At 34.9% G+C, this 72,089-nt stretch overlaps 1 protein-coding gene across 1 annotated transcript; it reads right to left on the bottom strand.

The window, feature by feature from the left end:
• Positions 1-11,751: 11,751 nt before the first annotated feature.
• On the bottom strand, positions 11,752-44,017 carry LOC115884353 (homeobox protein slou). Its single transcript, XM_030902911.1, has 2 exons — positions 43,562-44,017; positions 11,752-12,534 (listed from the first exon to the last, which is right to left on the bottom strand). Exons 1-2 carry the CDS (start codon positions 44,013-44,015, stop codon positions 12,032-12,034), a joined length of 957 nt encoding a protein of 318 aa, XP_030758771.1. The 5' UTR covers positions 44,016-44,017; the 3' UTR covers positions 11,752-12,031.
• Positions 44,018-72,089: the final 28,072 nt, after the last annotated feature.

The following is a 72,089-nucleotide window of genomic DNA, read 5'->3' as shown; positions in this document are numbered from 1 at the left end:
AGCCCCGGATAATTCAATTTCATGGTTGGGTCCCTCCGGTTATGCCGCCACGAGGACGACCGTGCAAATCGAGGGGTGGGTTGTTGAGGGTAGTTCTGGTTTTCCCAACTCTATGGACCGAGGGTCTTCTTGAGAAATAGTTATCAAAGTTAATTGTTAAAAATAAAGTCTAATATGGTTCATATCTTGAAAAGAATTCTGGGGTTTTCGCAACTAGAAGGGGTAGTTCTTGTTTTTCCATCTCTATAGGGACCGATATCCTTTGTTCTTTATATATTCGCATTTTTTTGTGTTTTTTTAAGTTAAAATATATAAATTTAAATTGCAATATATCTATTAATAGCTATTTATGTAACAAGTTGCGAAATGAATGTGTTTTTGTCAATGCGTCTAGTGCTTAAAACACTCTTTTCGCAACGAATTTCATACAAGATTATTATTTGTGAAAGTGGATAATTTGAGATTTTTATGCTATTTTTATTATTTATTTTTAAACATTTTTTAAAATGATCTGGTAATCGGTTTCTAAGGCATTGTTTATGCATTGTTTAATGACAAAGTTGGACAAAGTTCTGTCAGGTTCAAACGTCGCCGTATTTCCTACAAAGTTTTGTGAAAATATGAGTGATAATGACGAGTCTTTGGATATTCAACAAGCTGCTGAAACTGCGTTATCCACGTTAGTGCCCGAGAAGTCGAAAAACTTATACGAGACCACCTACAACAACTTTGAAACCTGGGTCAAAGAAAAACATGTTGAGAATTTCACAGAAAAGGTATTGCTAGCCTATTTCCTGAAGTTATCCACTACCTTAAAGCCGTCAACTCTGTGGAGTAAATATTCGATGCTCCGCACCATGATTTACCTGAACAGAAACGTAGATATTGGCAAATTCACAAACCTTATTGTATTTTTAAAAAGAAAAGCTTCCGGATATCAGGCAAATAAATCAAAAGTATTTACAAAACTGGAAATAGAACGCTTTATGAAAGAAGCCGATGACAAAGAATTCCTGTTAGCTAAAGTTGTCTTAATCGTATCTATAATAAATAAATATTCTCATAGTTTCTAACGTTTCATTTTTTACTTTTAGTTACTAGTGCCTAAACAGGTGTACCTAAAAGAATGTCATTTCGAATCTCAATAAATATCAAAAACTGTCAATTTCGAAACGGTTTCGCAAAAAAATATTTTTATAAGTTCTTTTATTTTATTGTGACCTACTTTTCTATATTTTTTAAAATCTATATATTTTATCAATTGAAAACATGCAATAGAGTGTATTAAATATGATGAATTTGGAAGTTTGTCTCAATTTTTTCTATGATATTAATAAAAATTATTCCGATTTTTAGAAATATTTAAATTTTTACAAATATTAATAAATACCAATTTTTAAAGTTAAAATGGATACCTTTAATTTATATTTTTATCAGTTTTAGTTATTTTTTATACAAGACGATAAAATGGTATTTTATCGTCGACCGAAAAGATTAATTCACGAGCGATGAAATCGCGAGTGAATTAATTTCGGAAGACGATAATGCAATTTTATCGTCGTGTATAAAACAATATTTTTTTTCAAAGCGAGTTACGTTTTAAAAAATATTCAGAAATTATTATTTCAAGAAATTTATTACGAGTAGAAAAAATATTGTGCTGGGTTGGCGTTGGTTTCTATGTAATTTGACAAATAAATAAAGCTGTCTCCCATGGCTGTCTCTTTAGTTGTCAGTTTTGAGTCAATATTTTTTAATTCTCTTCCGTGTCGATTGCTGATTGAATTGGAGCCAGAAATGGCTCAAAACGAAATAAGTAAATTACCAACAGATATTCAGGCTGAGGCGACAAGCCCCATATCCAAACTACTACCATTTAAATCCCGAATAATTTATGAAAAGGAATACAAACATTTTCAAAAATAGAAGCAATTAAAAAACGTGCGACAAGAAATACAGTTTTTAACCTATCCTCGTGTTAAAGTATCATTTCGTCCTATTGCTGCCAAAAGTCACTAACTAACATTTTTCCGAACAACCAAATTCAATCACTAACTATGTTTTGAAGCGGAGAATCGATTGCAAAAGTCATTAACTACGATTTCTGGCTATTTATGTTTTATTTTAATACCGAATAGTTACTAACTATAACATCTTTATGCAATGCAATTCATCTTTAGACGCATTTTCCTCGGAAGTAATAAAAAGTAAGTTAGTGACTTTTGGCAGCAATGGGACGATTTAATCTACCCTTGCGGTTAAAGTACTATTTTATCTACTATTTTTGATAGATATAAGGACATTTTAACAGTTGCTATGGAAAAAAGCTTATATTAGAGTACATTTTACTTCAATAAAATCGCAAATATTGATGATATGTAAATTAATTAGTATGTATGAATAAATTAATGTATAAAGTTGCAACTATAATTAACACAATACGTTTAATTCAATTTTCTATTACGCAGCATAAAGCTAATACACATAACATAATTATAATAATATAAATGAAGTTTAATAATATATATTTGAAATATTTTTTATAATTGACAGTGACGCGTATCAATATTTTTTAATAATTAAGAAAGTAAATTTAGCGTTTATTTTTTCGTTTTTGCTATTTAGTTAATTAATATATTATAATTTCAATAAACTTTTATTTAGTACAAGCCTTGTAAACAATATACAAGGGTACAAGCAAGAGGTATTAGCCTAGACCAAAAACCTACCTAAAATATGAACAAAACGCAAACCAATAAATTTTAAAAGAAATTCAAACTCTGCAATTTATTAAAAACTACCAAAATTTGCGGAAATAAATAACTATTATCTAATATTAACAAATATTTACCAATCAGACAGTTTTTCCCATTTTTGATTTTTTTGTTCATTGATTAAATTGAGCTTACTATATTAATACATCCCTCAATAACGAAACCAAACATGCCAAAAAATATAAAAAAGTAAACAACCGTACAATATTACCCTCGCCACATTAAAATGTAGTTAGGGATTTATACAGAACTAATCGTTAGACTAATCTGTCTTTATATTTGACAGCTAATACGTTATTTTTTATATGAGACTAACCGAAATAGTAACGTGTGAAACTAGCAGACAATATGTCGTTAAACGGCAATTACTTTTATGTAAAGGGAATACTGTTTAATAAAGATTAATTATATAAAAAAAAATTAAATCAGTCAGTTTAACAACTACTTAGTATAACTTGTTAATTTTAGTAAAACGTTGCGATAATGTTTAAAAGTCTTTGAAAATATTAGTTTCGGAAAATTAAAAAATCAAAAATAAAATTAGTTTAAATTACTTTTGGCATACATTATAGTTATTAATGATACAACGATGAAACGCGTGTAACGTTAAGCCGGGTCCACATATGTAGCACTCGATTGTATCAGGATCATGTATCACGTATCAAGAGCTTGTATCGTAAGTATGGACGTTTATTTTTACTTATAAAATTCATACGTATCAGCGTACAAGCGTGCGTATCAGTGTATGTGGATGGTACAACAAATCACCTTGTATCGTCGTATCATGTTCATCAGTTCTTGTCAGGTCCAAACCAAAACCGCCTCAAGACGGGTCACGGCGTATCAAGTCAATTGTATCGTTATACTATATCAAAACACGTCCAAATGACAGATCGTGATACGTGTATCCGATACGCAGTGTTAAGATACGCGCCAAAATTCGGATTGGCATGTACAAGATACGGTATCACAAAGGTGTACCATATGATCGCGTTAATTCGGCGTCCAAACTAGCGATCATGATACATATTGGTGCAACGCGACGGAGATATGATACACCAAGATGCTACATATGTGGACCCGGCTTAGTTACACAAGTTTCATTAAAAAGTTCGTATCGAACGTGTATCCTTCAAAATTTAATCTACGACGCGACACGAGGGACGATCCAAGGAGATTTGATTTAATTTAAAATATCAGAGATATCCTCATAAAAATTAAAACTCAAAATTATCAGGTGCCCATATTAGTCGACGCCGTGGTAACCGTGCTTGTTGATTGTTTCCATTTTGACTTTGACAACTCAATTATTGATGTTCAATTTTGTGTTAAACGTTCAGTTTTAGCAAAAAGCAAAAAATAATATTAATATGGGTGATTCTGATTCTGAAAGTGTCTCATCGGATATTGAAGGTATTGCGCAAAACGTTGTCGATTCCCTACTTCCCGAAAAATCAAGACAAACGTACGAGCAAGCCCATGTAAAACTAGAAGATTGGTGTAAAGGGGAAGGAATCAAGAATAGTAGTAACGAAAAGGTTCTCCTGGCATATTTTGAACATCTTTCAAAACCTAGGACGGCTTCATCACTTTGGGTATATTATTCCATGCTACGTTCAGTTATATCAGGGAAGAAAAATACAGATATTAGTAAGTACGTCCATTTAATTGCATTTCTAAAAAGAAAATCGAAAGGATTTCGGTCAAAAAAATCGAGAATTTTAAGAAAAGAAGACATAACTCTTTTTTTGTTGGAAGCCGATGATAAAACTTATTTCCTGACAAAAGTTTCATTGATAGTGGGACTTGGGGGAGCCTGCCGGCGTATCGAGTTGACAAATCTGCAGCTGCAAAATGTTAAAGATGAAGGACAATGCATTCATGTCATTATTCCATTTACGAAAACAAAGATATCACGAGATTTTTTTTATAACGAAAGGGAATGTTGAAGGAATAAATATGGTGGAAATGGTTCGAAGATATATAGCTATGCGGCCAAGCAACACAGAGCATACTCGATTTTTTGTGGGGTACAGAAATGGAAACTGTATTAAGCAACCCGTTGGCATTAATACTTTAGGGAAAATACCGTATAAAATAGCATTGTTCCTAAGTCTTCCAAATCCACAACAATACACTGGACATTGTTTCCGTAGATCGTCTGCGTCGTTGCTTGCAGATTCAGGAGTGGATTTATTAACTGTTAAAAGACATGGTGGTTGGCTCTCTAACACAGTGGCAGAGAGCTATATAGAAAATTCCAAAGAAAATAAGAAAAAAGTGTCATGTAATATTTTGGGTAACATTTCTGGCAATGATGGGTCTTCAATAAGTTCAAGCACACAGGAAATAAATTTATTTTCTAAAAATTCAATTCATCTGTCATCGTCTGGAATTAATTTAACCAATTGTACTGATATTATAATTAATGTTTACAATAAATATACGTATTTAGATAACTTTTTTTGCTTGTTTCTTATTTTAAAATTTGCGTGTTATTATGAATTCATAATAGCACTAGTGCTATTATGTAAGCCATAATGACATCCAAATGACAATGTTAAATGTGTCATAATGACATTGTCGTAGATTAAACATTTAAAAGAAAAATATACTGAATGTATTGCATCAACGCGACTCACTTGCAAACCATCCAGTTAATTGCAAATTGTATTTTGTATTTTTTATGTCCAAAACTTTCTTATCTGTAATGTATTTGGTATTCTGCAGCTGAAATATAAAACTAATAATAGTTTATGATTGGTTTATGAGAACATTGTACTCTATCCAAAAACAGGATACATGACAGTGACAGTTATTTCCTGTCATTTTAATTCATAGCTTTGTATTTTCTGTGATTTTTTGGATGTCGTGTGTCGAAATTTTCTCTGGCGCATTGGATAGACTTTAGTTGTTAAACAGACACGTTTTTTATTTACGCTATTTAAAATCAGAATATTCAAAGCCATTAAATTTAAACAATTAAAAGATACAACCCTGTAGGTAAGAATGGAATAAAACAGCAATTTCGATGTGCAACTTTCTAATATTTACAATCAGTTAATGTCATTTACATGTAATAAATATACAATATATGGCGATCTACACACAATTATAGAGCATTTTAATACAAACTGAGCATTGTTCAATGTTGTAATGGATGTAATAATTACTTTATTTATTTTTAATTGTCTCTCTCAAATATTTAGTATTTTTAATAAACACATATTTTTTAAGAATATTAACATAAATCATTTTTTTTAAGTAAATCAATTAATTGAGCTAAAAATAATCTTCAAAGAGTTATAGTTAAATAAACCATAAAATTTGGTATAAAACTATGTAAAATTTAGTTTGTGTTACTTTTTCTTATTAATCTTTGATAATAATACAATAATTACTGCAAAGTATTGTTTTATTACACCCAATATTACTCTGAGTAATGCATATAAAAACAGATGTGCAAGAGTACTTATTATATTGATATTTACATAAATATGATATAGTATTCTAAAATCTTTGTTTCTTTGGTTTCATTTACAAATATCTTAAATCTAATTCTTCGAAAATATGTTCAAGACTAAAATGGGAGAATTCACAAAGTTATATGTATTATAACAAAGTAATAACAATAACAAACAACAAATATATAAATGTAAAATTATATATTTTGGACGTTTGTTATGTTTTTGATATAGTTAAGTTTCTAAGTAGATTCCTGTCCAAAAATTAACAATATCATAAAAAAATAAATTAATGAACTGCTCAAATCTAATGTTGTCTATATTATTTAATACAGAATGGTTGACATTATTTTAAGGGTTGTTCACCACATACGACACGGTAAAAACGATTAGATTTTTACAAATTGTAAGTTTTGGGTTCGTTGAAGGACTATTAGAGCTACAATTTAAAAATATTTTTACAAGATACAGAGTGTCCCATATAAATAAAAAATATCAAAGTTGTATTTTTTAAATGGAACACCCTGTATATTATTACATTTTTAGTTTCTACGATTAAAATAAAGGTAAATTTGATAAAGGATTATTATACTTAAACCTTACCGTTTTTGAAATATTTTCAATTTTGTGAAATTGCAGTCAAAATTTTAAGGCTTCCTTTCACCAAGGGTATCAAAGATTTTAATACTAAATATTTACTGAAGTATATCTATTGATCAGTTATTGTGTTGCAATAATAAAAATTATACTACCTTATACAGAGTGTCTAAAATTTTATTTTAAATAATTACTAGCTTTCAACGGCAATAACTTGTTTAATTTAAATGGAACACCCTGTATATTTTATGAGAATCAGATGCACAATTTAATTGTCTATCAAATTGTATTATACCATTTTTTACCTATCTCTTCAAGTTTCCGTAGAAAATGCATTTTCTTGTAATTTAAAACTCATTTATCAATATACCCATGGAATACTGATATTTTAGATTATTTTTAAAGATGTACCAAATTTTTAAAGAGTACAGATACTAATATCGTCGATATAGCTTGTTATTTCATTAAAAATAAAAAAAAACTGTTTAAATATTTGTCAAAGAGGACCAATTAATATGATTCTAGTATTCAAACCACATTAATTGACTGTTTTCGTTGATTAATAATAATTGCTCCGAATACTAAAAAACTAAATTTTGTATGTATATTAGACAGTGTGGTAACACCTTAAAAATGATTTCATTTTTTGACAAATGCTTATTTATAACAACAGAGACATTCATTTTCATAACTTATTATTATATTGATTTCTAATTCAAATCCACATTTATTTAGAATAATTTATTAACGAACATAATTAAGTATGTAATTAATTAGTATTTGGGCGGAATACCATTTGGTGGTATATTTAATTAATAGTATACTCTTTTAGAAAGATTTAAATAGTTTTTTTTGCATACAAATGGGCTAGTAATATTATTGTTTTTAGCAAAATGATATTACTAGCCTGTACATTTTGTACATTTGTTGCTTTTAAAACAATCTAAAATGTCAATATTCCATGGGTATATTATAAATGAGGTCTAAATTATAAGAAAATGCATTTTCTACCAAAACTTAAAGGGATAGGTAAAAAGTGGTATAATAAAATTTGATAGACAATTAAATTATGCATCTGATTTTCCTAAAATATACAGGGCGTTCCATTTAAATTAAACAAGTTATTGCCGTTTAAAGCTAGAAATAATTTAAAATAAATTTGTGGACACTCTGTATAAGGTAGTATAATTTTTAGTATTGCAGCACAATAACTGATCAATAAATAAACTTCAATAAATATTTAGTATAAAAACTTTAATACCCTTGGAGAAATGAAGCCTTAAAATGTTGATTGCAATTTCACAAAATTGAAAATATTTCAAAAACGGTAAGGTTTAAGTGTAATAAACCTTTATATCAAATTTACCTTTATTTTAATCGTAGAAACTAAAAATGTAATAATATACAGGGTGTTCCTTTTAAAAAATACAACTTTGATATTTTTTATTTATTTAGGACACTCTGTATCTTGTAAAAATATTTTTAAATTGTAGCTCTAATAGTCCTTCAACGAACCCAAACGTTACAATTTGTAAAAATCTAATCTTTTAGCTACAATACTCCGTGTCGTATGTGGTGAACAACCCTGTATATTTCTTTAATTCCTTTGTTATTTTTGTGTGGCTATTAGTTTTTGTTGTTTAATTTTAATGCCATTATGACCTTTTTAAATTCTCTATACATGTTGAGTAATTGTTAGAAAAAAAATTGTATAATGAGAAAAATAAATAATAATAACTTTGGAAATTTAAAAAAAAGGTATTTGAAATTTGAAACCCATAACCTGTCTATACTGTCTATACATTTGTGGTGGGTTCATTTTGATTAGAAAATAAATATCTCCAAGAGTACGTAATACAGAAGTACGAACTTAAGTATAGAAGAACCTGTTGTAAGTAAAAAAATTGTCTCAAATTTTCAGAAAGAAAATATTAGTTATCTAGATGTTATTAGACAAAAGTCCATGTATATTAATACTGATTCATACGGCTATTTATATTTGATAACAATGAAACTATTGGTTACGTAATCGCGGGCGCGACTTTTAAATTCATTGTTGCCAACCATGAACATATTCGGCGCCGGGATATCTCACTGAAATTTAAATTTCCTGTAAAAATTTTTAAGTTGTCACATTTATTTATTTATTTCCTGACATTGTCATTCGTTTTGACACTTTAATTTTGTATTACGAGTTTTAATTTAAATAAATAATGCTGTGATACTTTAAGCTTAAAAATGTTTACTAGCAGACCTGGCAGTTGAACATTGTTCTTTTTAGAACCTCTTTTAGTGCGAAGTGTCCAAGATAGCTTAATAGCCGTAAAAAACTCATCGCAACTTTATTAGAATATTTTGAACTGGAAAGCGTTACTAATGGCCTGTTATGTTCCTTAAGTGCTGTTAAGAAGGTGAGTTTTATTGATGTTAATAATAACTGTCTTTATAGTTAATTTATTTTTGTTTTCTAAAATATTTTGATTAAATGAAAATATGTAGAACTCTGTGCCGGTCAACCTTAATCACGTGACCAAAAGTTTATTTGGTATGAACTATAGTTTTTTTACTTAGAACAGATATCTTCATTCTTTAGCGGTTCTCTCTTAAACTGTATTTTTAAGAATTGCTCAAAAATATATTTTCAGTTCGACATATAGAATGTTAAGCAATCGTTCAATGTTACGTCATATATTATCGAACTCTCTCAATCACTTGACAACCGGATAAGAGACATTGGTGACGTCATTACGGCATTTCGTAAATTACTGCATATTATTTTAGTAATTGTCATTGTCATTTGATTTGGGGTTATAGTTTTATTGACGGACATCGATCAATGTCAAAATTAAAAATCGATTGTTGCTGTCAAACAAAATTCAAATTTTTTTATTGCGAAAATGCCTCAAAGATGTTGTCAAAATGAACAAGAGCTCATTGCTAAGCTTATAAATTATTTTCTCGAGAAAGAGACGCTGATAGAACACTTTTCTCGTGGATTCCGTATATGAAGTAAGTACAATGCGAAGGTATAATATTTCTTAGTAAAATACAAATTGATAGCGTTTTTAAAAAATAATATAGAGAGTTGCTGATGCTTTAAAAATGGGAATTTCTAAAGCATCAGCAACTTAATTTTTCAACGTTTCCGGAATACATTACAGTTGAGGGTTGGAACCTTTGGTGTTACACAGCAAAATAAAACACTAAATCACCATAATACACCAAAACACTTTTAATTTTACACTGGACGCGCGTTTCGCTAACCATGTTAGCATCATCAGCAGATGATTATAAACTAAAATACAATCTACAATTGGAGCGTTTATATACTCGCTCAGTGAGCACAGAATGGGCGTGGCAAGATCTAGCCAACCGAGTCAGAACCCACCGAGCGTAACAGTTAGATTTCCGCCACTAGAGTAGTAGGAACAAAGAACTTGAAGGAATTGGATCTGTTCATACTATCTTTACATTTATTAATTCTGATGCTTTCATATGCATCTAATTGCCTGTAATTTGAGACTTGTTTAAGTAATTTTAAGTTATTAAGATCTATACAATGTTCTTTATCAAGAATATGTTCGGCAACGCAAGATTTATCAGGTCTACAATATCTTATCTGAGCTAAATGTTCTTTAAATCTAGTTAATATTGATCTTCTAGTTTGCCCAACATATTTCTGATTACAATCTTTACAAGAACTTTCATAAATACCCGACCTTTCCAGTAGAATTACAACAATTATTAGGTAATCCAAAAGGATAAAACACCTCTACTGGAAAGGTCGGGTATTTATGAAATTTCTTGTAAAGATTGTAATCAGAAATATGTTGGGCAAACTAGAAGATCAAAAGATCACTAGATTTAAAGAACATTTAGCTCAGATAAGATATGGTAGACCTGATAAATCTTGCGTTGCCGAACATATTCTTGATAAAGAACATTGTATAGATCTTAATAACTTAAAATTACTTAAACAAGTCTCAAATTACAGGCAATTAGATGCATATGACAGCATCAGAATTAATAAATGTAAAGATAGTATGAACAGAGACAACGGTCTAATTCCTTCAAGTTCTTTGTTCCTACTACTCTAGTGGCGGAAATCTAACTGTTATGCTCGGTGGGTTCTGACTCGGTTGGCTAGATCTTGCCACGCCCACTCTGTGCCCACTTAGCGAGTATATAAACGCTCCAATTGTACATTGTATTTTAGTTTATAATCATCTGCTGATGATGCTAATATGGTTAGCAAAACGCGCGTCCAGTGTAAAAGTAAAAGTGTTTTGGTGTATTGTGGTGATTTAGTGTTTTATTTTTCCGGAATACAGTTCGGACCATTTGCGTCTAGCCCCAGCAAGGCAAGTATTAAGTTTTGGTTATCGTGGTTATTTGGAGGGTGTTAATTCATTGGTTATTTGGTGGGGTTAGTTGGTTTTTACTAATTTATATTTTTGGGCGATTAGTTTTGATGGCGATTAGTTGTTCAGTTTTCAAGTGTAAAAGTGTGTTAAAGTTTCAAAGTTTCATAGGAAAATAAGCAGTCTGCTCCACCTTTTTAGCGTTTTCTTAGTTTTCTTATTGAATTCGATAATTATTTTTCTGATATTATATGTACTTGATGTGTGCTATACGTCGATACTAGTTTTGTACTTTTTGTTAACATTTGAATACGGCTATTTGTAATTAATTAGTATGATACCACCGCCTACATCATAGGCGTAGTCAAAACATTTATCAAAAATATAAATATCCCTTCAAGCAGCTAAGTTAAGAAAAATATATGGCCACGGCACTGATTGGTGCCATGGTAACAATTTGGTCTCGGGTGTTATTTATGTTTGGATTCTTTAGTCATTGATTCGGACCACCCTGTACAATAATGACGTAACGGTGAACAATGGCTAAACGGTCTTAAACTTTGAATAAAAAAAATTCTTAGTCTTTTATAATCATAGTAAAAAAATCCATAACATTCATAATAAGTACCTACAATATGTTCAACGAATGTCTTATTCTATTTCTATACTAAATATTATAAATATTATGTACATTTCATACAAAAAAGACAACTTTTATTACTAAGTCTCTTCATCACATAAATGTTCAATCTCATCACAAATTTGAGTATTTTTTAACGTTATCACTAATCACTACTTTTTACAATGAAATCCATAATTTTACTTAAGTCGACACTCACGACCCTAAATTGTGACTGTGATTCGTCAGATGGAAGTACGGCGTATACGTACCCGAACCGGCCGGTTGCAGAGGATAAACCGACCCGTACGGTACGTGATGAGAGTACAAAAGTCCAGAATGCGCGTGATGCCCGGGGAAACCCGCAAACCCACCTCCAGAACTGGGCGGAGGCACGGTGGGAGAATTCACGTCCATGCCCGGGTTCTGCTTCTTCCACTTGGTGCGACGGTTCTGGAACCAGATTTTTACCTGGGTCTCTGTAAGACTCAGGCTAAGGGCCAGGTTGAGCCGTTCGCACACGCTCAGGTAGCGCGTCGTTTTGAACTTGTTCTCGAGGGCGACCAACTGTTCGTAGGTGAAGGCGGTACGGGCGCGCCGTGGTTTGCCCGCGTTTTGTGATTTTGAGTCGCCCTTTTTCTTTTTGGAGCCGGGGTCTTTGGGGTCCTCGCTCACGTCGCTGCGGAGGTCGTCGTCGTCGTCGGATTGGTGGTCTTTAACTGGAACAAAAACATCGGGGTCAATAAAGAATTAGAAAGGGAGGATAAAATCCAGTAGTTATGGTTGGAACAGCGATATTTTAATAACTGGTAGAAGCTGTTCCAGTTGCAAAAGATAACTGTACCAAGGACCCGTTTCAGTTCCAAATTGTTCTAAAACGTAGATTAAGGTCGTATTTGCGTAGTGCTGATGTCTGTATCCTCTATTTTAGTTTTCAGTAGCACTAGAGCGTACCCCGAATTGTTGCCGTTATCGCTTCCTCTGTTAAAATATAAAATAATTTTAATTTCTTCGTTTTTTTAAATGGAACACCCTGTATATTATTTTTTCAATAGATGGATAATTAAAAAATGAACATATTTTGTATTTAGAGTATTTCAACATTTTTAACGGTTTCGCAGATATTTGCGGTTTTATATTTCATATGGCATTTTCCATAGTAAACCTTTTCAAAGTCCACAAAAAATTTTCTGGCGTATTTTACCATTGAAAGCGCCATATGAAATAATACTGCGTGTATCTGCGTGCATTAAAAATTTTGAAATACTTTAAATACAAAAAATGTTCTTTTGTTAATTCTCCATCTAATAAAAAATAATATACAGGGTGTTCCACTTAAAAAACAAAGAAAAATTATTTTGTATTTTAGAAAGCTTGCGAAGAAGAATTGAAATTAGAATTGAATTGAAATTTGAATTTTGAGCATCCTGTATGATTGAAAAGATTACGTTATTATAGCAAAGTTAAGTATAGACCGTCTAAAGTAACTATTACATACATACATACATACATACAGCCGTTACTCGCTGACGAGTATTCGACACATATAAAGAAGATGGTCACCAAGGCTTTTTATTTCATGAGCTTTTCCTTACTGAAAAGCCCGATACGTGATGTTATCTGCCTACCGCACTCCGGACATTCAAAAATCTCATTGCTTTGTTGCCTCTTTACTTTTTGGTTGTCGCTGTTAACTGAGTTTACAACCCTTCTCCATCAGGGCCGTACCTGGGGGGGTGTTTTGGGGGTTCAAACCCCCCCCCCCGAAATTATGGCCGAAAATTTTTAAAAAGTAATGATCATTAAGTAAGTAAGTAAGAACGAAACAAAAAAGAAGAAGAAGATGGATGAATATCAATGACTAAAGAATACCAGAACATGTAACGCCCATATACGGGCTGCAGAATTTGTGACCTTAGACGCCAACTTTTTAGACATAACGACATCATCAGCTGGTCATCAGCTAAAATTTTAGCGATTTTTAATAGTTGTAGTAAATGGTTGTGTGTAGTGAACTTTGTATAAACTTTATTACAATGGTAATTTGTTCAGCCTTCAAGTGTAAAAGGCGCAATGATAAGAAAGAACCAGAAGTTACGTTTTATAGGGAAATAAACAGTCCCCTACACCTTTTTAGTGTTTTTTTTTATTGAATTCGATAATTATTTTTCTGATATTATATGTACTTGATATGTACTACACGTCGATACTAGTTATGTGCCTTTTGTCAATATTTTAATACATTTTTTTCATAATTAATTAGTATATGATACCACCCGATACACCATAGGCGTAGTGAAAACATATAATATCAAAAATATAAATATCCCTTCAAGCGGCAATGTTAAGTAAAATATGTGCCACGACACTGTTTGCAAGAATGGTCACAGTTTGGTCTCGGGTGCTATTTGTCCTTGTATTCTTTAGTCATTGATGAATATACATTATACACCCTAACCTCACTTTTCCACTTTGAAAGCAAATGTCATTTTCGATTTTCGACTTTCAACATTCAAGTGTTTAAAACAGCAAAAGTTTGACAAGGACAAGATTTTGAATGTTGTGTGTTTTGCTGGTCATTAACGTGATTAACGTTTGTTATTGTTCTGCTATTAAACAAATAATTCTTGGACTATGACACTTTAGCGGCAAAACTAGACTTATGGCGGCAAAAATGGAAACAGCTACCTGCAGTCGACCGACCTAAAAACGCCATCGAAACGATAATCGGAGTGTAACCAGTGTATATTTCCAAATATATACATTTTATTAATGATCCTAGCAACTCTATCAGTGTCAACAGCTACACCAGAAAGGTCTTTTTCAACCCTAATGCCGCAACCGCACATGCGGTATTCGGCGATCTCGGATCGGGGCTTCGCCGATTTCCTATGTGTGTGAATGAGGAAGTCGGAGTTCGGCGACTCGATCGGCGGCGAGAACGAGCGCTCGTCTCTATGTTGTTGCTATCAGAGCCCGCATGTGTGGATGGAAAGGCGAAGTCCGATCACGAGCGTTCGGTAGTTGACGAGCGCTCGGAGTTCGCTAAATCCCGCATGTGCGGTTGCGGCATAAGACGATTGAAAGACTTCCTACGTAACTCTACAGGTCAGGAGCGATTGACAGGACTTGCTCTATTAAGCGTACATAGAGAAATAAATATCGATATCGAAGAGGTAGTCAATCGTTTTTCCAGGGAAAAGACCAGTTTATCCTTTAAGATTAATAACTTTTACCTGTTACTTTTTTAAAATTTTATTTTCAATTAAGATTTGAGTGTAGCCCAAAGCGATTTTTTATTATGCTTTTTTCCTAGCAGCTTTTGTACCCCTCCCCCAAGCCGAATCCCCCGAAATTTTGGTCTAGATACGGCCCTGTTCTCCATTGAGTTCTATTGTGAGCTGCTTTTTCCCACTCATTCTGCTTTTCAGTTGTCCACCCGGCCTCCTCTTACCGTCTACAAGCTCACCGTAAAGCAGAGATTTTGGTATGCGGTTTTCTTGCATTCTGCATACGTGACCAGTCCATCTTAAGCGGGATTTTGTGACCATGACTTCAATACTCTCGCAGTTAGCTTTTTCAAGGACCGATACGTTTGAGACATGATGGAACCACCGGACTCTTAGGAGTTGTCTAAGGTGTCTCTGTTGCCTAAAACTTTACCTAAAAAATCAAAAGAAATACTTTACCTAAAAAAACCAAATACCTAATATAGTTTTGATTTCAGGACAGTTCTTGTATTTGTAATATTTTTTTTAATGAAGGTTGAAAAGTATATTTTTTTTATTTATTTATTTATTAATATCTCAGAAACTATCGAAATATATTTATTCATATTCTGAAAAATATATTTATTCATGATCTGAAAGGAAGCCAAAAATGCAATAATATATATAGTAAGAAAAATCATCCCAATCTACTCACACTTTTTTGAGTCACCCTATAGAAGTTAAAATATTTTTCTGAAATACATCCTTGTTCATACTTTAGGTTTACACTTAAACAAAATTCCCAAGTTTTTTATTCTAGGAGCTACAGATGCCCGCCGCACTCTTGCCGAAAAAGTATTTTTAAACCAAACCAAGCTATTGCCGGTCCCTGTAGGAAATCCCATGCAATTTTTGAACTGTCAAAATATCGGTTCCTCTATTGATTTTACAGGGAAGTCGTAAATAGGTTTTTTTAAAGGTCTGGAGTCCAGACCTCTGGACATGCTGAAAACACATGCCAATTTTGAAAAATTCATTTAAGAAAAACTACATCTATTTTTAAATTAAAACTGAACAAGTACCACCTATGATTGAATGCAATTTGTTGTGATGTCTACGCTACTATATTGTAGTTCCTACGGTGAATATACCCAATATGTATTTTTGTAATTTACAACTTAAAAATTAGATCAATTTAGTTCAAAGTAGACGAAATTCCAACAAAAACCTAATATTTAGGAAATATAATTTGACATTGACAAAATTATAAGTTGACAACTTAAGGTATATTGCCGTTTACCTGGCATTGTTGCATATTCAGTTTTAATTTAAAAATATATGCAGTTTTTCTTAAATGAGTTTAAAAAGTCTAGCCTAAAATTGTTCAAATTTGGCATGTATTTTCAGAATGCCCAAACTCCAAAAAATCCCATATGGGTATTTCGCCACTGCAAAATCTACAAAATAAAATAGTTATTTTTTGTATACACTTCTGGCGTTAATCCCAAACGGAAACTACTTGTTAGAAGTTATATAGGTTTGCAGAAATACAAATTTGCCTAACGAACAAAAAAATGCTTAACGTTTCGGAAAGTTTATCTCTTTCCGTCGTCGGAAGCAAGAAAAATATTTTTTTAACAGAACGTCAACGGTTTTTGTAGACGTTTTAAAAAAACTAAAGTGTTCTCGAATGATTTTGAATTTAAATATTTTAAATAGTTTTTTTCTTTATTCTTTTTATTTTTATTTTGTTTCCGACGACGGAAAGAGATAAACTTTCGTTAGGCAAATTTGTATATCTGTAAACCTAAATTCTGACAAGTAGTTTACGTTTGGGATTAACGCCACAAGTGTTTACAAAAAATAACTATTTTTTTTAGATTCTGCAGTTGCGAAATACCCATATGGGATTTTTTGGAGAGAGGATCCGCCACATAGGTTTAGACATATTTTACAATGCCCAAACCTTTAAAAAACCTATTAACGGCTTGTAAACGGTGAGTAAACAATAGAGAAGCCAATACTGGACTGTACAAAATTTGTATAGGTGTCGCAAAGATCTGTCTATCAAGACCTAGCAATAGTGATGAATTTAACGAGAGACTATATTCAAAATCTGGGGGGTCAACGTTTATGAGAAAAAACGAAGCTACTTATTTTTGGCGTAGAAGACGATCTATTACTGTATATTTATTAATAAAAAACAGCAACAATAAAATACATAGAAGAATTTCGATTCTCAATAGTTTTGAAAATGTTCGAACAACATTATCAGTTTCCAGTCAAAATATTGAACTTCGTACTGCAAATTAAAAAAAGTAGATTGTAAAAAACTAAGTACCTAATAATGATTGGACACGATTTTTTCATACCCTTTTAAGTTTCTGCCATCTTAACCAATGTTTATATTATTATAACTGTAACAAGAAATAACTGACATTTTATAACCTAAACACTCAAAATTCGCAGCGAATATTCACAAAAATTAAATCATTTTCAATACTCCCGCCACAAATTAACAACAGATGCGAAAGAACACCGAATTACGCGTTCAGGTTTCTGTGACCTTCAGAAAGAGTTCATAGACAATCCGCATCAATGTATAGTTTGGGTTATTATTTGTTTGGGTGAAAATAATCTGCACCAATAGGTTATCGAGGCATATAATCTCACAGTAATTTAATAGATTGCTCGTCATATTATATCAGTTCGTAGGAGATTAGGAAAAAAAAGATATTTATATTATAAAAAATTAATTTATTTAACAAAATTTAATTAAAGATGTGACAAAATAGTTACTTTTCTATTGGTTCTATCGGACTTTTTTCGACTATATAAATCTTTATTTTTTGTAAACTTTAATGCATGAAATATTTTCAATCTAATAAATAATTTAATGATGTAAATAAGAGGAAATTTCTCACAAATTCTATAGTTTTCATTATATCAAACAGCCTCTGAATGTTTTCTTCAGTGCAAAACTCATCAAAATTTAATATAAATAATTTTTCCATTTCCAGTAAATAAAATGAACAAATTTTTCCACTTTCATGATCAAAGGCTTTTAAATGGGTAAATAATTTCGAGTTATCCAGAGATTCGGATTCTTTTGCAAATTTTAGACAAATATCACATTGATGTATTTGAAGACCCTTTTAATTGATGTAGTCAAACATAATTAAAGGCATTTTGAGTTGAAAACATTTCTCAGAGGCTGTTTGATATAATGAAAACTATAGAATTTGACCACCCATGTGAGAAATTTCCTCTTATTTACATCATTAAATGATTTATTAGATTGAAAATATTTGATGTATTAAAGTTTACAAATAAAGATTTATATAGTCGAAAAAAGTCCGATAGAACCAATAGAAAGGTACTATTTTGTCACATTTTTAATTAAATTTTGTTAAATAAATCAATTTTTTATACTATAAATATATTTTTTTTCCTTATAAATAAACACATTTGTATCCCATTTTAAATAAGATATACAAATTACCAAAACTTAGAAATAACAGTTCAAAAGTTCAACAAAAATCCTACACCCGTTTTAAAAAAGAAACATATAACCACGCACTATGTCATTCCAGCAAGCGAATACGACACAGCATAGGTTTCCGGACTAAACGACTGGTGTATTTACACCCCTCAATAGGCGTGTGGGGTTTGCCGAGCGGTTTCCGATGCAGTCGCTTTCTTTCGCATCTGTTATAGGTAATTTGTGCTCCCGCCTCCAGATTTTAAATTATGCGATTTCTCAAAATATTAAAACAACTTTCTCTCAATTTTGCCACCTCCGTATTTTTTTTTGGAATCGACCAATAACAACAATATTCGCAATTCGCATTTCCTGTGTATATGAACCTACATTTATTTGTTAGTAAAATGGCCAAATTTTTAGTGATATCTATCTTTTTAAGTATTTCGTATTTGATCGAACAGTACGTAGTATATATTCGGTCAAATACCGGATATAAGTAAAGACTAATACAGGATAGTAGCCGAATATTCATTGTATTTCTATCCATTGTTATCTAGAGATTTTTTGTATATTTCAAGATCGATAGAGGTCTCGGAAAACCAAATAAAAAATCGAGATGTCGGCGTCGCGTCGTGTCAGTAATCTATTACTATTCAAAATTTAAAAATATAAAAAAAGTTAGGAACCTGCATCGAATGCTCGGCTCACATCGGCAACATAGATAAAAAAAAACACGACCATCGGCCACTGGCCACAAGCCAGACCACTCCCGTGCCTCCATCAGTCCCCCCGTCCGTCAACCGCATTCCCCCCCTTCCACCCGCAGGTTTATTCGGCTAATGAGTGCGGTTAACGCATCGTTCGCCCCGTGGCGTATTGATTTCGGCGGCGGCGTTTGTCTTGTCGCGAGCCCGCCGCCACCGATAGCGACACCGACCGCCCCCGGCAGCCGTATCGATTGCCGCGGCCTCCCCACCACTGTACCTCCCCCTCTCGCCTTTCCCCCACTCCCCCCACCACCGCCAGCGGTACCACGGATTAATTACGGAGTTCACGGCTTGCTAACGAGCCCGGAGGCAATTAAGCTAAGGCTGTTAATTACGTGTCTCCGTTCCGCACGGCCTATTGTTGGTATCGTCGGCGTAGTTGTCGTTTTCTTGTTTGTTGGTTCCTTCTCCGCCATCTTCTTCGTTGCTTCGGTGCGGGGGAATTACCGGGTCGGAGTTAATGGTGCTGCGCGAGCGAAGTCAATTGCCGTTTTAGGTAATTTGCGTCTGGGTGAGAGATAATTTATTGAGCGAGATTTCGATATCTAACGATTCGGTTAATTATAATTGCAGCTGCAGTATACAGGGATTTAAAGTTATATTATATTCTTCTAGTGCATATCCACTAATGGATGCGGAAACGATTTAAACTAGAATAGTAGCTTATTGTGAGTATGTTTATTTTGATATACCTAGACTTGCACGTACATTACAAACACGAGATCTCCTCAATCCTCAAACTATTAATAACTGTGATTTTTCCAACATTAGGTAAAACTACTACACCAACAGTGATAGAAGTCTTGATCCCTTTATTTCTACAATAATATGATAACGATGACATTATCATTTCGGCACCAACTGAAGCTGATCCTTGTAAACCTTTATCAGATTTATTAAACTTTCTCTGTCTCAAATTTCTGTTTTGATTTTGAACAGAAGCTTTAAACGCTACCACGGGTGTCCTTTTCTTTAATAGATATTTACTATACAAGTGAGTTAACAGCATCATTAAGATACGAGTGTGAAAATTGCACAACGAGTGCGTAGCACGAGTTGTGTAACCACATAAGTATCTTAATGGAGTTAACTCGCGTGTATTGTACAATATTTTATCTACGTCTAACTATAAAAACACACAATAAATTATTCTACTTAACTATATACCTATCCTAAAAATCAATTACCTTAATACCTTTGTGCAAATAACACCATGCATGGCAATGTCAATATGACAGTAAATAATATTGATGTCACTAGTTTAAAAAATCAGCGATTCGGAAAGTATTCCCTCTGACATTGAAGAAGAGGCATTCAGAACCACTTCTGGATTGCTTCCAGCAAGATCGAAACAGAAGTATGAATATACATACTCTAAGTATGAAAAATGGTGCAACGAGAAAAAAAGTACACAACTACGGAAATGAAAAGGTACTCATAACGTATTTTTCCAATTTAGTGCAAAATAAATGTTTTACAAAATATTTTTCTCTCTGTGGTTAGTCATCTAAACAAGGAGTGCGGTAATGAAAATGCGTGAGTAAAGAAGCTCTTAACTCACTCAAAATGCGTGAGTTAAGAACTTCTTAACTCACTGACGTATATAAATATTTTAACCATTACCGAAAGACACGGCAAGAGCAAATTTGATGCACGAACGGCAAGAGAAGTGGATGCAAGGAAAATCGTGTAGGTGGACTTAGAAACTTATCTCTAAACTTTAGATAACCATGGATAGACAGAAGCAAGATTAAGATTTTGCTACAGGTGTTCAACCTTTCGACCCTCTTCTGTTATGGACAGATGAGACCGTTTTTGAACATTTCTCGCGGAAGTCATTACACAGTAGGGGTGAATGATACCCTCGCATAACAGCTAAGTACTTCTAATTTTTGTCTAGATTATACGGGCAATTTAAAAATAACAACTTTTATTCTACCGCAAAGATAGAAATCCGCAGGCGGCCTCGGCGGCCAACGACTGGGATATTGGTTAGCTATTCAATTATTCTCAAAATTGGCTGCAAAAATTTGCTGATAACTTCAGCGTTCTGCGGCGGTACATCGTCTTCCTGGAAAAATATGTTTTCGAGTTCCATTAGGGGCAGATCATCAAGATCATCAATAAGGGGTCCAAAGCCTACTAGTTAAAAGTGGCAAAGTTTTAAAAGTTCTGTATTTCCAAGGGGACTATAGCAAAATATCAAGTGTGACATATTTTTGGAAAGGTAATTTTAATTCCTTTTCAGTTAATTAAAAATATACGGGGAGTCCTATATAAAAAATAAATTTTTCTTAGGCAGAAAGGAAAAAATCGTGGGTGTTTGGGAAGGCTCAAAAGGAAACAATGTTTTTGCGACGTTTCGCGACTTTATTGTCGCTTCTTCAGGCACCAAAACACATTAATTCATAATTTGCCTAAAAAATTGGAATTGGAATCGCCATGAATGTTTTTGAATGGGCTTTGGCCCCGGGCCCTCCCCCCCCCTCCTCTGTATCTCTCACTGGATATAACTATAATAAGGGGATAGATATTAAAAATGAAACTTATCTACGTCAGTGAGTTAAAAAGCTCTTAACTCACGCATTTTGAGTGAGTTAAGGGCTTCTTAACTCACGCATTTTCATTACCGCACTCCTTGTTTAGATGACTACCAAAGAGAAAAAAATGTAAAACATTTATTTTGCACTAAATACCTACTAAATACAAATAAACTGTTCTATTGATAATAATTATAAAAACATGAAAACTTATTTATTAAAAATGTTAATGATACAGTTTGAACAATCTTTCAAGTAAATGGCTGATGAAGCATATACATATATTCATTTTAATAGTATACGTATATATTCATTATATCCCAAGTAGCAAAAAGAAGTTCTAAAAGGATTGAATTATTTTATAACAGTCGAATAGCGTTGTCTTAAGCACTGCTTGATTTTATTAAGCGTTTGGTTTCCACCATTCTGTTTTTTAATAAAAGTTGTCATATTAAACTATTTTCTAGTGGTTTTTACAACGTATCCTATAACGCATTACACGATAATTTCTTTCAGTATGATATAACACTTAATAAGACAATGCTATATGATAACAAATATATTATTTTATTAGACTCTTATACCTACCATGTAAGAGTTCTATAATATTCATATAACTAGTAGTCAGAAGATCATATAATAGTTACTTAAACTTGTCTTATTAAAGTTGTATTACGTTGTATGGTAGAATGTTTTATTGCGTTAAACTACGGTGCTGTATACAACACTAGTTATATAGCCTTATATGATAAAATTTTGATTAACAAAATAAATTCGCTGTAATATCTGCATTATAAAACTGGCAATGTATAATATAACCTCATTTTAAATTAAATGGTATACCTAGTTATTTATTTTGTTATTGTTGTTGTTGCAAAAGTAATATCTACGTACGAGTATAATCAGTCACAGCTATTATGAATTCTGGACAAAGTTGGAAAAAGTTAACAAACGCAGTGGTTGTTATAAAGAGCATGTAAGAAAAAAAACTCATCGAAATTACGGCAAATAATCCCGAGAATTCCCTGGGTTCCCAAAAGCCAAAATCTCTCGGGTTGTCTGGCTTCTTCAAAGCATTGTTGCCACGTTGATGTAAAAGTTTCACTGTAGTAATGTTCGTATTGTTTTATTGTTGTTTTTCCAAGTCCTTAGGTTGCCGCTCACTCGTCGGGCATGCATGAAATGCATTGCGTGCATGAATCCATGAAAACCTGATCATGTTTGTTAGTTTAAATACTAATCAAATGAGATTTGGCAATATCTATTTGTCACAAATCTCAATATATCAAAAATAGTTCTATAGTGCCTGGAAATTCTGCGTAATGATAGATATTTATCCTACCGTTTTATTTTACAACAAAGACTTATTTAAGGGATTCATTTATAATTAAATGGTTGCATTATAATTCGCCATGTTTAAGGCAGAATTTTTGTATGGCCTATGGCCGCCATTATATGAAGCAAAATTAAAAACATCAAAATAAATTGTAAAATGTTATTTTTGAGAACTATTTTGTGATAAGATTCCCACATACAGTAATAAACTGTTTAATTAAATTAAAAACAAGAATTTTTGAAAATTTTATTTTATTTTATTGTTTAAATTTATACGTAAATCTTAATCGAAATTAAAGCGCTTTAATTTTTTGCCAAATACATACCTATAATCTACCAGTAAAATTTTCGGCGCAACAAAAATTGTCCCTACTTTTTAAACCCTATTAATGATTTTTTATATTACATATTTGTTGTACCTTCTGGCTCTACCCGCCATTTTCACCGTCGAGTAAAGTCTCCTTTTTAACAATCCACATCCTCTAGATTCATTTTACGACACGTTTAAAATATAATTTGCTCCTAATATTCTTCGGTAAAAAATAAAATACTCTTTTACCTCGCTAAATGATCAAATGTTTTTATTGTTCTGTTTCTTAGATGTGACCATGTAATACACAATAAAACTAGTTTTATAATAGTTATATAACGCTGTGTAAAATAGTTGCATAAGAGTTGTATACCCTTTTTATAGAACTTCTATACTACTAAACGGTTGTATAAAAATGGGCCTTTTTTGGTTGTAAAGCTATCATATTACGGTCTTATAGCACGTTATATGAACTGCGGTATCCTATAAAAATGATCACATAGCTGTTTATACAGCCTTTATAAAATAAAATTTGCTACTTGGGATAGTACGTATCAAGAAGAAAGCCCAAAGAGACGAAGGCTTATAAGTAGTGGATAAATTGGAAAAATATGTTATGAGTACCTTTTCATTTCCATAGTTTTGTTTACTTTTTTTTCGGTGGACCATTTTTCATACTTAGAGTATGTATATTCATACTTCTGTTTCGATCTTGCTGAAAGCTATCCAGAAATGGCTCTGAATGTCTCTTCTTCAATGTCAGAGGGAATACTTTCTGAATCGCTCATTTTTAAACTAGTGACATCAATATTATTTACTGTCATATTGACATTGCCATGCATGGTGTTATTTGAACAAATGTATTAAGGTAATTGATTTTTAGGATAGGTATATAGTTAAGTACAATAATTTTTAAAATTCATTGTGTGTTTTTATAGTTAGACGTAGATAAAATATTGTACAATACACGCGAGTTAACTCCATTAAGATACTTGTGTGGTTTTTGTTCTTGTTTTCACACGCGTGTTTTAATGATGCTGTTAACTCACTTGTATCGTAAATATTTATTAATTTGTTGTTACTTTTTAAACATGGTCTCTCTTTAGACCTGATAGCGGTGTCGATGTCCTCCCGAATCTATAATAGTCTCTATTGTCTCTTTGGTGTTGAGGTCAATTTCAATTGTGGGAACCTAACCATGACCCTCCTCCCTCCAGATGATGACGCGCTAACTTGATGTTCTTACATAGGAGTCTTGATTAAGCTGATGATACGTCCCTGCTGCCCTCTCCAAAATATCTAAGCCTCTCAAAAAACGTACATAAACTGATTAAAAAAACTCATTTGTTTAAAAACATGGGTGTTATCCAAACATCATGAAATAATAGATATTTACGATACAAGTGATTAACAGCATCATTAAGATACGCGTGTAAAATCTTAATGGAGTTAACGCATGTATCTATCTATCTCTATCTCATCATGTATATGGAGTTAACGCATGTAGAGTTGTCGCATGTATTGTACAATATTTTATCTACGTCTAACTATAAAAACACACAATGAATTTTAGAAACTATTGTACTTAACTATATACCTATCCTAAAAATCAATTACTTTAATACCTTTGTTCAAATAACACCATGCATGTCAATGTCAATATGACAGTAAATAATATTGATGTCGTAGTTGTTTAGGCTTTCGCGACCATCGTTTGAAGAAATGTTGTTTTTCGGGTTATTAGGCCGTCGTCGGTTGGAATTGGTTCCTGACGTTTCGCTAGCACGAGTGGTTAGCATCTTCAGAGGTGTGTTTGTTCCGACTGCTCACACTAGACTGATGAGTCTAGACTGTCTAGTGTGATCAGTCTAGTGTGACGAGTCTAGACTGATCAGTCTAGTGTGCGCAGCTAGCGAAACGTCAGGATCCAATTCCAACCAACGACGGTCTAATAACCCGAAAAACAACATTTCTTCAATATTGATGTCACTAGTTTAAAAAATGAGTGATTCGGAAAGTATTCCCTCTGACATTGAAGAAGAGGCATTCAGAACCATTTCTGGATTGCTTCCAGCAAGATCGAAATAGAAGTATGAATATACATACTCTAAGTATGAAAAATGGTGCACCGAAAAAAAAGTACTATGGAAATGAAAAGGTACTCATAACATATTTTTCCAATTTAGTGCAAAATAAATGTTTTACAAAATATTGTTTTCTCTTTGGTAATCATCTAAACAAGGAGTGCGGTACTGAAAATGCGTGAGTTAAGAAGCTCTTAACTCACTCAAAATACGTGAGTTAAGAGCTTCTTAACTCAGTGACGTAGATAAAACATTTTATCCCATTTATCCGCAATACCCTTTTACAGTATTCGTTTCAAAATTCTTTACTCGGTTCCTGCGTCATTTCGTCCAGAAACCAATCACTCTTCAAGTATCAATTATCTAACAATTTTAATTAATTATGCTAATATGGGTAAAGTTTATTCAAGGTATGAACAAGTTTTACTTAAAACAAAAATCAATATAATAATCTACTGAAATATTTAATGGCCATTAGTCGTTATAATCAAAGCGCGTGTGGAATCCAAGAGGATTATTTATCAAATTAAACGGCACCATCATCGATCCGGCCACACAAATCTGGCACTAATTTAATTGTTTCCAGTGCCTTGTTATCCGTTGCCGTGATCAAGCGGATTTTAATGTAACTAGTGGACGGGTCGGACGCTCGTTTCAAACTTGACTGCGCAAACAGCCCCATTTAGCTTTGATGCACACACGACACATTAAGTTGTTCCAAAAACGAAAACTAATGTGTTTTCGAGTAGATAAAGTAGTAACTTTTTAATGAAAATATTCACTGAATGTTTTATCAATCATCGTTATTTTTATTCTTTATTTTACAAAGTAAAAGAAATGTATAAAGTGCTGCCATGCGCTATTTGAACATCATCATTCAAATTTTAGTATGCAATATGCTACCAATTCAATTCTTGAAATATATTTTAAATCTAAAACGAATTTAAAAGAGGAAAAAGATAAAAAACAAGATGAAGCTGAATATGAAGAAGATGACTAAAGATATAAATAAATCTCCAGGGACTAGATATACAGGGTGCTACAAATTCGAGGTACGAGCATTATTATCTCGGAAACCGTAATAGATACAAAGATGGTTAAATTGGGGCAAAGTTGGGCCTTGGGCTGTTCACCAAGTTGCCATCAAAAAAGTTTTAAAAATTTCAAGGATTGCTGAGTTTTTTGGAAAAACGGATTTTTTTAAAAACTAATTTTATTTTTTCCTGTCGTTACTTTTTAGAAAATCAAAAAACTAATTGCATATTCTCATAGCCACTTTATTAGGGCTATCTGGTAGTATTTTTAGATTTTAAAATTAGCTGACAATTTGTGAGATACAGAGGCCAACTTAATTTTTTTAAATACGGACCTGCATTTTTTATATCAGATTTTGAAAGAACTCAGTCTTCTGAGTACAATGATATGTCACACTTTATACTTTTTTTTGTTTTGGGTACATTAACAGCAACAAAACTATTTAATTATTATTTAAAGAAAAATCAAGTTCGACTCTGTTTTTTAAATTATATAATCTGATAATATTCATCGCAACAATATTGATCAGTGCTAATTAACATTGAATAAGGAAAATTGAGCCAATTGAAAGATTGAAATAAATAATATCCAGATCAGCAATTTAAAGATATTATTTTTAAATTTTCTTATTGTGAACTAACCGATCTTATAATTTGCATAATATTAATCGTAGTTATTATGAATATATTATATAATAATAAATTAACTTCTACAAACTAGTTTCCAATGCTTTACATAGTCTACATGTTCGAAAGGCTTACCACCCTCCCTATTGCACAAATTTATTTTTCGTTCAATTTTATTTATAGCTTTTGAATAGATCTTCTTATACCGTATGATCGAAAAAAAACGGCGTCCACTTGGCTGAGAAATGACAATCGATGACATTTCCAATATAAATTTACATATAAAATAACAGCGATCTTCATTTCATAGCCATCGCTGACGCCGTTTTTTCTCGATCATACGGTACTTGCGAATGCATTTTCTACTCTTTATTGTAACTGCCGAGATGTGTTGATTTCACTTTTTTGTAAAATTTGGACCTGTCGAATTACTTGACGTCATCAGACGGTCCAGGTACCTCGCTGGCCATTATACTGCTCTTCCATTTCCAATCCATCTTGATTGTTTATATTACATTTTATTTATATTATTTTTTATTATTTTATTGCATTTGATTTTACGTATTCAACCCACGTCACTGTTAAGTTTGAAAGATTATCAATATTGTAACGATGAATATTGTTACGTTTTTCGTCGGTTCCGTGTGGATAGAAAGTCACAATTTATTTAAACACAATTTATTTAACACTAATTAACAAAAACAGTAACGATTAAAAGACTTAAAGAACTATTTATAACTTATTTACAATTTATTGCGATTGTAACTGTACGCGTCGATCGGTTATTTATCTCTATCCTCCTTATGCCCCGGCGTCTGCTTATATAGGAGGGAAACAGACAATCCAGATTTGTCTAGTCAATTCTTATTCGTTCTTAGAACGTCGGCATCGCTGGGCGTATGAGTCATAGGCGAGTGACCAGGCCTAAAGCTAAGTTCACACGGCACGGGTCCGCAACAATATATTAAATATTAAAAAAAACAGAGCCGGACTTAAAATTAGTTTAAATAAATTGTGTCCAAATTTCCAAAACAAAAAAATATTAAGTGTGGCATATCATTGTACTCAGGAGAGCGAGTTCTTTCAAAATCTGAAATAAAAAATGCAGGTCCGTATTTAAAAGAAATAAGTTGGCCCCTGTATCTCACAAATTATCAGCTGATTTGAAAATCTAAAAATATTATAAGTTAGCACTAATAAAGTGGCTATGAGACTGTGCAATTAGTTTTTTGATTTTCTAAAAAGTATCAACAGGAAAAAATAAAATTTATTTTCAAAAATATCGTTTTTTTTTTTCAAAAAACTCAGCAATCCTTGAAATTGTTAAAACTTTTTTGATGGCATCTTGGTGAACATCCCAAAGCGCAACTTTGCCCCTATTTAACTATGTTCGTATCTATTACGGTTACTGAGTTACCAATGCTCGTACCTCGAATTTGTAGCACCCTATATAAATAAATAAAATATCAAGTTTTTTTCATTGAATCACTGAGTATACAGGTTGTCCTATATAAAAAATCGATTTTTCTTAATAGAAACATACACATAATTAATATTAAACAATTAATGTAAATAAAAAATCGGTAAAAAAACTTTTAAGTTAAACGGTTTTATTATCTTATGTGCACTGAAAACTAGAAAATAATAATAACAATTAGGTATTTTGAACTTCTAGTTCAGAAATATTTTAGTACTAGCCAGAATAGCTTTTAGGCATATTAGACTAAAATAAAAACGTGGGGCCCCTCTGAAATCCTACCTATGGCAAAGCATATCTTTATACTTCGGTAGATCATGAGCTCGGCGTTCGCTGGTGAAGCCGCCACTGCTGGATATTGATTGTCAAAATCTCCAGTTACGATTATAGTAAGTCGATGCAATCCACACTTAGTATAGAAGAAAGTATTACATCAATAGTTAATGGGCCCCACGTTTTTATTTTAGTCTAATATGCCTAAAAGCTATATTCTGCCTAGTACTAAAATATTTCTGAACTAGAAGTTCAAAATACCTAATTGTTATTATTATTTTCTAGTTTTCAGTGCACATAAGATAATAAAACCGTTTAACTTAAAAGTTTTTTTACCGATTTTTTATTTTCTAGTTTTTAGTATTTAACGGAAATGCCTACCGAATATTCCTCATTCTATTTAATTCATTTAGTGCATCATTATTACATGGTTTTTTACCTGATAATTTATTACAATCTGACGCTCAGGTGTTTCTGACGCTAACAACTCTCTCTGTCTGTCGCGTTCTGATGCTAGCCTAGACTCATGACGCTCAGGTGTTTCTGACGCTAAGAACTCTCTTTGTCTCTCTCGTTGTGATGCCAGCCTAGACTCATGACGCTCAGGTATTTCTGCCGCTAACAACTCTCTCTGTCTGTCACGTTGTGATGCTAGCCTGGACTCATGACGCTCAGGTGTTTCTGACTCTACCAGCTCTCTTTGTCTCTCACGTTGTGCTATTAACCTGGCATCATGTTGCTCAGGTGTTTCTGTTGCTAACCGTTCTCTTCGTTTCTGTAGTCGACTATAGGTTTCATTTTCACTTTCTTTTGCACGTTTCGTTCTATACTTTTCTTTCGCCTTTTCGAGCCTTCTTTTTCGTTGTGTAGCAGTTTCGTTTTTATTTTTGTTTGTTTTTTTATTTATTGTTTCCATGTTGTTCCCACGAATAATGGACATTTTAACGGTCGACCCCCCCAGAGGTCCAGTAGAGGGGCAAGGCTATAATATACAACAAGAGGCGCCCAATCTTGAGGGGAAAACACTTGCGACATTACATTTTTAGCCACCCTAATGCCATACAGTCCTCAGCACGTTTTAACCTATTACCTTAACTTGGGTGGTAAAGGTACCGCTAACTACGTAGGTACATCTAATCACCTATTTTTTTTATCTGTCCTTCTAACGTCACACAATCTTGGACACAACTGTTCTGGAGACGACTACTCCTGCCCTCACCTAATACGCCATTTTGTAACGACGTCCATCTTGGATTTTAAATTTTATCATAATCACAGTATTCTACTAGTGTAGCCCTTTCATTTGATACCCATATTGAGGGGGTTGTGGAAAAATATGAAATCCGCCATTTTGTACTGGCGGCCATCTTAGATTTACAATGTTATTGATATTACTATATTGTATTGTCATCGGAACTAAAGGTGTGTACCAAATTTCAGATCAATCTGACAACAGGAAGGTACTTAAATTTCAATTTCTAATTTTGACCCAAACAAATAAATAAATACCGTACGGGTCGAGCTAAAAAAAAACGTTTAAAAATACACTTAAACCATTCAATACTGCAAAAAAAGATGCACCGAAAATGATTTCATAGACACTGAAATTTTGCCACAGCAAAATAGTAGCGTAGTAATTCACACTCTGTAACTCGGAAACGGTAATAGATTAACAGATACGCGGAACTGGTCTTGGTTTGGCACAAAAAGCAAGACTTATTGCAGATCCAGCAAGCGCTGGAAGTGCAAGACCAGTACCAAGATCTACTACTACAAGACTTGCGCAAGACCAAGACCCAGCCTGCAAGAATCTTACGATTTTGCATTTTTTCAAGAATTTTTGGTTTCGTCTATTTTTTTGTAGATTATAATTTTAAAAAAAATAACGTAGTTTTTATTTATTTACCCCTCCCCCTGTAATTTATTAATTAAAAATAAAAAAAGAGTCTTCGAAACTATTGTCAGCACATCTATGATTTATTTTAGCCCCCAACAAAAACCAATATTTGTATAGAAGCTTCTTTTGTCGAAACATACCGGATATTGCCGTATCAATTAAGGCGCTTATGTTTTTTGAACCATTTAAATACGTTAATATGACTTGATCCTAAAGTATCGCCTGGGTAAATAAAAAAGCTGAAGATATATCCGGCAGTGGACAAATTAGCTCACCGGCAAAAAAAACGGTCACTAAAAACTAGTCCCAATTTCAAAGTTGGATTTCTCGCGAACCACTCATTAGATTTTGATGATTTTTTTGTTAAATTGTAAATTAATGCCTTCTTAACGGATGCTACGTCAGAAATTTTTATTCCGAATTTATTTTGAGCATAGTTTTTTGCCCGAACTTTGTAACACCCTGTAGGCTGAGGCAGTTGTAGTAGCTATTGCTAAATCAAATCACATTGTAGCCTTATCTTTTGTGAGCATTTTTTTTTGGAAAAATGCTTCGCAGGCAAAACCGCAATTCATCCGTGAAAAGGAGTTTAGTCCATTGCTCAATAACTCAATTCACATGTAAACGCGCAAACTGAAGACGTGCTCGACGATATCTTGGAATTAGCTATGGTCCTGTGGCAGGCCTTCTTGCAGACAAACTGTTTTCTTTTAGTCTTCGTCGGATTGTTTTCTCACTGACTTGAGTTCTACGCACGGCTTGTAGCAGATGTTGATTCTGAAACGTTTTCTACGATTTCGTAAAGTATTCAGGACAATAAAGCGGCCGTCAATTGCATTTGTCTCCCGTTTTCTTCTGGAACCCACTCGACTGGTGAAATTTCCCGTTTCCTTATACCGATTCCAGGCATCCTGGACTGTTGTTCAAGGTATATCCAGGGTATCGGACACATAACGTTGACTTCGGCCATCCTCAATTAAAGCCACAATACGAGCAACATCCGTCACAGATAATGGCATTTTTTAATTTGACAACCGTTCGTTGCCTTGATTATTTACACATGAAACTTTCTGCCTGCGAAGCATTTTTCCGAGACGTTCGTATTAAAGCAGCGTATCTTCAATACAAATAGAGATAATCTCGTGATTAAAAAAACAAAATGCTCATAAAAGATGAGGCTACAATTGATTTGATTTAGCAATAGCTACTACAGCTGCTGCAACCTACAGCGTGTTACAAAGTTCGGACAAAAAACTTTGTCTTATTTTTATTCCCTGTATATGCTTAAAATAAATTCAGAATAAAAATTTCTGACGTAGCATCCGTTAAGAAGGAATTAATTTACAATTGAGTGGTTCGCGAGAAATCCAACTTTGAAATTGGGACTAGTTTTTAGTGGCCGGTTTTTTTGCCGGTGAGTTTATATAGTTGGTTAATGATGATTATGAATAGTGTGAGAATATAAAATTCAATTTTGTTGACCGTATACTAGCCCTGGTCACTGTATTTCCGTGGTCTTTATTTTAATGCATATTTTAGAGAAAAATATATACGACCAGTTGCTAGACAGAGAGACAAAATAAAAATGGGTTTCCATTTGAAAAAAATGATTTATAATAAGGTCTATTATATGACATTCGAACATTTTAATTTTTAGGTAGCCACATGTCTTCTCTTTGTGGCACAGTGGCTGTGGTAATTACTAAATTTGACATTTAGGCTATAGGTACACATAGTTTTGACAGGCAGTTTTTTTCGTTCAAACATTTTAGATATTTTTTTTTCTCAAAAACAATTAATGTTAGGTATAGAGTGTTTAATATCAAAATTCATCAATTTTGTAGAGAACTTAAGTATGTAATAAAAAATGGGGGTTTCATTTAAAATAAGAAAGTTGCTGTCAACTTCCGGTATTTCCGGAAGTGCCGCCATATTGAAAATATTTTTAATCCATAAATCTCGTTGTGAAACAATGATGTGCCAAAAATCTCTGATCTAGATATTGTAGTTCTCTAGAAACTTCTAATTTACGCTCAGCCTGGGACACCCTGTATAACTTACTAATTGTGGAAATTAAAGATCCAACACTAGATGCAACATTTTTCGTAAACGCCTAAAGCTTGATTTTCATGCATCCGTTGTCCGACGATACGATGATACGATATTAATTTTATTGGTTGAATTTATAGGCTTCGATTGGCTAACCGTTTCTAACCAATCGAAGTCTATAAATTCAACCAATAAAATTAATATCGTATCATCGTATCGTCGGATAACGGATGCATGAAAATCAAGTTTAATTGGGCGGTTTGAAATTTTGACGCAACTCCGGCATTACCGCTTAGAAGAAATGTAGTTGTAATTGTCAACCGAAATGTCTTTCACTTTTTATATTGCGTTTATTTTTCCATTAAGCTGTCTCCATCATCCCACCCTCACATTACTGTCTTAAGCAAATCGCGCATTTATGCAAAGCGCAGCGAAAAAGTCCGCGGACCTGCATTATATTACATACAATTAATCCAAGGCCCGGTTTTTCGGCGCGCGGTGCTTCGCACAAGTGCGTGGTAAGCTTCACACGTTAAAATCCAGACAACGCTTCTACGATGACCAAATCTGCACATAGAGTTTGAGGAGGTATTATCTTAAAATAAACATAAAGCACAGTTTCAAGCTGTTTTTTTTTCAGAAACCATTGCAATTCAAAGGGGATGAAAATTGACTATTCGTCTCCTAATAATTATTTAGTTATACAGGGTGTCCCAGCTTGGAACACATTTTTCGTAAACGCCTAAAGCTTGATTTTCATGCATCCGTTGTCCGACGATACGATGATATGATATTAGTTTTATTGGTTGAATTTATAGGCTTCGATTGGTTAACCGTTTCTATAACCAATCGAAGTCTTTAAATTCAACCAATAAAATTAATATCGTATCATCGTATCGTCGGATAACGGATGCATGAAAATCAAGTTTAATTGGGCGGTTTGAAATTTTGACGCAACTCCGGCATTACCGCTTAGAAGAAATGTAGTTGTAATTGTCAACCCAAATGTCTTTCACGTTTTATATTGTGTTTATTTTTCCATTAAGCTGTCTCCATCATCCCACCCTCACATTACTGTCTTAAGCAAATCGCGCATTTATGCAAAGCGCAGCGAAAAACCAAAACCATGCAAAATCAAGCAACGTTGCTTCGCATATTAGTCCGCGGACCTGCATTATGTTACATACAATTAATCCAAGGCCCGGTTTTTCGGCGCGCGGTGCTTCGCACAAGTGCGTGGTAAGCTTCACACGTTAAAATCCAGACAACGCTTCTACGATGACCACATCTGCACATAGAGTTTGAGGAGGTATTATCTTAAAATAAACATAAAGCACAGTTTTAGCTGTTTTTTTTTCAGAAACCATTGCCATTCAAAGGGGATGAAAATTGACTATTCGTCTAGGGTGTCCCAGCTTGGGACACATTTTTCGTAAACGCCTAAAGCTTGATTTTCATGCATCCGTTGTCCGACGATACGATGATATGATATTAGTTTTATTGGTTGAATTTATAGGCTTCGATTGGTTAACCGTTTCTATAACCAATCGAAGTCTTTAAATTCAACCAATAAAATTAATATCGTATCATCGTATCGTCGGATAACGGATGCATGAAAATCAAGTTTAATTCGGCGGTTTGAAATTTTGATGCAAATCCGGCAATACCGCTTATCAGAAATGCAGTTGTAATTGTCAACCCAAATATTTTTCTCTTTTTAATGCATTTACTTTTCCACTAAGCTGTCTCCATCACCTCACATCACTGTCTTAAGCATATCGCGCATTTATGCGAAGCGTTACGTGACGAAGCGCAGTGAAAAACCAAAACCATGCAAAATCAAGCAACGTTGCTTCGCATATTAGTCCGCGGACCCGCATTATATTGTTCGATTCAATCCATTGCCCGGTTTTTCGCACAAGTGCGTGGGAAGCTTCACACGTTCAAATCCAGACCATGCTTCTACGATGACCAAATCTGCACATAGAGTTTCTTCTTCTTAACACGCCCTCTCCTGCAGAAGGTTGGCGATCCAAATGTCAATTGTGGCTCTGGAAACTGCAGCCTGGAAGATTTCCGCAGACGAGCGTTCAAACTATCTCCTCACATCTTTTAGCCATGAGTTCTGGCGTCTTCCTACTGATCTTTTCCCTTGCACTTTGCCCTCTGTTATGAGGCGCAGTATTTCGTATCTACCACCTCTCATCACATGACCCAGTTATTGCATTTTTCTTTCCTTGATGGTGTTCAGTATCTCTTTTTGTTTCTGCATGCACTGGAGTACTTCATCGTTGGTGATCCTTTGTACCTATGAGATTCGCAGCATCCGTCTGTATATATACATTTCGAAGGCTTCTATTCTCTTTTCGGTTTGTGAATCCAGTGTCCAGCTCTCACATCCATAAAGTAACATAAAGAAGACGTAGCATCTGGCCATTCGAGTTCTGAGTTCCACACTGAGGTCTCGTCTTGTAAAAAATGATTTCATTCTCACGTAGATTTTTCTCGCTTGCTCAATTCTTGAAAATATTTCTCTTTTCGGGTCGCACTGACTATTGATGTTAGCTCCTAAATACTTTATTGAGGTCACTTGTTCGATTGTTTGTCCCTTGACACGCAGGTGTGCATTTATTGAGTCTTAGAAAAGACCAATAGTTTGGTCTTGGAGACATTGAGATGCAGTCCAAACATCTCACTATAGTGGACTACGGAATCTATAATGCTTTGCAGTTCTTGTATATCGTTGGCTATTATAACCGTATCATCGGCATATCTGATATTGTTTATTGGGATTCCATTGAACTTGATTCCGCCCTGGATTCGATCCAGTGCATAGAGTTTGAGGAGGTATTATTTTAAAATAAACATAAAGCACTGTTTGAGCTGTTTTTTTTCAGAAACCATTGCCATTCAAAGGGGATGAAAATTGACTATTCGTCTCGCTCCGCCACGGATTTACGTACCAAGGCGCCGCTGCGAGCAATTAAATCGGTTCCAGATTTGCTCGCCGATCGCCTGTCTCATTTCCTTCGACGAATAATCCATCCATTCTCGATCCACTTGCCGTTCTCATTACGAGCAAATTAATTTTGAATGAGGGGCCCAGTTTGGCCGTCATCGGAGCGACAAATTGAGGGAGTCGCACTACAGCGACGCTCTCTAAGGCCCATCGACATTGATATATTGTCGTGGGCGATTTGCCCCCTTAATTGATCGGGTCCTCTCTCTTTTTTTCGGATGTAGGTGGATGCGAGAAAGAAAAGGGAGCGGTGTAATAGGGGATGTTTGGATAGAATTGCTAGTTGGTGATTATACATTGTTATCGAGTCCGTGTCGAATGGATTTCGTTTTATATAACTGATTGTTATGTTTGTTTTATATTCCTAATCGGTTTTTATACGTTTGTTGTAACGAAAATATTTTCGTTACATTTTTCCTTTTATATCGTTTATCCGTTTTTTTATATATTATCGATTTTTTGCGGAACCTCGATAGTGGTACACATCACTAGCGATGGTTGTTAGTTTAAATTGTTTAAATATTTTATATATTTTCTGGTTGCCTATGGGTTACCGATAATAATTTGTTTATTTTTAATGAAAACGAAGGTTTATTATTAATATTTTGTTTAGTGTTAAATAATTAAGATGCAATTGTTACACACATTTTTTTGAAGGTATGTAGGAAATTTTATCGTATTTATTATTTTTACTATTAATTATAAATTTTTATATTGACATTTGGTACTTAACGCATGTCTAAATGAATGGGAGAATTCTATAAAGGGACTTGTTTTGGCGAAAATCACTCTCTCTCTTATCTCGATCTTCTTTGCTTAAACACCTAGTTTTTTTCCAGACACCGGCACGAGGTACGACTTGGAAATTATTTATTAGTTTTATTTTTTTAAACATTTTTTACTATCTAATGATTTAATTATTTGATTTAATTATTTAATTAGCTTGTAACTTTAAATTCCTTTTTCTATTTTATCTTTTTATCTCACAGTTCATTTTTTTTATCATCATTTCTTTATCTTCTTATCTTAGTAGCACGTGTATGGTAGTTTTGTAAAAATTTTTCCTTTTAAATTTACCTTTAACTTTTATTTAGTACTAATTATTTTTATCTTTCTTACTTATGTACTGAGACGCAAGCTGTCGAACAGGAACCCGCAGAGGTGTTCGATTTAGCAATCTCAGGGGCCATGAATAGAATCAATCACTGCAGGAGTACTCTCAGAGACGAACCAGGAGGGACTCTGGTAAGTAAGGATTTTTTATAATATTTATATTATACGACTTATGTCACCTTTAACGAATCCTTGCTTGCCAGAAGGCAACTCTTGTTTTATCTGGACCCTGTAGCGGTAGTGTCTATTGGCAGGCCATTCGACAGATAGATTTTTGTTTTTTGTTGTTTTTGGGTCACTCTAGGGAACGTATCTTTACCTCGTATCTGCCAAATTTACCTCACCTTATCTTTATCTTATTTGGCGGATGCATTATCTTTGTTCCTGGAGTGACATATCTTTTCTTTTAGTTTTTGAGCATTTATCGTTTTTCGTATCTTATCTCTATCTTTCTATTTACCTTTATCTTTCTATCTAGTTTTTTAATTTATCTTTTAATATCGCATTTTAGTATTAACTTTTGTTCTAATTTAAATTTTCATACATTTCTAGTTCTTTAATCTTACATATTTTTTTATTCTTTTTACACGTGTCTACAAATTAAATCAAATAATTTACTGTAACAATATGTATTTTTTTTTTCAAGTCGTACCGAAGTGATTGTGGTGGTCTGGAATTTTCTAGAGAGAGAGAGAGCAAAATATTTTCTTTTATATTTTTTTTTATAATTCTATATTTATATTCTTTATATTCTTTAAATAATTTGGAGAATCTTTTCAATTATAACTTAATTTAAACTGTCATTGCCTATTTTCTTTTTTAAATTTTAATTATAATTTTTATTATAATAATTAGTAGTTGGATTTAGATATTGATTATTGTGTATTTGAATCACTAATATGTTGTTTAATCATAAGTTATTTTATTGTACCTTCATTGGCAACCAACAGACAGTTCAATTGGTAATTTAGAACACCACCACAAAACTGGGTACTTATCAATTGTGTTGAGTAGAATACTGCTGTTTGTTATCTTCTAGGAAGATACGAGAATTGATCCTCCCCATAAGTAGCTCACGCACTGAGACTGGTGGAGTCTCACAAGCTCTCCAACGTTAGCCGGATAATCACGCTACCCACCAGCAGACGAGTGCAGCGAAGAGGGTGAGGCCTTTCTCCCAACCAACCGAAGCAGAAACACTTAAGTATTCCAGTTGCATATCTAATCTCATATAATCGAGACTGTCACAGCCAATTACATTGATTGTTTATAATTGTAAATTAAATATAAGTCATTAGTGAAATTTTCTATTGTCTTATTTAATTCCAAAGCATACTTCCACAAACCAGTAACTTTTAGAATTTTGTGTTTTAATATTTCTAATAGTATGTCTGTATTCATTAAATGGCTATGGCTAAAATGATATTTTTTCATTTAAAATTGATTTACTTACTCGCTTTTTACAATCTAAAGCTTCATTCAGAACCCCGCAATTAGTGGAATAAATTAATCGTTACAACTACACATTATTCTTTTTAGTTTATGATCATTCACAATGTTTAAAAACACAATTAAGATTAATAGAATATCTTAGCAACAGCTTGCGTTAGTCAGTTGTATCCATAGAGAAAGCCTAATATTTAGCTTATAAAACAATTCTAAACAAACAAACTCTTGATTTCTAACCACAATTTCTCTTGGCGGAAGATAATCAAAGGCCAAAATGACATTTCTCGTAAATTTTGAAGTATAATTAGTGGACAAGTTAAAAATTTGATAACTTTTTCTACTAATTGAAAATGTTTACCACAAATTTTGACGTTCTGAATGCTTAGATTGAAGTTAAAGGAAGAAACTTCTACGCTAATTGAAACTACTACCCATACAGTACATCAAATCACATTTACGATGTGTTTACATTATTAGATGTAGTACAGGGTGACACAATTCCCCCGATGTAAATATGCTCCGTTTACACATTGTAGTTCAACACGTATGCACAAAGGTTAAACGTCCGCCTCACAATGTAGCCACAGTATAGCATTTACGTATACACAAAGTAAGAGATACACAGTGTGCCGTAGGATACACAGTGCTTGTGAATTACGTTTAAACTATGTTTACACATTGCAGTTGTGACTACCGCGTGTATACGTATGTATTTTGCTTCGTATATACATCTTGTGCTAGATAAATACTTCTTATGAACGAATTTAGGAAATAATACAAGTTTTGATGCCTAACTTTTCGTTTTTTTTTAAGAAATATTTATTCAATGATACCAATTATATCTTTTTAGAACGAAAATTACGAAGGCAAAACTTTGTATTTTCCAAAAGTATCTCGATTGTAAGTTCAAGAGAAGTAGCCTTAAAATTGTTCCATTTTCGTTTTGTATTAAATGTACCATTTTTCTTCCATAAAATGGATTAAGTGGTTAAAAAATAAAATTCTTATATTATTTCTTTATATCATGGAACGCAATAGCGCAAATAACACAATAACAATAATTATTTACACTGCAGAAACCAGAAGTAAGAAAACACTGTAAAAGAACAGAATTTGTATCAAAATGTATTAAAAATATAAGTACCTAGTATAACAACATACTAAAATGGTAAACACTGGTATATCGCCACGATTTGGTGGACCTCGTTTAGTCATTTTTTTCTCTTCTTTTCCCTCCAAGCAGTTGGTTTATTAGCATACTCATTCATCGAGCACTCTGTTGGACTTTGTTGTATTTTATTTCCAGATTAACAATCTCACCCTTAAATTTTATATGAAACTGATTATTGAATATTAAACATATCTGTATATTGATCCATCAATAACTGACCGAATATCAGTGTAAGAAGTTCTTTGAAGTGTTTAAATCTTTCTTTCTCTGGTCCATTTAGATTTTTATTATTTCCAAATTTAAAAAAAATTATATTGCAGAGCTAACTCAGCTAACCCCTTTATCATTATACGAGAATATTTGGAGTTTTCATTCATTGAAGTCAAAATTTGGTAAATTGGGTATCGAGTAAGGGAAGAGTCGCTGCTATAATATTAATAATACTCTTAGGAAGGTGTAACAAGGTAATTAAAAACTTGTACTTACCTTAAAATCTCTTTTAAACTACACAAAAACAGAACATTTATATAGAGCTTAGAATGATAAAACAGTAATGGCTGCTAAACACATACCATGCACTCCTAGAAAGGAGAAAGGAGAGAAGACACGTAAGATACGCTAGGTCGGTGTGTCTACGGTGAGGCTATCCGCGCATGCGCACACCTTCATTTCATGCTAGAATGTAGACACAACAGTACACTATTACAAAGTGTCTATATAGATATTTATATTATGTGTATACGTCACATTTTTACAAGGTGTGTACTATAGGCACAACTATGATACGAAGTATCACACACACATATGACTTATACATTGTATGTCTCATATACCGACGTCAGATTTCATCATTTTAATAATTATTTGTTACGTTACAAAAAACTCTTTAGAATCTTGAGTGCATACTGGATACAACTAGTAAGCACTGTATCGCACAATTCTATCAATATAAACCTGCGTGTATCTCATGTGTATGTTAGAACTAGATGAACACTTAGGTTCACTTTAACATATGTTGTTTCTCATGTGTCTCCCTTGTAGAAACGTAATTTCATTTGGACGTGCTATATGGGTAATTTATTCCACTAATTGCGAGGTTCTGAATGAAGCTTAATGCCAGATCTGTCCTGTACAGGTTAATAATTCATAGTCAGCAGCACATAAGCCAGACGCATAGTGTGGAAAATCTGAAGCAAATCGACGTGCTAAAAGCAGACAGACGAAGTGATGAGAATACCAATAAATACAAAAGAGATAAGGGATAACTTCAACATTAAATTTAAAATAAATAGAGCAGGTCGGGAAGAGTAAAAAACGGTGTTCAAGCCTGGTGGTATACAGATGGATTAACAACGTCAGAAAATGTAGCCATTCCCCGTAATCCTATCCAAGGATATCACAACGTTTCAAGCGAAAATAATAGCAATTCATTATTGCCTGGAAGAAATACTACAGATAGCTAAGCCAGTGCCAAAGGTAAACGATTACACAGAACTCAATTCCAGGCTAATATAGGATTATGTATGTGCTCTAAATTGATAGAGAGAACGTAGCAATGATACATCAGTCTATATAGGTACAAGGGCATGGCGTCAAGTTTATGTAGAATGTATGAGAGGGGGGTAAAACACCACGACCTTACAGATCTATTGTGCGTCCCCCTTTCTCGAGTTATAACCCATCATCTCTGGGCTTTGACAAAAGCCAGTATCTGAGACGGCTTCACAGAGGCCAGCTCTCCATCTCCGACATCAGCCGCACTAAAGTTAATGGCACGGATAAGGAGTTAATGGTAGTGATAAGGTGTTCTGATGTTTTTCCATTTTCCCCCACACAATCTGTATTCGCCGTTCTTAGTTTCAATCTACTGAGATGTTCATTGAGAAAAGTTCATAGTAGAAATTGCTAAAATTTACGGCAGACTTGATAAGCAAAGACAGAAAAGTTATTCAAACTGTAATGGGTTAGCTAACAGCTCAATATGCATCTGAAATGTAATTGCCGGACGAAGCAATGTGCAGATTTTGTTAGAAGAAGAACTGGCAGAACATATTTTATGTTAGTGCGATAGTCTGCCAAATGTACGGTTCTTTATTAATATATGGAGGGTTCAGTATCCGAGTTAATAGACTTTTTGAAATGGATAAGACTGGAGATGATGAATTGTAACCTAGAGATCAGAAAAGAACTCCCTTGCACTCCTGCTCCTGCTCCCCTCACTAAAGGCTACAGACACTGTCCGACCGCTTCGGATACTCATTGAAAGCCACCGTGAAATCACCACCGTGTAATCAACCGGACACAAAGCGTTATCGTCATGTTCCACATCAACTGTCAGTTCCTCGTCGTCATCCTCCGACCGAACGTCATCCGTATCGTGCAAATCGTCCGGTATCCGAGCGTAAGATTCCCTTTGCGGATAGGTAACTGCAGCGCGCTTCATCGTTAACTTTGCCATGTTGTCCCGCGAGCCTCAGGACCTGCTTAGGTGATGCGAGAGCACTGTTTTTAAATTTATTTTGATTAGGTATCATGCTTTTTATATGATAAAGTATATCTAGTTTTTACGGATTATGGCTTAGGGCGTTCATGTTTCTAATTTGGAATATTACATATACATGACAAATTTTGAATAGTCCAAATTATGTTCATCTTGTTCTTCTACTTTTCCATTCTATGTATGTATAGTCTGTTGAACCAGAAGATCCATGACAGTGAAGGTTGTGTCTGTTATTTTAATTCACAGGTAAATGTTGTTTTCTGGCATTTTTGCACAGATGTCATCTGTGAAAATTTGGCCTGGCTCATTCGACAGACTTGTATATTTCTATATATGTTTACAGTAAATTAAGCAAATTGGAATTCCACAGAAGAAGTCGCTTCAGGATTTGGTCTAAATAAACAGCCGGAAGATCAGAAGAATGTATGTTTTTCTTTCTACGGTGGTCTACTACTTTCTTTCTTTCCACCGGTGACTACTTTTTACGGATTATGGCTTAGGGCGTTCATGTTTCTAATTTGGAATACTACTAGATGAAATTTTGAATAGTTCAAATTATGTTCGTCTTGTTCTTCTCCTTTTCCATTCTATGTATGTATAGTCTATTGAACGAGAAGATCCATGAGAGTGAAGGTTGTGTCTGATATTTTAATTCACCGGTAAATGTCACTTTCTGGCATTTTTTAGATGTCATCTGTGAAAATTTGGCCTGGCTCATTCGACAGACTTGTATATTTCTATATATATTTTTTTTCTATTATATTTCTTCGGCATGTACTGTAGCTCAAACGATTTGATGGATTTCAACATATAAAGTGATGTTAGATTTGTCTTAAATGTAGTGGTAATATACAGTAAATTAAGCAAATTGGAATTCCACAGAAGAAGTCGCTTCAGGATTTGATCTAAATAAATAGCCGGAAGATCAGAAGGATGTATGTTTTTTTCTACGATAAAAATACTGAAAAATTGTAGTTTTTTAGTAGCTCATATCGTGAGTGCACTATAACTGTGCCAAATATGACGGTTAATGTAAATAATCTGCCTATTTTTCTCTCAATAAATAATTGCTTACTATTTTAACGATGCTTCGTTTACCTATATTTTTAATACAAAACATATGCTGTTATTTGGGTATATTCTAAATTGGGTAGTATTAAATATTAACTGCATATTATGTAGATAGAGATTTTTGTCATTTTTTCTGACATGAATGAAAAAATCCTTTTAAATACTTCGAAATTCTTGTACGGCAAAGTACATATTATGTAGATCTAAGACAAGTTATTTATAAATATCTTTTTTTCCCTAAAATATCTTTTTTTTAATTCTTTGTTTTATTTGTAGTTTTATAGGACTACTTAATTATTGCACTACAAAAACTACGAATATCAAAACAGATACCAACCTGTCTCACTGCCATCAAAATCCGGCGAATCCCTAGACGTTTCCAGCGGCTTCCAACAGCACAGCCTGTCACCGAACATCGCCTGCCTTCCTGTGAACTTGTTCGGATCTAAAATATTCTCCACCGAGAACGCTAGCCGTCGGTTCTGGTGTGGTACCACCGACGGACTGTGGTCCCTCGGACTCCTGCTCCTGCTCCCCTCACTACAGACACTGTCCGACCGCTTCAAATCCTCATTGAAAGCCACCGTGAAATCACCACCGGGTTCCGGGAATTTTTCCCTACGCGTCAAGTCAACCGGACACAAAGCGTTATCGTCATGCTCTACATCAACTGTCAGTTCCTCGTCGTCATCCTCCGACCGAACGTCATCCGTATCGTGTAAATCGTCCGGTATCCGAGCGTATGGTTCTTTTTGCGGACAGGTAACTGCAGCGCGCTCCATCGTTAACATTGTCATCTTGTCCCGCGAGCCTCAGGACATGCTTAAGCGCGATGCGAGAGCACTGATCGCCGGACGAGATCTGGTACGGAGATTCGGGCGGATCGGGAAGCTGCGCCGCGCCAAAACCGTCCCTATTGGACGGAAGCTGCATCGGAAAGGAGCCCTATTGGTCGGGGTGGTTAAAAGGGGGCGGCGCGAGTTCGAGGTTCGCTCCCTAATTACGAATATGATTCGTAATAAGCGAGGGGAAATTAACCGGTCGCGATTTCGGACAACAAAGGCACTTATTCAGCGGCGGCGGTGAAAGCGCACCGCCGGTCGTCGTTTAATTAGCGTGAGCGGGGGGATGCCGCCCCCTTGCAAAGCGACTAATCGGCCCCCCGGCGGCGGTGTCTTGGCCGTAAAGCGGGATAGAAATGGAAAATGAGAGGCCGATATAGTTCGGTGTGGAAAGCTTTTAATTACAGCAGGGGGAGAAGGGATGGGTTTGACATGTTTTGGGATAGCTGTGATATCGAGCGTGTGTAATTATAATAACAATAATATTAGCCTAATTAGTGGAGATATCGGTAATTTATCCCGCCTCGACTGTCGGCGTTAATGACGTCTCTATCTTTGTGGTGGATTGATGACCTACTGTATATAATTTCCTGGTCTTGATGTCACTCAAACAAAACAGTTCATTTGGGGTTTATTATTGCAGATTTGCTATCTTCTGTTAGATTAAAGATCGGGTATTTTATTCAAAAATAACAGTTTGCTAAAAATAGCTGGTTGTTTTCCAAAAATAGCAGAGGAGTAACAGCTTTGATAAAAGCCATGATCTGAGTCGGTTTACAGAGGTTAGTTCTTCATCTCCGATATCAGTTGTACCAAAGTGAATGGCACGAATGGTTGTCGTCTCGGCGCACTCAGTAATGAGGTGTTCTGGTGTTTCCTCATTTTCTCCAGAGAATCTGCATTTGCCGTTCTTTCTGAGCTTCAATCTACAGAGGTGTTCATTTAGGGGTCAGTGTCCTGTTAAGAATCCTGTGACAATCCGAAAATTGATCTTACTTAAATCAAGGAAAATCTTTCATTTTTCTCGGTTGTAAGTTCTGAGAAATTTCTTTGAGTATCTTAGACCGTTGGAGGATTACAATTCCAGGTTACGGATGGAGTTTTCCAGGGTCTTGAGTTCCGCTTTAAGTTGATTTCCACTTGGGAAGCAGAACAGTTCTAGTCCAGTTAGTAATAGGGTGTTTGCTCCTTTTTTAAGCTCGATCTTTTGCTTTTTCATTACCATCTATCCCTTGGTGAGCTGGCACTTGAGGCACTTAAAGTACACTATAATCGAATAGTATGTTTGACGGTTTTTAATAATCAATAATTGAAAGCGCATATTGAAGTAGCATCATAGCATAAGGAAACTAGTTGCTTTACTTCTTGCCAAATCCTTTGTTCTTTTTCTGCCACTTTATATAGGGTGAGTTTCCTACGATGTTCTCTATGGGTATCTCGGAAACTACTGGAGATAGAGAGTCAGTTAAATAGGGAAAGAATGGGTTCATAAATAAGCGCCTTTCAGATTTTTGAAAAAGTTCATGACTTACTAGATATTTCGAAAAAAACAAATTTTGGCTATTTTAAAAATTGTCCCCAATTCCATTATAATATATTTTAGACAAAAAGTTTTCAGATAAAAGTTGTAGATATTCACATCCCTAATGAGATTGTGTTCTTCGATTTTTTCTAAAGCCTGTCATTTTTGACATATGACACAAACATATGTTTTTTTAAATAGAAACCATAGTTGGCCATGACTTCATAAACAGCGTCATTTTTTAAGCTTTTCAGCGATATAAGCTATAATATGTTTCTTTCACAAAATTACTGAGTTATGGCCAATTCTTATCTTTCTTGACTAATTTCACTTAGTTAGCCATGGAAACAAGTTCAATCGTCGTTGCTCTCAGAAATATGAAATTAATTTCAATCTTTGTGAATTCAATCTTTGTGAACCGTATTCAATCTTTGTGAATTAAAATAAACAAAAATTGTAAATAAGAGTTTTTCAAATGAAGAAAAGCGTGTAGGATTATTGGTTCAACTTTTCTTGGTCATACAGTTTCGAGGATACGTTGACCGGTGAACGTTACTTACGTTTTGTAGAGAAAGGTTTTCAAGACATGTTAGAAAAGTTAAATTTATTAATACTCGCCCATTAATAGAGTGGTTCCAACATGACTTTCATTATGACACACCAACCCCAATCCCCCCCCCCCCACAAACACAATGAAAGAAATGTTAAAAATTATTTATATCATAATTATCTAGACTCAGGAATAGAAAGAGGTGGACCAAATTGCATGGGTCTCCTCGGTCACTTGACCTATCCATTTTAGATTTTTTTATGCCGTATGGTTAACAACCAGGTTTACAGAAGAACTTATGAATTAAGAGAGGCACTCGAAGAGGCGGAACAGGAGAAGTTTAATTAAGTCGACCGGTCGTTCTGTGAGAATAGCTAGAAATTCAGTTTTAAAAAGATGCATTTATGTACTCAAAACAATTGCGGATTTTTTGAAAATTCTCTAAAATAACCTTATAATATAGATTAATAATATATTTTGTCTTTTTATAAGTAATAAATCATAACAAAAATTAGAACATCATTGAAAGTAAGTGAAGTATCCTTGAAACTGTATGGCCAAAAAAAGTTGAACCAATAATCCTACACGTTTTTCTTCATTTGAAAAACTCTTATTTACAATTTTTGTTTATTTTAATTCAAAAAGATTGAATGTGACAATTTCATATTTCTGAGAGCAACGACGATTGAACTTGTTTCCATGGCTAACTAAGTGAAATTAGTCAAGAAAGATAAGAATTGGCTATAACTCAGTAATTTTGTGAAAGAAACATATTATAGGTTATATCGCTAAAAAGCTTAAAAAATGGCGCTTTTTATGAAGTCATGGCCAACTATGGTTTCCATTTAAAAAAAACATATGTTTGTGTCATATATCAAAAATGACAGGCTTTAGAAAAAATCGGAGAACACAAACTCATTAAGAATGTGATTATCTACAACTTTTATCTGAACACTTTTTGTCTAAAATAGATTATAATGGAATTAGGGACAATTTTTAAAATAGCCAAAATTTGTTTTTTCCGAAATATCTAGTAAGCCATGAACTTTTTCAAAAATCTGAAAGGCGCATATTTATGACCCCAAAAACTGCAATTCTTTCCCCATTTAACCCACTCTATCTCCAGTAGTTTCCGAGTTGCCCATAGAGAACATCGTAGGAAACTCACCCTGTATGACCTTGTTCTCGTGTCCCGTGACCAAGGACGTAGCTATATAGTCGTGGTCTATAACTAGGCAAAGTATAGCCGTGGCACTCGCCATAGTTTCACAGAGATGTATTTAGGAAAATATGAGTTCACAATAAAATAAAATAAAAAAAATGATCGAGTAAAAATTTGCTTGAAAACAGAATATTTTCACATTTCGTCTAAGTAACAATTCTTTTGTATCTGAAAATCTTTTAATGGGAAAAAATGCGGAAAAAATATATAATGACATATTTTTATATTATTAACATATTTGAGTTCCGCTTTAAGTTGATTTCCACTTGGGAAGCAGAACAGTTCTAAAAAAAATCCATTTCAGAGATTTTCTACCACTTTTTTTTAATTTAAAACAAGTTTAATTTTAACACTAATCACATCTCTTCAGTAATGACTAATTATTAACATTATTAGTACGCAAGCGTTGTGTGTCCCGTGGGAGAGTTAATGAAGGGAAGGTACTAGTGGTACTAATCGTCAATGTTTAGTGGCAAACAAGTCCTTGGAGATAAGTTACCTCCACTAGAGGTTCCCTTGAACCCGCAATTAAGAAAGCTAACCTTCAAGCCTTTGTGTGGTCAAAAGATGATGAACCAAATGTACGGCTGGTATTTGGAAGAGGGAGTGCTTACCTCTGTAAGGTTAGTGGCGTGTGAAGAACCATGTGCTCCAGAGTCTCTTCTTCAACTGATTAGATTTTCGTGTCTTAAAAATCGATGTTTAACTCCGTGTAAATATTTAGCAAACAATATACCTTGCACAAAAAAGTGTAGTTGTAATGCGGACCAATCAACTTGTGATAATTTGCATCTGCCTGATTTTGCCGACGAAGGTAGTGATGAAGTTGATAGTGATGACGCCTATTTGTAATTTTATTAATATATATGTGCAAATGTATCACTTAATTTTTTTTAAATACATGAACTCATATAACGTAGACCATATTTTATTTTGGTAAAAATAATATAACACAATAATATTTTTCAATTTTTTTCACTTTAAATCCAACCAGCAACCAAAATATTATTTTTTCCCAATACTTTCAAGAATTAATTGTTTTCCTCTTTACATTACTTTTCTAACAAGCTAAAAAAATTGAAATCGATTAAATAGCGGCGACGATAGCGCACATTATCTATATTGCTATGACGGCCATTTTGTTTAACGCACTCCAAACAAACGCAACATCTGTGACGGTGTCACTATAAAAATTGATGGAATACATATTTTTTCTGATAAAACAACTCCACTGGCACCTTCATGAAGTTTCCCACGGGAAGCTATTTTTATACGTTGTGCTCCCCAACTATATAGGAACTTCAAAAGAACTTCAGAAGCAAGATAAATAAGAAATCACTTCTTATTTAGAAGAGTTTGATTTTGACTGCTAGAAAGTACCAATGGACTTCCGCATGTAACAAAAAATATTTTTAAAAAATGTCTATATCTATACGGCGGATTCATCTTTCCAAAAAAATCCTGTATGGGTATTATTTAACAGAACGTCAACGGTTTCTTGTAGACGTATCTGTTTTAAAAAAGTAAAGTGTTCTCGAATAGTTGAATTTAAATATTTTAAATAGTTTTTTTCTTTATTCCTTGTATTTTTTTGCTTTCGACGACGGAAAGAGATAACTTTCCGAAACGTTAAGCATTTTTTTTTGCTTTGTTAGGCAAATTTGTATTACCGTAAACATAACTTCTGACAAGCAGCGTCCGTTTAGGTTTAACGCAGAAATGTTTACAAAAAATAAATTATTTTGTTATCATTTTTTGTCAATCCGTCTCTATGCTCGGACGAAACGCTCGAACCTCGCAGGTCGACGGATGGAACTCAACTGAAACGCTCTGCAATCTGCCGATATTCGCCAGATTATAAAAACTGGCAGAAAATATTTGGGAGAGTGCAATTACTCTTTTCCTTCTATTATGGTAGCATTTTGATTCGTGGGTTAACCTATTATATTATTCCAAATCGACGACTTTTTCTGTGTACACGGCACACATAATTACCGAACCCGGGTCCTTAACCGGCGGCCTCGACCGCCACAAGTACCGCACCAGATGCGTGTCAATTTCGTTTGAATTCGGCCGGGCGATCGAGAGCCTTAATGGAATCGGCTCTCTCTCGCTCTATTTGCTTATACTCGAAGAGATCGAGGCCTTCGCTTGGGCCAAAACGGCCGGCGTGCCGCTGCGGAGGCGCCCCCTGGGACATTAGGGCATTATCGGACTTAATTCGAAAGGGTGTTTGCTGAAATGAAAGCGTTTACGGAAATGCTCTCGGTGTCGGTTGGTATAATGCCGAGCCGTAATAAGCTGGAAATGGGGAGAATGTGGTGGGGTCTTGATCGATCTTTAGTGTGGTTCATCATTAATGTAGAATGTCAAAATGCCGAGTAAAACATAGAATGTAAAAAAAAATTGCCAAGTTATGCAACACAATTCCTCCGCTACAAAAAGTTATGAAATCTCATATAAAACCAAGTCAGTTTATTTTAGTTATTTAGTCTCTCTCTAAGCACCTATTCAATAATTTTGTTATAAATTGTTAGTATCAATATTAGTCATCTTTATTTCTGTAATAATTATAATAACTTGCCAATTGCATTCAGGGCACCATAATTATAAAAAAGAATAATCTACTATTTCGATTACTAAGTAAATCTAAACTGTGCATTTATGAATAAAGTTTTTTAATTACTATAGAATATCATATCGTGCGATAATACATTATCGAACTCTACATTTAACACTCACGTAAATCACGTACAAAACGTTCTGTTTTCCACCAATTTTATGGTCGTTCACCGACCGGCGATCATCGGGACAGCCGCTCCCGTCCCGAAATAGGCCCAACACTGGAAATATACGCTTTGCCAGAGCGGAGGAGGCTCGTAAATGTGTCCGAGCCATCCTGAATGGGGTCCCGTTAACCCGTCTTCGCGTCGACGAGGCTCAAGAGCCGATTTCCGGCCGATTCTCGAGCTGTCGTCGTCGGCGTCGCCGTCGCCGTCGACCTGATGACAGACGGGCTGAAAGGACGACGCTTGTTTCGTAAATCGGGTTTTGAAAGATGATGATGTCCACTTTTGAGATGCACCAGGTATAGTTATTTGACTGAAATGATTAATTTGGGAACTTTTTATTTTTTAGCCGACCATACCAACAGGTATGGTAGGCCATTAAGGTCGGTAAAAAAATGAGTTGTTTGGGTCATAAATGACCTAAATAAAAATATTTTTATGGTGCCTGTCGGTCTGCGTGTCTGTCTGTCCGTCTGTCCGTCTGTAACACGATAACTCAAAAACCGCTAAACCGATTTTAACCAAATTTGGCACCAAAATGCTGTGGCACTCGAGAATCTAGCCATTAGTTTTTGGTGGGGGTGGGGGGTTGGTAAGAGGTATGGGAGGGGGTTAAAAATGTTAAAAAATCGTAACTCCAAAGTTACAGTAGCTAGCGAAACGCGGTTTTCAATTTAAGATTTCGAATAATATTTGCAACAAAATTTGTTTCAAAATCCAAATCAGTCAAAGTGGCAGTTTTTGAGATATTCCGTGTTTCCGTAGTCCGTTTTTGAGAAAATCCGTGTGGAGAACTCCAAACTCCCATCGGACGCGACCCCAGGTTGCGGATAGGGGAAATAACCACGGACCAAAATTGGAAAAATTCCGTTACTTTGAAACTAAACGAATTGCCTACCAACTTTTTATTAACATATTTTAGTATGGGCGGCTATACGTGCCTCCCGGCGCCAATTTTTTAAAATTAATCATAAATTTTTCTGGGGATAAATTATGATAAAACAGTTTCTGTTGAACTTTTGGCATAAAACTTTTCAAATTTATTATTTCAGTCTAATAATTTCATATTTAATCAACATGTTTAATTTATGTCATTGATGAGAGGTATTGATAATTCCGATTCCAAATATCTCGAGAACCATTACTCAAGGCGATTTTTACCAAGAGACCTTTTCTACGTAAAAAAATGTGGCGAATGTATATTTTTTACTCAGTAGTTTTATACAGGTACGGACAAAAAGTTATTACTCTTCAAACCAGTTAAAAATATGTAGGTGGCACCCTCTACATATCCCACACAGCCACGGTACGTACTATGTACGTACCTGGTACGTAATATTAAGACGAACGTCAGGTCCCTGGTACGTACAATTACGTACAAGTACGTACTATGTACGTACTAGGGACGTACATTTTCCAACGCTTTGTACGTCCCCGGTACGTCCCGGGGATGTGGTAAAGTACGTACTATGTACGTCGCATGTATATACGTATATTCCAGGTACGTACATTTTATGTTTTGTTCCGGACCAAAACTGGATGTAAAATGACCGAAAGTACGTACAATGTACGTACTATGGATATACAATGTACGTACTATGGACGTACATTTTTCAACGACGTATACGACCTAGGAATTTAATTAGAAATAATTCAATGGAAGTCAGCTTAAAATATTTATTAATATAAAAACTCAGGTACAGGGTCATCCCTTATGTCTTGATACCCGTGAGTCTGGCTTCGGTCCGGCAACTATACCCTTAACGCACTCTGTCTTTTATTGGATGTTGATAGATATTTTATTTTTTTTATTCTCGAACTGCTTCTAACTAAAAAATACAAAAAGAAAACTAAGTATTCAAATATCTAATTCTTGCCTCTGTTTTGAAAAAACTGAATGAGCCGATTCTCAATCATTCGAGGTTGTGACTGTGCTAGGTGAAATAGTCACATTAGATGTGGCAGTGTCATGTATGATGATTCCCCACTTTGAGATACACAACATAAGTTATCTCGAGGATTATCTGTTTCAGTTTCGCTATTGATAAGATGTGGCAGAGAATCTTCAGACTGTAAATCAAGAACTGAAGCATCTGATGTGCTATGTCGATCATTACAAGATTGAAGGAAAGATGCCTGATTAAATAAAGCAGGCTGTCTGTTTTGATTAGGGTATGGAGCCTCACTCCCTCTCTCTTGAAGAGCTCTTTCAAATCGCTTAATTTGAACATTTGCCCTTTTGCAATATTTGCTAGAAGTATCTTTGCGCCGCATTATATTATTACACTTTAACTTACCTTGAAACAGCGAGCAACGAAGGCAACGACAAAAGAAAACAAGGCGGAAGCCAAACAACCTGCGGCCACCATGACACATGACACCCACTCACACAACACAATCGAAAACTGGATCGGAGTAGGTGCGCACTCAGTGTATTGTTGTTTTTATTTTTTACATTGATTAATAAAAGATGGAAATACACTGAGTGCGCACGTGCGCTATAGCTCTGCCAATCGAAAACGCCATTAGAAACCGCCCGACTTCCGATTCCGACAAGACTCGAATGTGAATGAATAACTTAGCGGGAAATTTAAATATAGGACTGCATAATTTTCCTGTTAGGCTTGATTGCATAATATATTGCATTTTTAACCCATCAGATTTCTTCAAAGGCTGTCATGCATTATGGTCATTGGATAATTTAGGAAATCATTTTTTATAGCGGTCGGGTTAGATTTATTAATAGAAGAAGTAGAGGTAGGTTAGAGTGACTTGAATTAACGTTAGCCTAGAAAAGATCCACTGATCCAGTCACTGTTCATTATTATTGGGTATATCTGACCGAAATAATCCAGTCATGATATTAAAATTAAATATTAAATAACATTTTGTAATGCGTTGTCAAAAATTTTCAAGATACGTACGTAGTACGTACTCGCATGTACGTCCGTAGTACGTACTCGCATGTACGTCCGTAGTGAAGTCCTACAATGTACGTAAATAGTACGTACATGGGGCACGTACAATGTACGTATACTTTTGTACGTACATAGTACTCCCTAATTGGTCCCGGGACGTACCGACGTAAAATGGACATAAAATGTACATCCCTGGGACGAAGTGTGCTGTATGGGGTAGGAGTCATATTGCCATTAAAATCAAATTTCTCATGTTCAAAAACTTGCAGACACCAATTTTCATCTAAATATTGACGTTACTTCAAAAATTATTTAGCAAAAATCGAAATAAAAATGAAACTTCTACACCCCGTATCTCCGAAACTAAACAATATCAATGCTAAGAGTAGGAAACCTTTATTTTCTTTACCTAATTTGTTCAGTTTCTCAAGGCATTTCAATTCGAAGTTGATCAAAGAATGATCAACTTTGAACTGAATTAAGGGTAACTGAGTTGATCGCTTTTAATGCTGCTTGACTATCTGATAAGACTACCTAATAATATGCCGTTTAGAAATATTTAAAGTTCCGAGTAGTTCCGGAAATATTCGAGAAAACACAAAAATTGAAGAATTCGATTTATTTTTTACTGTTAGGTTAGGTCACAAGTTATTTGTGAGCTTACTTAGTACTTAGTTTATAAATAGTAGTTGGAGAGTTTTTTATAAAGTAGTTGGGGAGTTTAAACTATCCAAACGTCTCATTAACTTGATGGAACATGTTACACATTAGTACATTTTAATCATTCAAAATGGTTTATTTTGACAGGTCACCGTGACAACGCATGTATTTTATTGAATTTCTAAAAAAAACAATGAATACAGAACAACAAACTAAAAATGTAATATACCAAATACCATGCGAATGCGATACATTTTACATTGGTGAAACATCTAGACCCTTAAATGTTCGAGTTAAAGAGCATAAAGATTATTTAAGAAAGGGAGATTTTCACAAATCTAAAATTTGTCAGCATTCATGGGACACAGGGCACAGAATAAATTTTAATAACGCCAAAATTATAATGAAAGAAGCGATGGCCTCTAAAAGAAAAATTAAAGAGGCTTTTTTAATACAATCTAATAAAAATAAATATATTGCTCATGCATCTGTAGATGTTAGTAATGTATGGCAATCGCTTCTTTGATTTTAAAGAACATAACATAAATAAACATAACATACCTAGGTAATAATTAAAAATAATCATACAGAAAGTTTGGGGCTTTTTGGTTTTACCTTATTAAGTAATTGTTATCAGGTAGTAATTGTTAATTTTGAAGTTTAACTTGATATAATGTCATTTTAACAGAACGTCAACGGTTTTTGTAGACGTATCTGTTTTAAAAAACTAAAGTGTTCTCGAATAGTTGAATTTAAATATTTTAAATAGTTTTTATCTTTATTCTTTGTATTTTTTGCTTCCGACGACGGAAAGAGATAAACTTTCCGAAACGTTAAGCATTTTTTTGTTCGTTAGGCAAATTTGTATAATTGTAAACCTAATTTCTGACAAGTAGTTTCCGTTTGGGATTAACGCAAAAGTGTTTACAAAAAAAGAATAACTATTTAATTTTGTAGGTTTTCTTGCAGTGGCGAAATACCCATAAAGGATTTTTTGGAGAAATAACAATATAGCTCGAACTATTAATTTGATGTAGACGGTGTAATAATTAAACACATCTTAAATCCTTTTTAATTACAACGTTTTAACACCAATTAAAAGTCTGAATGAAGTTGCAACACTTTACTAAAGATCTTTCCATGTGTGTGCCTTTTGGGAAAAAATAAATATCCAATTATCTTACGTAATTAAAGAACTGTGAAAACGAAAACGTCACCTAATTAAGCTGTTGCTTTTGTCGGTGCCGCAACATAGACCCCTCCTGCCCTTAGACCTTATAACTAGACACGCCTCTTGCTATCTTTGCTTCAGGGAAATGTGAAACCAAAATATTCATCCGGAAGGGCTGTCAGAAGCTGGGGAGGGGTTCGATATTTGATTTTTTGGTAATTATTGGGAAAAGTGGAAATCGTCCGATTTTCACCAAAATTGGTATACACCCTATTTTGAGGTCGTAGATTACGAATCTGTACTTGTTTCCTGGCGGTCTCTTACCGTTTTTCAGAAAAACGGAAAATTATGTCAACATTGAATTTTTCTTAATTTCTCGTATTTTTAAGGTTTTTTCGCACATATTTTGTTAGGTATTCAATAAACAATCAGGTTTTTGCTATTTTCTGTTACTTTTTTAACCAATTCTATGCATAATAGAGGAAAATTTGCTAAAATAAATTTGTAAACAATCTGAAAATCTTGGGTTATACGTTTCTGACATTTAAAGCGTTTTTTTCGTCCCCTCTGGGATTACCAGATTCATGGAAAGGGAAATATTTTCCCCTACATTCCAAGGCAAAAACCGTTAGATTCTAACGATTTATCCAACTGGTTTTTATTGATTAATGTGCACGAGGTGCAGTTAGAGCTTTTTTCTGCGACTGAAGACAAGTAAGTATTTAGCAATGGAGCCCTGCAATGGATGCACTTTGGACGTCGGAGGTATGTATAATATAGTCAATGATGAGGGTAAACTAAATAATTTTTTATTTTCTCATGGGGTATTTTCTATAGAACCTATAAATTGTCCGAGATGCCATGTACCCTGCAAATTTTACGCACGCGATAAATTTATATTTCGTTGCACTAATACAGTGTATTTGTCTAAAAAAAAGGGGACTAAATGTACGTTTAAAATTGGGGCAAAGAGGGGAACTTTTTTTGAGAAGGTGCATTTGGACATTCAGACAACTTGTAAGTTCGTGTTTTACTGGTTAGCTCATAATCACGGGCAGGAGTGGATGATGGTCGAGCTGCAATTGGCGTCCGATACTGTTGTCAACTGGACAAATTTCTGCAGGGAAGTTTGCTTAATTTGTTCTGGTTGATAACTCCCAAAAGGTGGGGGCCCAGGGGTTATTGTAGAGATCGACGAATGTAAGATGGGCAAACGAAAATATAATAGAGGTAGAGTAATCGACGGTCAATGGATTTTCGGAGGAATCGAACGGGAATCAAAAAAAGCTCTTTTTGGTACCCGTTGAAGAACGGTCGAAGGAGCATCCGCTGGCGGTTATTCAAGAATGGGTACTACCGGGTACTACAATAATATCGGATTGTTGGAAATCGTACAACTGCTTGGCAGATAAAGGTTTCCAACATCTGACGGTAAACCACTCCCAAAATTTTGTCGATCCAGACACTGGAGCACACACGCAAAATATTGAGAGAGCATGGAGGGATCTGCGCGGAAATGTTCCTAAATATGGCCGGGCAAGAGATCATTTTCCCGGTTATTTGGCGGAACATTTATTTCGGAGGAAATTTCGAACACCTAAACATCAGGAGATGTACCATGAATTTTTTAAATATATCTCAAATGTCTATCCCCCCTCTGCCAATATGGAGCAAAACACTTAGGTGGATTACTGTGCCTCTATTTTATTGTGAGAGTGGACGATTGAATGATGATTTACAAAAAAAAACAAAAAAAACTGTACCAAAACCCAAACCAACTTAACCTTAACCAAACCCAATTTTTTTATTATTCTATCCACAACTACTCTCATATATCCTAGAAAATGGCGAGTGAAATGATTCCACCCTCATCCCTTTCCTGGCAGAGATTTGTCCCGCCTCCACGTGGCCTCTGCTGGACTGCAACTTTTTTCTATTTGACATAATTACTATTAATTAATTAAGATATCTACCTAACAGACACCTCCTATTATAATGTTACTCATCATACAGTCTCAGGGCTTTGACAAAACCCAGTATCTGAGACGGCTCCACAGAGTCCGGCTCTCCATCTTCGACATCAGCCGTATCAAAGTTTATGGCAACGGTTGTCATCTCGGCGCACTCAGTGGTAAGATGTTCTGGTGTTCCTTCATTTTCCGATTTAACAATACAAAAATTGTTGTGAAAATGTCGATAACGAAGAAACAAAAAAAGTGAATTTTCTTGTTTAATGAAATGTAAATTCAAATACAGTATGATCGATTAAAAACGGCATCACAGAGAGAGCTGGAGTATAGAACGTTTCCAGATATATAAATCTATTTCCAAAAAATTATTTTATCTCTAGTTGAAATGAATGTGTCAAATGATGTAAAATATAAGAAAATTATTTCTTTGAATGGTAGACAATGATTCAGTATTGAAATTAAAAGAATTTTGTGTACTTCTATTGTCATTATTTATTTTAACTTAAACAACTAATTCTGAGTCATAATCATCTGCTGATGATGCTAAAATGGTTAGCGAACAGCGCGTCCAGTGTAAAAGTAAAAGTGTTTTGGTGTATTGTGGTGATTTAGTGTTTTATTCTGCTTAACTAATTCTAAAACTACTTTGTACTAGAGCCAGCTATCCTTTCGTGAAAAGTCAAGAGAGCCAATCGCTGTTGTAAGCCGCACTTTATTTCTGCTGATCATTAGCAGTTCCTTTGTGATTTTAGAATTAGGTCCTTGGATGAAGGCCCTAAAGCCAAATTTTACTGCACTACGGATCATATATTAGGGTATTCCAAGTACTGGTTCTGGGTCAAGATAGCATTCCGATTATTCTTGCTTTGCTAGTTTGTCAGCTTTTCCGTGGGCTTTGAATGCCACTATGGGCGGACACTTTAATTCTGTTTCTTTCCCAGGGGAGTTCTAAGTTCATCCAGGCATTCTCAGAGAAGTCTCGATGATACCGTAGGGCGCCTTAAGTGCCGCCAGGCTGTCTGAGCATATATTGATGAACATTTAGAGTAAGCTTTTCTGTTTTTCAAGATTTCTTCCTGGAATAGGTATTTACCCAAGGAAAAGGATAGCTTTGCTTTCCCTTGCTATTTCCCCAAATAATACCGCACTCTACATCATGGTTAATGTTGGCAACTTGGTATATCCGTCGAAACAAGGAGTATCTTTCCCAGAAGCGAAGAGCTAGGGATGTCATAGTTTTCCAGGCGGAAATAACGGTATTCCATTATTGGGTAGAACAAATAAAAGGGCAGCAAAGACGACACCATTTAGTTAACATCTTCACAGACAGCCAATCAGCGTTAGAGGCAGGTTGATCTGTGTGTTCTAAACACATCGGGTAAGCGTAGCAATATTACGTTACCCTGGGCACCAGTATATTAGGGTCACAAGGTTAACAAAAAACAGATGAAATGGCCAAACAAGGCCCATCAATGCCATTTATATGCTTGAAACCCTTCTTCGGAGTTCTAAGGCAGTCACACGAATAAGCACAAAAACAGTAGGCCAAAAAATCTCATAGAATGGTGGGTAATTCACCAGGACAGAAACAAGTGAAAAATTCACGCATACCTGACAGGCTAAGACAGAAATACAATCAAAGTTGTAGTGTGTTTACAAAAAGAACATTGTAAGCTGCATGGACATCTAAAGTTGATGGGATTGACGGGCGAACCCATGTGCAGATTTTGTCAATCTGGTAAAAAAGGACCTAATACAATTAATGTCGGTGTGACAGCCTTCTTTGTACTAGGACTAGGCAATAATAGGCTATTGACAAAGAGCTGGATGGAGGATTCAGTCGCTTGCCTTTTTGAAAAGTATAGGACGGGAGAAGGTGAGGGAAGTTAGCAACACATTGAAAGCAGGAATTATAAAATACGATCCTGCTTGGGCTGCTACAATCCTGCTTTATCCTTCTTCAAATCCCAACCCAGCAACACCTACCTATTTTGAGCTGGAGTTGCTTCTATTTTGGTTGCTGACTTTCCAGTTGGCAACACATGGGAAGCAGAATCGCCAAAACTGGTTCCTGCATGCGTTGCTATACCCCTGTTGCATCGTGCTGCGAATTTCGTCCCAGCAACACTTGCTGTTTTTAACATACAGCAAGTTTAAGTCTGATTGATGACGTCATACATAGTAACAAAATAAAAGCAGGATGGCTGAACCAAGTTCCTGCTTTGGCTGCTATAATCCTGCCTTATCCTGCTTCAAACCCCATACCAGCCACTCTTCAGGTTCAGTATTCTCAGGAGTAACTTTAGAGTTTTTAGTGTGACATTCGAAAGCGCCTTAACGTACCCGCGTACCATAACCTCAAATTTTCCAGTTTTCTACTATGAATTTGAATTCATAGTTCTCACAAGTGTGATTTGTGTTATTTTGTATTTTTTTTAAGAAACGTAAGTTTTTTTGACGGTCAATCTATCCTTAAACTTTTGTTTTTTACGTTTCGTTCCGTGCCCTAGCGGACAAGTCAGCAACAAGCTTTTATATCATATAAATTGTGTAATGAGATTATAAGTTGGTAGTAAAAGTGTTACAGAAAATTATTTTCTTCTTTTTAGAGCATTTAAATAAAAGCTTGTTTTTAAAAATCATTAGAAGCATTTTATATTTGATCATTTACAGGTTACATGATTGAAAAACTCCAATTCTCCTATTCCCGATTTCCAGTAATGAAAACGAAATTTGCTGTATTTCAAAAACGGCAAGAGTGGATGATATAGGGTTTGAAGCAGGATGAGGCAGGATTATAGCAGCCAAAGCAGGATCTTGTTTCAGCCATCCTGCTTTTATTGTGTTGCTATGTGTGATGTGGCCAATCAGACTTAAACCTACTGTATCTTAAATACAGCAAGTGTTGCTGGTATGAAATTTAGAGCAGGATGCAACAGGGGTATAGCAGCGCAAGCAGGAACCAGTTTTGGCGATCCTGCTTTTCAAATGTATTGCCAACTCGGAAGTCAGCAACAAAAATAAAAGTAACTATAGCTCAAAATTGGTAGGTATGGCTGAGTTGGGATTTGAAGCAGGATAGAGCAGGATTGTAATAGCCCAAGCAGCATTGTATTTTATAATTCCTGCTTTCAATGAGTTGCTAACTTCCCCCATCTGACGGGAGAATGTATTATTCTAAGGATCAGAAAAGGACCAAAATAGATCTGAAAAGGTTGCAGTGAAAGTGGCCGATAGCCACCTCAAAAATCTAATCTACTCTAAATGTAATGTTGGCTACAAACTAATCAACGAAAGAGTAAATCTATTGCTCTAATATGACCTATGGTCCACGATTCCCTGCAGATGTCTATTCAGTGACATTTTTTTTCCGGTTGCGTCGGAGCGGATCGCCTCTACCGTCGTCAAGGCGATCTTTCGTGGCTGCTTTTTCTCTCGGACGGGGGTCGTCCTCGTTGTCAACCCCCTTTCCATTAATTAGCCGCGAAAAAGAAGCCGAACCGTTGGCACTTTTTAATTGGGGGCTGTTTTGCGGAAAAATCGGCGCGGCGCAAACAATCAGACGTTTCGGCGGCCGTAAACTTTTAACGAGCTAATTTATGGACGTTTGCAGAATATTTATTTGTTTCGGAAAGTTTTAATTAGATTTTTATCGCGCGGAACCCCTCTACCTCCACCTCAAAGACAGGTGGTTTAATTTTTTTCGTATTGTATTTGTTTTCTCGTTCTTTTTCATCCCGGCATATTTATGAAATAAATTCTTCATCTCGGGGTTTCATAACGGCAATCGTTATTTTGAGGAAGAAATAATAGTGCAGGAAATAACACAACCCAAATGTCAGCAGCAGATAAACCAAACACATTGTGATGAAAATCTGTAGCTCAGGGAAGTGCTAAAAGCAGATAAAGTGACGGAAATACCAACAACCATCTCAAAGATAATTTCAACAACAAATTCAATAAAACTAACTATACTGAAAAATCAGTACCCATTCAAGCACTGTGAAACGAATATTAAGATCTGGAATATTTGGGATTAAAAAAGGATACTTTTCCCGGTAATTCTATCCAAAAATGTCACAATCTTCCAGACGGAAATAACGGAATCTATTATTGTGAGGAAGAAACAAAAAGACAGGAAAGAAGACACCATTCAATTGTCATCTTCACGCATGCTAAGCTGCACTAAAACACTCTATTTCGTTCTAATTTTTGACTATATAGTATGGGATTGTGTACTCTAAATACATTGGGAGAACATAGAAATATATGTTAGTATAAATATTGGGATACGAGGGTGTAGCATTAGTAGTGTAGCGTTTTTTAAACAACCACCACTGCGAACGGCAGCTTTTCATCGGAGAGCAGTCGTGGATAAGGTATTTCACTGGAAAGAAAACTAATTAATAACAATAAACAAAAAAATAGATATTGGGCGCCAGGCATGTACAGAGAAAGAAAACACAGTTGTGTATTACTTAAAACTAATGACTATATTCATTCATGATGTTCGTTGCTGATACATGACATTGTAGAGTTCTAGTGAATATGTAGTGGTTATATGTCAAAGAAAGTGGTGGTAAGAGTTGTACTAAATATCTATGAAAACAACTATGATAAAATACAAGACATGTAAAGTTTAAGAGAATATATGAAATGTAGCATTACTTTAATTAATTTGATATATTTTATATGATGTTAGTGCAATAATAATATCTATAAAAAAGTAATACTATTACAAGACATAATGCAATGAAACCTAAGATCTAAATTATATTTTAACTACTAAATCGACATGAATGTTCTTAACAATCTAACCACTCAACATAGTCTATACGATATTATTTAAGATGTACGTTATTGTTTAAGACTGTAAATGTTTTGAATGTTAAATGCAAAACTATAACTTAAATCTACACTTAGCTGTTCTTTATGCAATCCTGCTTTAAACAGTAACATCGTGAGGTGGTCTCGCATTTCTCTGTACTCAGCCATCCAACACAAACCAAAGGGGCCAGAATGAGGACACCATGACTTGATACACCCGTAACTAACTAGCTTATAGCTGGGAACGAAGCAGCATGGGACTCAAGCTACATCCACGCTGTGGCACTTATATGTAGGAAAAAATCATTCTTACTGGGGACACTCGTCCACAGGACATCCGTACATAAGATAATGTCCGTACATAAGACACTACCCGTACCTTGGACACAGTTCGTACCTTGGACACAGTCCGTACCTTGGACACAGTCCGTATCTTGGACACAGTCCGTATCTTGGACACAGTTCGTACCTTGGATACAGTCCGTACCTTGGACCCTAAAAATATGAAGCTCTTGTTTAAAACCAAACAAGGTCTAATAAACAAAATAAACCTACCTCGATATACTTCCGAGGGCTCAATAAATAATAAACATGTCCTTTCTTCCATGTGACATTCTGGAGGACAAAAGAAAAGGGACGCCAACGTGCCAGCAAAACACAAATACAAGTTGGGACATCCGTAACTCTACCCTAAAAATATTCAATAATAATATCGAATCTATAAAAGGTAATAACTCATCTTTACCTGTAGCCTCGAAATAGCAGCTGACTCAAATTATACAGCAAGACTTAAATAATCACCATTTCCAAAAGTTGGGATACAACAGAGCGTCCAAACAAATTGAGGTTAAGCACGGAGAGTTGACAGAAGCGATGTTGACAGCGCGCGCCTCCACAGAGCGATAACAGGGTTGTGTCAAACGAAAACAGGGTTGTGTCAAACGAAAACAGGGTTGTGGACTAGAGAACGTAAAAATTCGTCAAATAAATCATCAGGCCCGAACGATACGGAATCGGGTGACGATATGCCCAGACATCATATATTATATATAAAAAAGACATGTAACGAACTAAAAACGTTACAGTAGTTTAAAAAAATATAGAATTTTTTTTATAAGAATTTTCTTTTGGAAATATATAAAACAACTAACACTACGCGATTGAGCTGTTCGCCGGTGAGCAATGGGTCGTAAGCTAGTGAAAATTAAACTGTAATACGTCTTTATAAGATACTGAGCGCCACTCAGTTTTCTATTTAATTTCGAAAACTTGTAAGTCGAAAACTGAGAAATCAACTCAGAATATAGGTATTACTTATTTTAGTAACTAGAGAAATGAAACTGTAACGTTTTTAGTTCATTACATGTCTTTGATTATGATATATGATGTCTGGCGTATCATCACCGGATTCCCTATCGTTCAGGCCGGATAATTTATTTGACGCGCTTGGCGTAATTTTTACGTTCTCTAGTCCACAACCCTGTTATCGTTTGACACAACCCTGTTATCGCTCTGTAGAGGCGCTGTCAACATCGCTTCTGTCAACTCTCTCCGTGCTTAACTTCACTTGGCTTTGACCGTCCTACTGTCACCATCAAAAAATCCTTGCTTCGAGAAACTGCAATTATAAAAATCTTGCTGGATAATTTAAATCAGCTGCTATTTCGAAGTTACAGGGTAGAGTTACGGATGCCCCAACCTAACTTGTATTTGTATTTTGCTGGCACGTTGGCGTCCCTTTTCTTTTGTCCTCCAGAATGTCACATGGAAGAACGGACAGGTTCTTTATTATTTAGTGAGCCCTCGGAAGTAATTCGAGGGTCTTATGGACGGTTAGTTGTCCAAGGTTATGGTCCAGGTTACGGACATTATCCAAGGTCCTAGTAGTGTTCCAAGGTACGTGTAGTGTCCACATATTGCCACAGTATGAATACAGCGTAAGCCCCATGCTGCTTCGCTCCCATTTCTAAGCCTAGTCAGTAGCTACGGCTGTATTGATTCATGGTGTCCTCATTCTGGCCCCTTTTGTTGTTTTAGCCAACAGAAGCGCCGACAGACAGTACAGAGATATGAGCCCACCTCACGCTGCTACTCTTTGAAACAGGATTGCCTCAAGAACAGTTAAGTGTAGATTTAGGTTCTGGTTTTCAGTCGATTTTCAGTCTTAACTTAACGTACATTTTGAATAATATCGTACAGACTATATTTGGTGGTTAGATTATTAAGAACATTTATGTCGATTTAGTTGTTACAATATGATTTAGATTTTAGGTTTCATTACATTACGCCTTGTAATAGTATTACTTTTTATAGATATTATTATTACGCTATATTATAACCAGACATATATTCTAGAATCTACAGGTTGCAACAAATCAGATTTAACACTGCATCAAATTTAACAATTTAAATAAAGTAATGCTACCTTTCTTATATTTTCTATAACGTTACACGCATTGTATTTTTTCATAGTCTTTTCATAGAACATATTTAATATTATTTACATACATAGCTTTTACTCGACATATAACCACTATAATAATTATTAAAATTGTACAATGCTATTTACCATCAGGATACATCATGAATGAATATAGTCACTAGTTTTAAGTAACAAACAGCTGTGTTTTCTTTCTCTGTTCATGCCCGGCGCCCAATATTTATAATTTCGAGTTATTATTGTTAATTAGTGAAATACCTTATCCACGACTGCTCTACCAACGAAAAGCTGCCGTTCGCAGTGGTAATGTTTACAAAAAACGCTACAAAACTCTGAGATAAACTAATAACTAAAATAACTAAGTAGAACTAATAATTAAATGCAAAATAGAAGAAAATAAGGATATATGTAAAATTTGATTTTTGAAAATATTTGTTGGTAAATTGTATGTGTCAAAATAAATCACTCTTATTATTGGTAGTTTAAATCTGCACACTTCTGAATATTGCCTTTAAAATAATTATTTCGCATAAAGTCTGGCGATCTTGGTAACAAAATGTAGGGACTCTCTATATCCGTTCTGGTCACAAGCTGGTTGTGGTGAATTGCTACCGGAATTGGATCGTGGTATAAGCTGTTTCTGAACAGACAGGATCGAAAATTTGTATTGATTCAGAAGATTCCTCCGTTATTCGAGGTGTGAAATGTAGGGACAAACTTGAACCCAATATCAGGTACCAAAAAAACAAAAAGGCACCAGAAGATAAAGCTACCTTAAAATATCTTAAAACACAGCTCTATCGGGTTCAGCCTTTAACCACCAATATGGCGATGAAGGTAGGCACGAGGTATGTCTATATACCCTCAGAAATAAAGTGACCCACGAACTTCGACCGGACTCACAAATCTCGCCAGAAATAAATTTGAAGAAAAACTAATAACAATACTTAGAACGCCATCTCGACGCTAAAACTTAAACTTGATTTTAAATAAAATAATTTCTTTACATTTTAAATAAAATGCTGCAAGGGATACAAGGGCAATGAAAGGGAGGAAGAAATGTTTGTTGAAAACAAGACTACAGTTGGGGGTTGGAATCTTTGGTGTTACAACAGCAAAATAAAACTCATTCACCACAATACACCAAAACACTTTTACTTTTGCACTGGCCACGCGTTTTGATAACCATGTAGCATCATCAGCAGATGATTAAAACTGAACAATCAAGACTCATCAATGCCAACTGTAGAATGGTAAAAAAATCACCAATACAGGAGAGGTAAATAGGTATACATTATACATACCTAATATTTCAAGTCAATTTGTTACAAAAGTAAATAACTTTGTATTAAAAACTATTAATTGAATCAATAAATATAGGTGAATCAAGAAAAAATTAAAAAATTGGCGCCGGGAGGCACGTATAGCCGCCCATACTAAAATATGTTTTATCTCAAAAACTGCGACTTTGATTTTGATGTTATTACAAATTTTGTTGCAAATATTATTCTTAATCTTAAATTGAAAACCGCGTTTCGCTAGCTACTGTAATTTAGTAGTAATTTTATTACTTCTACTGTAATTTACGATTTTTTAAAATTTTTCACCTCCTCCCATACACTCTCCCATACCCCTCCCATACCCCCTCCTATATCCCCCCATACACTCACCCCTACCCCCTCCCATACCCCCTTACCAACCCCCCACTCCCACCAAAAATTAATGGCTAGATTCTCGGGGGCCACAGTATTTTTGTGCCAAATTTGGTTAAAATCAGTTTAGCGATTTTTGAGTTATCGTGTTACAGACAGACGGACAGACGGACAGACAGACAGACAGACAGACAGACAGACATACAGACAGACAGACATTCATTTTGAGTGAAATTAAAAAAAACTTTTTTTTGTCGATCTTAATAGCCTACCATACCTGTTGGTATGGTCGGCTAATAAATATACGAAAAAAGTTGACTACTAAAGGACTACCATCAGAAATTTTTGCTTCAACATTGAGAAGCAGGCGCTATTTTTAAAAAAATGCAAAAAAAGTCATCCACTCGTATGTATATCAAATATTTATTCTATAGAAGCTTTTAAAATGAATTTCTTCATTTCTTAGACACCCAAGACCAACTGTTTAAATTTTATCACATTTTGAAACTAATTCAAAGCAAAAAAATATCACCTACCTAACTAAATCAGTTATTGGAAAAAAAAACCGTAACTGCGTTATATATGGATTACGCAAATTTTCTGTAAAAATAAACACATTTTTTAGTGTTTTTCCTTATTATAATAATTGTATTTGTACTAACTCATACAGGAAATGCAAAACAATAAATATGTGTACCGTTCCTGAATTGACTTTTAATGATATTTATGTTTTATTAGAAACAGCCGAACCAAAAGACCATCATCCCCGCACCGAGCGCAACAAAGCAAACAAGTAAATTAAAATCGAGTTTGTTCAAGGGGGACGATAATATTTGATCGGGCTTAACTGCGGCCGAACAGATATACAAATCAATCAATCATCTGGCCGTTGCGAGATCTTTGCTCGGGAGCGGACAAATCGCTTCGGCTGCCGCACGGGAGCAGCAAACGGACGCCCACACAGCCACCCGCAAGCCAATTAGTTAATTAGGCGGCACCCGTGATGGACGATCTGCCGATTTTCAATCAGGCGGCCGCTCTTTTGGCGGCGGTGGGTGCCTTAACGATTTATCTCGGTTTTGTTAACAGGAACTCGATGCTTCTGGAAACGATGGTTTTGTTATAGGTATTATATTTTAATATGTTTGAGTGCTGTGATACTTAAGAATTTACGGTCATTCACAACGTCTTAAAAAGACAATTAAAATCAGTAGAATATCCTAGTAACAACAGCTTGAGGTAGTGAGTTGTATCCATAGAGAAACCCTAATAAATAGCGCCCTCGTCGTATCCTTTTTTTCGGTTTAGGTTTAAAAACCTGTTCCGCTTCACCATCTCTGTATTGGTCGTGCAATACTTCTCGTTCCTGGAGGTGATATCGTAGCATTTTTTGTGGAATTCTATCATCTGTCATTCTTTCTACATATTCCTTCTATTTGTTTTTATATACTTTTACTTCTTCTTATAATGGTTGTATTTTTAGTTCCTTTCTTATTGTGTCATTTCTTATTCTGTATATCATCTCTGCTTATTCCTTTTATTTTTCGTAAGAATGTCATCTCCGTTGTTCTGAGTCTTCGTTCTTTAATTTTTGTGGTCCAGGCTTCACTTCCATATAATACTATCGGTACCTACCGCTAATGTTACCTTTCTTTCAGTGATCGTAAATTTAAATTAATGTTTTAATTAATCAATTAATTTAAATTAATTTAATTAATTCGATACAAGTAATATTTGAGATAAAAATCACTCGAAATTTGTTCATTCTTTTCATTGACACACATCTTTACGATCACTGAAAGGCAATGAAACAATAACATTAGATCATAGAGGCGCAATATTAGTTTTACATTTTAAACTTGGTAAAGAAATATTGTTTTATTGAAAAAAGTATGGCTCTAGATCCTTTTTTAGTCAAAATCAAAAGGCGTAATTGGAATTTGCAAGTGAATGATAGAAAAATTTGATTATAAACTATGTGCATAACTTTGACCGCGAATAAATTTGAAAGGAATGTTTTTATGAAAAAGATCAAAGAGACCTTTTTTATAGAGCGTAATTTTGTATTAGAATATATCTTTGTTGAAGCTGTAGGTTCATTCTCTTTGGAGATAAAAAATTAAATGCAAAAGGTCAGAAAATTCCATGTTATTTAACTGGATTGTATTTTTGTATTGACTAAGAGTGGGTCCCATGGGACCCTCCACTGCGGCCGCGAGGGCCTATTGTGGCTCAGTTTCTACAAGCTCTAATATACAAAGAGCGTCAAAGTTCACCCTCAAGACCCAGCCTTTTAACATATGCCGTTATGTCTGAGGGCGATATGCCTCCTAGGTCTGAGAGGTCTAGCATGGGTTTGCCAAACATCTCAAACCTGATCCTGCCCCCAGCGGGGCAGGTACACATAACGTGCTTCATTGTTTTGTCATCTTCCATACAGAGTCGGCATTGGGCGTCTTCCACCAGTCCCATCCTCTGTAGGTGAGATCTCAGCCGGCAGTGGCCCGTGTACACTGCAGTCATTCCGGGACTGTCATTCCAGTCCCGGAACGTCGCACCCCTAACTCATTCACAGAGCCTGTCTCTTGCGAGATTTTTAGGAACGCTAAGTGTCGGTTCTGGGCCCACGAATGGTGAGCCTGCACCAATTTTGGCGAGGGAATCAGCACGTTCATTTCCCTCTAGGCCGACATGTCCCGGTATCCATATTAGCGACACTTTGTTCCTATCTCCTAATATATTGAGTAGTTTCTTACAATGAAGAATCGTCATAGACGTGCTTTACGTTGCCTCAAGTGCTTTCAGCGTGGCTTGACTATTCGAAAATATGCATATTGTTTTCCCGGTATATTGCTGTTCTACCAGCAGTTGCACACAGGTATCAATAGCATATAGCTCAGCTTGGAAAATTGTGGTGTGTTTTCCAAGACTGTGGTAGATCTCAGTCTTTGGACTACTGCAGTAAAGTCATGCGCCAGATCCTTTTTCGTTTTTGGATACGTCCGTGTACCAACACATTTCCGCATGTAATAAACCGTTTCCCGGCTTATCCCATTCGTCCCTATTCGGAAACAGGACGTTGTAGGGGCGCGTTAAGAGTTGGACTGGTGGTGTGAGATCCGAAACCATTCCTAGAATCTCATCCGGCTGTAGTTCTTCTCCTAGCCGGTTTTGTATGAACATGATTGTTCCTTGGCTTCCTCGTGCTATATTTAGAAACCTATATGTAGCCCATCTCGCCTCTCTTTCCTTTTTAATGGAAATTCTTTTCCATTTAAATAGAAAAAATATCATGATTTCGGCACGGTTTAAATTAAAAATTAAGAGCTTGTTTACGTTGGATAATTTTTTTAGAGCAAAAACTCGACTTGGGAAATAACGGACACCCTAATGCACAGTAACTGGAATCAATATATTATTTATTATTAATCAAGATAGAGAGTTATGGAAACAAAGGAGGGAGGTCTACGTTCAGTAGTGACTTTAGTAATTGGTTGATGATGATGAATAGAGTAAGCCACAGAGTAAGCGTATCGGCTGGGTATCGAACCCAGTACGCTTGTATAGCAGCAGACACAACTATTGGAGACGCAATCGACCACAGTACGTAAATAAATTATGTAAACGTACGATTTGGCACCGTTGAGCATTAACTATTAAAAGTCTCATTCCCGCTATACGAAGTTTGATTGATACGTCCCATTCCACTTACTTACCAGGCTCCTCCCTCCGACAAATCAGGCCCCATCTTTTAAAGCTCCGTTGCGTTAACGAACGGCCACAAATTACGGTTTGTTTTCATAAATAACTAATTCGTTCGTACAGATTGCCTAGTTAGTTCGAAGGAACGCGCTTAAAATAGGCCTTCAAGACATTTAATTAGTTCGGCTGACGGGGATGTCGTCTCCAGGATGCGCCGCACATGTGCATATGTCGCGCAGTGGTCTTTATAGGCGCAAAGAAACAGTTTAAGATGTTTATAAAGTTATCATTTTTAAACAAATTAAACATTTTGTTTTGGTTTGGTATTATCATTTATATTATTATAAACAAGTTATAAACCCCGTCTAATGTCTTATCCTTACACTCTAGTGGACCAGAACCTTTCTGCTTCCCAAGTGGAAACCAACTTAAAGCAGAACTCAGGAACCTGAAAGCCTCTATCCGTAAGTTGGAATGGGAAACCTCCAATGGTCTAAGATACTCGAAGAAATTTCTCAGTACTTGCGACTGAGAAAATTCAAAGATTTTTCTTTATTTAAATAAGAACAATTTTTGGATTCGTCTTCTTAATGAACACATCAGTAGACTGAAGCTAAGAAATAATGGCAAGTGCAGATTATGTGGGGAAGATGGGGAAACACCAAAATACCTCATCACTAGAGCGCGGATTTCTAGAACTTATTCCATAAATAATATTTATTGGCAGATATATTTTGATGATATACATAAACATAAATTACAAATATGATGCTGCGGCTAATTTTTTTTGTGCCATATTCCTTATTTTCCGATTCTAAATCATTTATTTTTTTTCATGCCAGTTTTACGCATATTTTCTTAATTGGTGGGATATTTGGTGCTTATTTTTCACTTAATTTTCACATGGCACATGGAATTAATCGTGTGGCTGAAACTATTCGACCACAGTTTCCTTTGGTTAATACTTTAATCAAAACAGGAAATAAAGTTTTCATAAAAGCTCCTTTGAGGGTTCAGTTCTATCGAGAAAGATTGTAAAGTATACCACTTCCTCATGAACCGGTGATTACGTGGATGGATGCTGCCTATTATTATGCTGATAATTTTGATTCCTTTAAAGACATTATATTACAATTTCCTCAATCTGCTTTCCAATCAGTTGAAAAATGTCAAGAGATTGTGAAAAATGAAGAGATAAAACAAAACTTAGTGTTTATCAAAACAAACTACAGATTTGTGAGCGAAGCTATCAAAAAACTCGAAAACAAGGATCTTGCGCTAGTAGATGCAGTGAAAATAGTTGGTAGAAATTTAAGACGGAGATTTCAAAAGTGCGTGGCTTCAGGAACTAGAGTTTCAGGGTATACATTTTTAACTCAAATAGCAAACGTTATTTAAGGAAAAACATTGTTGAAGATCTCACTATTAATGCCAGTTTAATTACGAAATTTAAATATGCCCCCATTACAAGTGTAGATGGTGAACGAAGTTTTTCGAAGGAGACTGGGGATTTTCTCTAAAAAAATTAGAAAAACAGTTTTTGGTTTATTTAAAAACGATGATTAGTTTATTTAGGTTAAGTCCTAATTTCATTTGTTTTGGTTATTAAATTATTTTTTATTACAAAATATTAGGTATATAACTCATTATAGTTTAGTTTGTTCATATAAGTGTATAGGCCCCTACAGACGGACGTTTTTGTACGCGTTTATGTACGCGCCTTCAAAAACGTGCACAAAAAAACGTGCACTAGCACCGCATATAGATGCACATACAAAATCTGAAAATCCACAGTGTTTTAGAGCGATGTCCAAGGAAGGGGTTGAGTTAGCATTGGCAGCAGTGGCGTGCACTGCTGTGCTTCAAACGAAACTTAAAAAAAAAACTAACCTAATCTAAATAAATAAACTACCTAAACGCGCCGTATGTGGTGTAAAGAGTGGCTTCTTCAACGCCAAAGGTTTGGTCATAGTACCAAAGTGAAGGAACATACATTTCGTCCGCTCCCGAACCAGATCTTTTGGAGTCAACAACCTTTTTATGTTCCCTTCCTCCAAGTCCTCCTAAATCTTCCCCGAAGACTGTTAAGTTTAGTTATAACTGAAGCCTTAGTCGCGTTTGGCTGAACAACTTGTAGCTTCCTAACCAGCTTTGCGTAAGCCTCGTTTTTTTTAGTTTTATATAAATATTGTTTGGATTTTACTTGCCAAAGACAGGGCATTTTTCTCAGGGCAATTTGCGGGATAGTGTTCTACAATCACACATTTCTACTAAGAAATTATTAGCAAAGTCAAATCAACAGAATGCTGCAGCTTGTGGGACCAATCGACGCTACTGTTGTGCGACGCACAGTTCACATCCACACGTTGAGACTTGCAAGAAAGATTTTCTTTTCTTGTACGTGCACGTACAAAATTTCTGTCATCGACAGAAATCATGAGCGTCGTTCAAAACGAATGTGCATTCAAAAACGTGACGTTTCTGTGCATACACATTGACGTTTTTGGATGCACGTTTTTGAAGGCACGTACATAAACGCGTACAAAAACGTCCGTCTGTAGGGGCCTTAAAGTTTATGTTGTTCTGCATAATTATTTTTA

Source organism: Sitophilus oryzae, unplaced genomic scaffold (assembly GCF_002938485.1).
Source record: "Sitophilus oryzae breed Bouriz unplaced genomic scaffold, Soryzae_2.0 scaffold_227_pilon_pilon, whole genome shotgun sequence".
Taxonomy (NCBI): Eukaryota; Metazoa; Arthropoda; class Insecta; order Coleoptera; family Curculionidae; genus Sitophilus; species Sitophilus oryzae.
The sequence above is the reverse complement of the archived record's forward strand: the minus strand, read 5'-3'. Positions and strand labels throughout refer to the sequence as shown.

What these genes read in the sequence shown, in the direction of transcription:
- LOC115884353 (XM_030902911.1), bottom strand. Translation starts at nt 44,015, where the DNA reads ATGTTAACGATGGAGCGCGCTGCAGTTACCTGTCCGCAAAAAGAACCA. An exon ending in TTTTGATGGCAGTGAGACAG is followed by an intron (nt 12,535 to 43,561) that starts GTTGGTATCTGT and finishes TTTTTGTTCCAG; the next exon opens with TTAAAGACCACCAATCCGAC.